Here is a 64,541-nt window from a genome sequence, read left to right on the forward strand (position 1 = left end):
TTATTTATGGAAGCAGAACGTGAGTTCCGCTTTCATAAACGCCCAATAGGATTTACGAATATGTGGATAAATGTTCGTAAACCAGGAATGACCAACTTGTCCATTGGGGGATAAAGGCTGAAATCACCTGCACATAGTGGCATCTGGCAGGATGGCATTTTGATGCACAAGCTACCCCCAGTGGATCAGTAATATAGCTACAGGAGGGAGGGGAGAACAGCACTGCATTCTGCAGGGTGCCTCAACTTGCCATATAAGCTGCCCCTCTCCCACATTGTCAGAGCCATTCTGCTTTGCTCTCACTACTGGGAATGTCTCCAACACGAGGGGGAGGGGCAGTTTACACAGCATGTTGAGGTGCCCTGCAAAACTTAGGGTGCAATCCAGAGCGTCCCTTTGGTTAGCGCAAGTCCCTTGCACAGGCCAAAGACTGTCTCAAATATGTTGTAAAGCACTTGTACACCACTCTTGGGGTAGATAGGCCAGCGCACTCGATAGGCCATCGCACAGATGCGCACCGGCCTTCCCGCACCAACACAAGCCCAGGGCCTGGTAAGTATATGCCGGCCGAGCTCAGCTGGTGCAGGGGTTGGGGGGGGGGGTATGGGGAGGCCAGGAAGGAGCCAGAAGGGAGGTATTTCAGGGTGAGAAGAGGGCAGGTGGGGGGCGGAAGATAGCGCTAGGATCCAGCACTTATGCTGGATCCTAGTCCCATTCCTGCGTAGCCCAGGGCAGCTCCAGGCTGCTCAAATTTGCACTACTGATTTCAGTGGCACAGATTCAAGTAGCCCCATTGGGGCTGCTGTGGCTCTCCACAGGGTAAGGGGGAAAGTTTCCCCTTCCCTCAGGCCAAGCCTCGGACAGCCAGAAACATGCGCTGGATACAGCACAGGCCCACAGGCCTGACTGTTCCAGCGCAAGTTAGGATTGCATTGTTAGTGCTGTACCACCCCTGGAGCTATCCCACTGGATCAGAAGTAAACGATGCAATTCCAATCATTTCAAGCTGCACTGTTACCAATCAGTGTCAGCTGGGCATTGCTGAACATTATGTTAAGTGCCCAACAGTGCAATTCTGCATATACATACTCAGAAGAAAGTACCAATGAGTTCAGTGGGACTTATTCCCAGATAAGTGTGTATGGGATTCCAGCACAAGACACGTAACATGGAAGTGCAATATCTTTCTCACACACACGCACAGTTTTTGAAAATAAAAGTCCAGTGGTATACTCACAAATTTTGAATTGCTGGAGCTCATCGTGAGCTTCTGCTCACAGTCACAGCCCCAAGATCATACAACAAAAAATCAACTGTATAATTCTGTATTAGAAAATGTTGTCCTCCCACTTATTCCTACTTTAAAACAAAATTGGAACACTTTTCTGTTTATCTTAATATTGTGATGGTTCTTTATGAATTTTGGCAGAAGGATTTCAAAAATGCGGCTATTTTTGGCATAACATCAATAGCATAGCCATAATTTACACTATGTAGTTGTAAAATACCACGTATTAAAACACAAAATTTAAGATAACAAAAACAGGTTTTGATGATACAAATCATCTAATTTTACCATTGGAATCAGTGCCTCTGAATTGTACAAGAAACATTAACAATTCAACATAATCCATTTTTGTGTTGCACAGTGTTAAAGATCCAGCTCACTTCACCCAAAACTCCTGAAGAGGATTGCAAAAGTTAAAACTGATGTATTATACCAGGTATATTCCAGTGGAATCCTCTGTTGCCTTAGAACTACATAACATCATTATGTTACCCTCAGTATTAATTAAATGCATTTGACCTATAACATTGTAGAAATTCCTCCTTTGCCTTTTGAAATGCATCTCTTTGCTGTAAACAACTAAGAATATCCCCCAACAACTTTCTTCTTCATTCCTCGCAGGCAACACGTCAAGGCTATGACAAGGGAAAATGAGACAATCGTATCAGAATTCATTTTAGTGGGGCTCTCAGATCACCCCAGAGCTCAGGCTGCGCTCTTCTGGCTGCTTCTGCTCGTCTACTCCCTCACTCTTTTGGGCAACGGTCTCATGGTGGTGGTCATTATTGTTGACTCCCACCTCCACACCCCAATGTATTTCTTCCTCAGCAACCTCTCTGTAATAGACATTTTCTACACTTCAAGTAGTGTACCCAAAGTGCTAAACAACTGCTTAACTTACAGGGCTACTATATCTGTCCTAAGTTGTTTGACCCAGATGTACACTGGTCTCTTTCTTGGAATAACGGAGTGCTTTCTTTTGGCTGTCATGGCTTATGACCGCTTTGCCGCCGTCTGCCACCCTCTTCATTATACCTTAATCATGAGCCACAGGCTCTGCATCAGTTTGGTGGCCTCATCTTGGATTGGTGCTTTTCTGCTAACAGTGATCCCTATATTCTTCATGCCAATCCAATTCTGTGGTCCTAATATCATCAATCACTTTTCATGTGAAGCCTCGGCTGTCTACAAATTGGGGTGTTCCAATGTACGCATCAATGAGATCTTCACAATTGCTCGTGGAATTCCTGTTCTAGTAATGCCCTTCACTTTCATCATGGTGACTTACATTCGTATTGGCATGGCGGTACTGAAGATTCGCTCAGGACAGGGTCGAAGCAAAGCATTCTCCACCTGTGGCTCTCATCTCATTGTAGTCAGCATTTTCTATGGCTCAGCCATGTCCATGTACCTTCGACCTCAGAGCAAATCATCTTCAGACCGAGATAAGTTGATTTCTCTGTTCTATGGGGTGGTGACCCCTATGCTCAATCCCCTAATTTACAGCCTACGGAACAAGGATGTAAAGGGTGCAATATTTAGAGTGATTGGGAAGAAAATGTCTGAATGAAATTATTCTTTGCCAGACATTGTGTGACAGAAGCTCTTGTCCTTTAAATCTACCCCTGCAATGGTGTTCTCATGCATTTTACCATCTTACACCTTCCCTTTCTTTCTAGTGTCATCTTCTAAACTTGTTCCTTAAATAAAATGTTTTACCTTGCCTGTGCTCCTTCAAACTGTTTTATGGACCATTCTTGCATTCTGTAGCTTGCTGGGGATGTATTTTCTTCAGATATTTTAGAAGGCCATGCACAAATGAAAACAGATAAAAGGTGTGGACGCATGTGACACTTCAGACAATATGAAAAGGACTATTAAATTTCATCTTATGTGAAGTTCAAGGTAAATTTGTATGTTCCTGTTTGGGAAAACTTCTGAAGAAGATCAAGGAAAGTTTGAAGAGTTTTGATGACTAACCAAAGTTCTTTCTGGCAAGGTGTGAGGTGTACATTACTAGACTAAATTTTTCCTATTGCAAGAAGGTCCTTTATAACAGGAACAAGCACCTGTTTGGGGAAAGAATTTAAGAAACTGCAAGAAGAGAATTAGAGTTCTTACATTATTTGTAACATATATTTCAGACAGTTTTTTTTAACATACCTAGTCAATATGCTACTTAAAACAGGAAGACCGGGCACACAAAATATATTCGGTCTTCAGCAGACAGAAGGGGATTTAAGGGTACAAAATTGGCTTCAGATACATAAATGACATCCTGATTAGGAAATCAGTGAGAACTGTAGTAGTGGTGGGTTCACAGGTTTGTTCACTATGTGATAATTGCTTCTATCTCGGGATGAACACATTTCTCCATTCATTGTTGCCATGAGTTCAGTCTGCCCCATATTCTGCTTCACCTGCCCCTTGGTTTATTTAACTTGGAAGAATTCATTAAAATAATAATAATAATACAGGTATTTATATACCGCCTTTCTTGGTCATCAGATTTCTCCTCAGACTTTAATTCAAGGCGGTTTACATAGGCAGGCTATACTAAATCCTTGTAGGGATTTTCACAATTGAAGAAGGTTCTGTCTTCCAAGAACCACAACATTTCAGATGGATCTATTAAGATCTGGTATCACATTCTGGCCTCCAGTTTCCTCCCACGCAGGCTGACAAGCAGCTCCTTCATATCTCACTTGAAGGGCGGCCAAAGAGCAGGTGGAATAACTCAGCTGGGCTTGTCAGCTGCTTCAAGGTCTCGCCATTCACGGTGCCAGTGGCCTCGAACTGGTGACTTTCGAATGTTATCTTCAGGCAAACGGAGGCTCTACCCTGTAGACCAGACCTCCTGGTCTACCCTCTAGACCAGACCTGGTCTACCTGGTCTACCCTCTAGACCATACTGGTCTAGAGGGTAGAGGTCTGGTCTAGAGGGTAGACCAGGAGGTCTGGTCTAGAGGGTAGAGCCTCCGTTTGCCTGAAGATAACATTTGAAGGTCACCAATTCGAGGTCACCGGCACTGTGGTCTAGAGGGTAGACCAGGTAGACATATACACCATTTATATGTCAAAGATGACATATACACCATTTGCCACACTTTTCAGTTCAATCATACGTTTTCTTCACATTACAGATTTGCGCTAGAATATATGTACAGGCATGCCCTGGTATCTGCAGGGGTTCTGTTGCAGAACCCCCCATGGTTATGTGAAACCACAGATACCAGGGATGCCCCCCCCCCACTGTCGGGTAAGATGAGCTGTGCTCCTCTCATCTCTGGAAGTCTTCTGAGCCCCACAGAGGCCACACATGTCTGCCTGTGGCCTCTACGGGCCACAAAATAACTGTTTAAACAAAAAAAAATGTGACTTCTAGTTTTTTGTCAAAACCGAAGGTGCTGGAGGTCTGCTATCAGACCCAAAATGGCCACCTGCAGCAGCCATTTACAATAGCAGAACATAGTTCCTCTGTCATAAAGGGCAGCCGAGTCGTACTTAGGATTGAACTGTCAGTCAAACAATTGATGAGGGCAAATTTTAATCAGCCAAACTGATTAAAGGGCGCCCTTGTTTGTTTTTCTCATTGTCTCAATTTTGGTGATTTATTCTTTAAAACCAATTCTTTCATTGTTCACTGGTTGCATCCTTTTCTTCAGTGTTCCAAAGTTGGATTCCATTTATTTCAATACAATTATTAATCCATTAAAACATAGGCGATGAGTCAGTCAAAACTTCTCTAATCAGTTGTCAGCCTTAATGTCTGCCACAAAATTTGATTTGGCTCCTAAGTGGAAGACTCCATAGAGTTTAATTAGTGACCACTTATTATTAGTTCTGTGAGGCAATAGTGAGTCTGCACCTTACACTCCAGAGGGTATAAGCCAAGAGGGAATGAAGCTGCTTTCAAAGGAAGCTTTATTGTATGGTATCAATTTATATGTACAGTCCCAGCACCTGTAGAAACGGGAGGTTCTAAAATGAATTGGAACAGGAGCCTCCTTTGGTCATATGCCGGAGGTGAAGCATCCATTTCTCCCTCCTATCTCCAGCGTCCAGCGGTTTATTGCTTGGCCATCATCCTGACTGGTGATTGACTTCCAAGAGAACACAAAGTTAAAGCAAGATATGAAATCTGCAATTTACCCCTTTTGGAGTCAATGTGTTCTGACACCAAAGTGGGTTTCTCCAAGAGGATTCTCCTTCCTACATTCCTTCCAGGTGACTGCTTTTACGAAAGTACAAAGATTGAGGGTGTGGAGATTTATTTGATGGGAGTTATAAAAGATTGGAGTTTTCGTAGAATTAAGTGCTCATCTGATGACATCTCAGAAATGTTTTAGGGCCCAATCCTATCCAATTTTCCAGTGCCAGTGCTACCATGCCAGTGGGGTATGCACTGCATCTTGTGATGGGGCAGCAGTCACAGAAATCCTCTTAAGGTATGGGAACATGTGTTCCCTTATCTTGGGGCTGCATTGCAGCTATACCAGTGCAGGAAAATTGGATAGGATTGTGCCCTTAGTCAATTATTAAATAATGTCTATCAAATATTTTCATTTTAGTGAACAAACGATCTTGATCTTAAAGTAGGGATTCCCAGTCCCTATTCATCTTTTCTTTGTGGTCCTGAAACCCAAACTTTCAAAAGTTTATCAAGATCCATGTATCAAAATCCAAACTTCAAAATCAGCATTTTAGAATTCACAGTCTGATATGATTTCGCATTCCCAATGAGATAGTCTTGTATGAGAGATGGTGAAAGTGAGAAGGGAGACTTGTTGTCTTTTCTGCAGTAACCTAGGTTTCAGCAAAGGATCTCATTTTAAAATATCTAATACTGACTTTTATCATGAAGATTTTGTTTTCCCAGGAAGCAGCCATGAATAATACTCAACAGCCCAGTCCTATCCCCCTCCAGTCCACACCATGCAGCCATGCACATGCTGCATGCTATAGTGGGGGGGGGAGGTGGGATGATCAGACTGCCAGCAAGAGGTAAGTACAAATAATTTTTACTTACCTCCCAGTAGGCCACCTGATGGGTCTCTTCAGACCAATGCATAGCTGGCACAACTCCAAGGAGACAAAGGGGTCAGATCCTTGTCAGGAAAGGGGGATAGGATCCAGAATGCATGACTATCACTGAGATACTTTCAACCCCTTATTGCCCCTGCCCTCCGTGACCCAACCTTGCCACTACCTTACCTTCTCTGGCACAGACCAGGTCTGTCTGATGGCAGGCATGCACTGCTACATGGTGTTCTGCGTTGATGGCTTCAACACACCAGGAAGCAGCACACTACTTACAGTGCCACAAAGTTATTTATGGAAGCAGAACGTGTGATGGATCTTTATGAATTTTGGCAGAAGGATTTCAAAAATGCGGCTATTTTTGGCATAACATCAATAGCATAGCCACAATTTACACTATGTAGTTGTAAAATACCACATGTATTAAAACACAAAATTTAAGATAACAAAAAAAGGTTTTGATGATACAAATCATCTAATTTTACCATTGGAATCAGTGCCTCTGAATTGTATAAGAAACATTAACAATTCAACATAATCCATTTTTGTGTTGCACAGTGTTAAAGATCCAGCTCACTTCACCCAAAACTCCTGAAGAGGATTGCAAAAGTTAAAACTGATGTATTTTACTAGGTATATTCCAGTGGAATCCTCTGTTGCCTTAGAACTACATAACATCATTATGTTACCCTCAGTATTAATTAAATGCATTTGACCTATAACATTGTAGAAACTCCTCCTTTGCCTTTTGAAATGCATCACTTTGCTCTAAACAACTAAGAAAATCCCCAACAACTTTCTTCTTCATTCCTCACAGGCAACACGTCAAGGCTATGACAAGGGAAAATGAGACAATCGTATCAGAATTCATTTTAGTGGGGCTCTCAGATCACCCCAGAGCTCAGGCTGCGCTCTTCTGGCTGCTTCTGCTCGTCTACTCCCTCACTCTTTTGGGTAACGGTCTCATGGTGGTGGTCATTATTGTTGACTCCCACCTCCACACCCCAATGTATTTCTTCCTCAGCAACCTCTCTGTAATAGACATTTTCTACACTTCAAGTAGTGTACCCAAAGTGCTAAACAACTGCTTAACTTACAGGGCTACTATATCTGTCCTAAGTTGTTTGACCCAGATGTACACTGGTCTCTTTCTTGGAATAACGGAGTGCTTTCTTTTGGCTGTCATGGCTTATGACCGCTTTGCCGCCGTCTGCCACCCTCTTCATTATACCTTAATCATGAGCCACAGGCTCTGCATCAGTTTGGTGGCCTCATCTTGGATTGGTGCTTTTCTGCTAATAGTGATCCGTATAGTCTTCATGCCAATCCATTTCTGTGGTCCTAATATCATCAATCATTTTTCATGTGAAACCCAGGCTGTCTACAAATTGGGGTGTTCCAATGTACGCATCAATGCGATCTACACAATTGCTAGTGGAATTCCTGTTCTAGTAATGCCCTTCACTTTCATCATGGTGACATACATTCGTATTGGCATGGCGGTACTGAAGATCCGCTCAGGACAGGGTCGAAGCAAAGCATTCTCCACCTGTGGCTCTCATCTCATTGTAGTCAGCATTTTCTATGGCTCCGCCATGTCCATGTACCTGCGACCTCAGAGCAAATCATCTTCCGATCGAGATAAATTGATTTCTCTGTTCTATGGGGTGGTGACTCCTATGCTCAATCCCCTAATTTACAGCCTGAGAAACAAGGATGTAAAGGGTGCTATATACAGAGTGATTGGGAAGAAACCCTCAGAATGAAATTCTCCTTTGCCAGAGCAAAGAAATGACATTTGGTGACAAAAACTCTCTTCTTTTAAAGTTTCCTGTCATGAAGTTCTGATGTGTGTTCCTTTTCTTTCTCAACTCTGTCTTGAAATAAACCATTTCACCTGATCTTGTTCCTTGAATTTTTCTATATGAATACTACTCTTACATTGTTGCAGTGTTGGACTAGGGGAGTATTTTCTCCATGTATCCAAGAAGGATGAGAACAACAGCACAATCCTGAGAATGACTTAAGCTGGTGCAAGTCCCTTGCGCCAGTCTAGGAGGATCACAAATGTTCCATAAAGCATATTTGCACCTCCTCGTGAGTTGGCTAGGTGCGCTGGCCTGAGGAGATTGACATAAGCCTCCGCACCGACGGAAGCACTCAGCCGAGCCAGGCCGACGCAAGGCCCTGGGGTGAGTGGGGAGGAGGCGGAAGGGAGGCGTTCTGGGGTGGGGAGAGGGAGGTTGGGGGGCAGGCGGGTAGGGAGAAGGAGGTGGGGCTGGGAAGTTATGCCAGATTCCAACCCCTGTTCCTGGGGAGCTCAGGAGGTGGCTCAAGTCCGAGGAGACTTAAGGGCCTGACCCATAAGGGCCAGGGTGGCTTACCTGGAGGTAAGGGGTAAAGTTTCCTCTTACCTCTGTCTGAGCCACTTTGGGTCCCTATCCTCCTGGGCCCCTATCTTGTTCCTCTACCAGTTCCTCTCTCCCATCTTTCCAACAGTAGCTTAAAACTCAAAATTTCCCAGGGAATTCTTCGCATATCTATGCAGTACACTGAGTATATCTGGGCATATCTAGCCTTCTGAAAAGGGAAAGTGTCTGAATATAAGATAGGCCTTAGATAAATAACATCTTAAGAAAATCCACCGAGACAGGAGTGGTAATAAGTTTTACCTTTTTCTTCACCATGTCCATGTCATGATTGCTGTGAATTCTGAAACTATTATCATGCATCCATTCGCTCAGGTGATATTGCCCTAACAGTGGGATGTCAGTTGGGTGCAACACTACGGCCATTTGGTGGATCCAACTAACACAAGGTCAGGGCAAAGCATTCTTTATTTGAAGTTCACCTCTGCTTGTAGTCAGAATTTTTTATGGCTCATGGCCCAATCCTATCCCCAGCAAATACCAGTGCACCTCCAGGTACGTCTGTGCAAAGGAGCCCGTCCACCACTGGCTGCAGCACAGATGCCAGTGCTGCAGCCGGAAAGCTACTCACCATTGGCAGAAAGGTACAGGGCATCCATTGGCACAACTCTGCCAGTGGAGAGGTGGGAAAGGGACAGAGAGTGGGGCAGTGTGGGGTGGGAAATGTCAATGTCCACCAGATCCCAAACCCCTTTACTAAGCCAGACACACACCCCATGGTTCCATACTACTATGGCAGTGTCACCTGGGCCCAGCCCTCCTGGGCCAGGGTTTCCTCAGGGGCAGCGGTCTCCTCACGGGTAGGGGCCTCCTCAGGGATAAGTCACAAGTACTGCCAGGACTGGGCCTCCAGGCAGAGCATCTCCCTGGGAGTAGGGCCCAGGGCCTCCTGGGAGCATCAAACAGCCACTTGGCTGGAAAGGGTGGGGCTGGCTAAGCCAGACACTGGCTTCATAAGCAGATTAGGCAGCCTAGGGGGAGGTTGCTCCTTCCCAGGCAGCAGCAGTGCTGGAGGGAAGGCCAGAGGGGGTAGCAACCCTGGCCTTATTCTGCCGGTCCATGACCCGAAAGGGAACTTGACTGCCTCAGTCCTGGAGAGAGTGAGCTGGGACTGGGAGCCCCCAGATCTGGGACCTGCCTGGGTCCCTGGGGTGACCTCAGTAGTAAGGCCACAGGCCCGAGGACTCCCAGCTAACTCTCCCCAATGCAGGCCAGCTGATCGAGGTCCAAACACTGAGGTACCTGGGACCCTCCTGAAGACATCTGGGCTGACCCCGAACACAAGTGCTGCAGGCGACCAACCTCAGGGGAACCCATATCCTGGGGCAACAGGCACCAGCCAGGGAACTCCACCTGGAACCTCTAGGGGTCGGGGAACGATCCTAACGTGTGCCAACAACACAAGTCTATGTAAGCCAAAAGGGCCTGTGATGTAACAGGTCCCGTGAATGTTAAACGTCTGACTCAAGTAAACCACCTGTGCAAAGCGACCGTGTCTGTCTCCTGTCCTTCTCTCCATCGACGACCGCCTGTCATCAACAGGGTAAGCCCCTGTGTTCGGTCGCACACGAGGGGGCGGGGTCTTTGCCCACTATGGACATTACAGGCAGCAACACCCCTCTTGCATGTCTTGACTGGCCTCTTCACCAGGACAGTGGATTAGATTTAGGAACCATCATGCCAGTGGCCCTGTGCTCTCAGTACAGCAGCTAAACAGAATTGGGCCATCAGTCAGTGTCACAGTGACTAAGGGGGCAATCCTAACCCGTTATGTCAGTGCTTTCCAGCACTGACATAAGGGCAATGCAGTGAGGTAAGGGAACAAACATTCTCTTCCTTTGAGGAGGCCTCCGTGAGTGACACCCAACTGCAGAATGCAGCATATGTCCCATTGGCACAGCTATGCCAGTGCTGGAAAGCACTGATGTAAGAAGTTAGGATTGTACCCTAAGAGGTCACTGAGGTGAAGTGCCCAAATTTGCCTCCCCACTTGCTCAGCTAGCCACTACCTTCCCTTTTACCCCTCTGGCTGTTCCAGCTGCTACTTGCAGGTGAGAATATCTTTTCTACCATGCTTGTATTGCTAGATTTTTGCATTTTGCTTCTTTTTTTCCTCTCCTAAAAAATTACATGAAAACTTTTTAGCAAATTTTTAAGGCACCTTTATAAAAGGCACCTGTTTGTCACCCCTTTCAAAAATCTAGAGCATATGCACTCTGACCCCAAAGTGGGTTTCTTCCAGCGTGTCTTAAATCTGTTAAAGATTATTTTACAAAAGTAGACCCCAAGATCAGAGTGAGAAAGCTCCTTAACTAGGAGCTTAGAAAAGACTTGGCAAGTTTTGATTAAATTAAGCATCCTTTTGATGGTATGACAAGTGTAGACCAGTGGTTCCCAAACTTGAGGTTATCACCCAAACAAGAGTCATGTGGATGTTCCTGAGGGTCATAAGAACATAGGAACATAAGAATCTCCCAGTTGGATCAGGCCAAAGGTCCATCTAGTCCAGCTTTCTGTATCTCACAGTGGCCCACCAAATGCTTCAGGGAACACACAAGACAACAGACACGACCTGCGTCCTGGTGCCTTCCCCTGCATCTGGCAATCAGAAGCAGCTTACCTCTACCTTGTACATACTTACCATGACTTGTAACCCGAGAAGGGTCACGGGAAGGTCTTTTTTTATTATTGCTGTTATTTTCTTAACATGTACCAATTCTGTGAGTCACCAGACGGGCAGCCCAATCCTGAGCTGCCTGCAGCGCCCAGGTCTGGCGGCTCCAAGGAGGGCTGCCGCCGGATCCTGCACCTCCCATGCTACCTCAGGAGGCTCCTCGGGAGAAGGGGATGTTCATCCCCTTCCCCTGAGTAAGGGAAGTAGCCCCGCAATGGGGCTACTCGCTTTAGCGGTGACCAAAAGGTTGGCGTTAAAGGCGCTCGTGTAGGGTGCACAGCCCTGCACGAGCGCCTTGGATCCTGCGGAGCTTGGCTCAGTGGATCCGCCTCATTCCCTCCCCCCAACACACCTCCCGCCCACCCCCAGCCACACCTCCCCCCTCCCCGGAATGCCTCCCCCACGCCCCCGGCCATGCCCCTGCCTCCTGTTCCGCAGCACGGCGGTCCAGGGGATCGCTGAGCCACAGAACCTGGGCCACCGCTGTGCGCTAGCCCAGCGTCAACCGGAGCTGGGTTAGCTCCGGAAGGAGCCTAGCGGTGGGCCCCGCAAACATGCCTTACGGCAAGTTTGCAACTGAGGTCCGCGGGGCTCTGAGAGAAAAACTGTATTTAGGGCCTTGGTCAAAAGTTTGGGAGACACTCCTTTAGACAATAACTGCCCAATTCCCCCCTTCTTCCCCCCCCCCCCGCTGAAGCAGCAGCACCAAAATGGCTACCACTGTATCCTATGGTGGGGAGGCTATCCAAGGGGCCTTCTCTGGGTAGGGGAATAATCATTCCTGCACCATGTGATTAGGCCTGGGAAGGAGGTTAGGATTCGGCATCTGGTACTGCTGTCAAACCCACACCCTCCTCAGACCCAATCCACCCACCCCCTGCCTCCTCCCTGCCCTGGCAGAGAATCCATTGTTGATTTTCCCTTCCTTATAGCAACAACTAGTCTTGCTGGGACTGTTGGTGACAGGGCGCTGTGTCTGTCACAATCACCCCAGACAGTTCCCAAGTATGCATGGGAAGGTGAGGTGCATGGACTTATTGCCTTGCTTCTCTCCCCACAGCTGGACAGTGGGCTGTGGCAGCCTCACCGAATCAGCACAGCTTTCTTAAATAAAAAGAATTTAAGATGGAGGCAATCAACTATGTTCATTCTTTTTATTAGGCCATCGATAGTTCAGTCATTCTTTTTATTAGGTAAAACAAGAGCCCAGAAGCAAAAAATGATGCTTTCTTTGTTTTTAAATGATGTGCCCCTGTGCCATATGCCTGCTATGTGTTCAATGAGACTTAACTTCCAGTAAAGTATGTGTAGGAAAGTATGTATAGGATGCATACTATACATACCTTTCAGTCCAATCCTTCCAGACTGCCTGTACATAAAGGAATCGAGGTAAAGGAACCAAGGTAAAGGAAAATTTGTTCCTTTACCTTGTGTTGAGTCCCTGCAGCCACTGTGGGTCTACTTGGAACTGGTCCAGCTCAATCACTGACACAGATCTGAGTAAATCCATGTAGGGCTTGCAGGCGCGGGAGGGATGGATAGGATGTAGCAGCAGCCTCTGCTACATCCTCTCCCCCTTCTGGGCCTGTACCACCCTCCTCCCTGCCCTCCCCCCACTCCAGAACTCCTCCCTGTGCTCGGCGGGAAACTTAACGCTGATGGCTCCAGGGGTTACTCTCAGTAGCACAGAGGCCCAGCCCTCACCTGTGTTGGCCTTCCCACCTGTGCCTCTGTCGTTCTGACTGCCACAAAGTGCCTCACAGCACTTTTACAACAGCTGCCCAGGCAGCATGCAGGAGACTGGTGGTGGTTTGAGCTTGGACTGGGCTCTGTCACTGAGTAAACAAGAGTCCTGTTCAGGTGTACAATATCTATGGATGCTGTACTCGGGTATAGTGTCTCAGACATGTGTTTCCAAGCGCCACTCCAATCCCAACACACTCTCAAACTCTGCCATCTTTCCCACCAGGGTTACAACATTTGCTTGCAGTGCCATTCGGGGTGTGATCCTCCCCATGATTAGGAATGTTGGGTGCCCAGCAATCACAGAGGGAATTTCTCCCTAAGTACAGTATTTGTCACTGCAGATAAATACTGTATCCATGGTGGGAGAAAAGAACAGGGTTTCTGAGCATGAAAATTTGAGAGTGGAGCTTGGAGGCTCGTGTCTGAACACCGTCAGACATGACTGCATTCCCATTCAAGTCAAACTCCCATTCAAATTAACAAGAGTCACCTCGCTCATCATCAGAGGGTCCATATTTTCTGGCATGCACCTTTTCTTCCTATTACTTTCCTCAATGCAACTTTGACCTCCTTGTTCCTGAGGCTGTAGATCATAGGGTACAGCATTGGAGTGACATTGGTGTAGATCAGAGAAACCATCTTGTCTTGTTCAAGGGAGTAACTGGCCTTTGGTCGGATGTAGATGAAAATAGCACAGCCATAGTGGAGAACAGCCACAACCAGGTGAGCAGCGCAAGTGGAGAAGGCCTTTTTCCTGCCTTGGGAGCATTTGATCCTCAGGATGGACTCAGCAATGAACACATAGGAAATCAGGATCAACAGAAAGGGGACCAGAAGAGCCAACAAACATGCCACAAAGACCAACACTTCATCAGTGTGGGTGTCACTACATGCCAAGAACAGCACAGGTGGGATGTCACAAAAGAAATGGTTGATTTCATGAGAACCACAGAATGGCAGCCTAAAAATGAGTGCAGTGAGGCAAAGTGAAAGGATGAATCCAGTGGTACAGACTGCCACCACCAGCTGAAGACACAGTGCCCGGCACATGATAAGGGCATAGCACAGTGGGTTGCATATGGCCACATATCTGTCATAGGCCATCACAGCCAGCAAGAAACACTCCGAGGTACCTAACGCTATGAAGAAATACATCTGTACTGCACATTCAGTCAATGATAACTTCCGACTTTTGGCTAAGAAGTTAGCCAGCATCTTGGGTACAATAACCAGTGTGTAGCAGATCTCAATGGAGGAGAGGTTGCGCAGGAAGAAATACATAGGGTTGTGGAGGGAGGGATCGATCAACGTCACCACCACAATAGTCAAGTGTCCTGAGAGAGTGACCAGATGCATTGCCAGAAATACCCAAAACAAAGGAACCTCATACTCTGCAAGATTAGAAAAACCAAGCATGATGAACTCTCCCATAACATTGCTGTGATTTCCGCCATTCAGTTCCATTAGAGTCCTGCAACGATGAGAGACATGACTGTAATAAGAGACAGCTTATACGCAAGCTTGCTTTCTCCACAATTGCACTCAGACATCTGGTACATGCATTAAAAACAAAACAATATCCAGTATCTAGGGCAGTGAAAATAAACAGAAATATCCATTGACCAAACCATGCTGAAATATCAGAAGTCATACCAGAGTCAAGCTCCTGGACTTTTGGTGATCAGGGATGAGAATATACTGATCAGGATGGCTCTTTGCCCATTTCCATGGCTAGTAGCAATGGCGGACCTCCCGAGCCCAATGTCCTGGGGCAAAGGTCTGAGATGGCGCCCCCTGTGTGCAAATCCGCACCCCCCCACACACACTCACCTGAGGCTCACAGAGTCTCCCACAACCACAGGTTGCATCTGGGAAACTTCCTGGGGCTTCCCCAAGGCTTTAAACTATGCTTCTGGAGAAACAGAAGCACAGTTTCTAACCCCGTCGGGAGCCTCAGAGAGGTTTGCATGGGGTCCTACAGACTCACGCCTGTAGGACCCCATGATTTGCCCCATCATCTTAATGCAGTGTTATTCAAACTGTGCAGCGCAGCTCTTTAGGGAGGCACCAGGAACTCAAAGGGAGGTGCAGGATGTCCTCTTGCAGCGATACAGTCACACCCCTGGGCAGAATACGAGCCCGTCTTCTGCTCTTTTTTTTTTAAAGCAGAAGAAATGGGAGTTGCCCAGCTGCAAGAGTGGCTGCTATCGCCCCGCCTTCTTCTCCCTCCACTCTGAGGCTGCCACCTTCTGTGTTCACTGCATGTTGTTTGCTCAGCTTGCAGTCCTTAACCCTCGCTGATCCTTATCTGGTTGGTTCCTAGTTTCCAGCCTGGGATCGCTTCTCATCAAAGTGAAATCTCTCTTTTCAACCCCCTCCCTCTTCCACTCTGCCCTTTCAATCTCCAAACCTTCCCGCTTTCCTCCCCCTCCCCAAATAAAGCACTTCCTATTTTACCAGTCACCAGGGGTCTTAAAGTTGTTTCCATGCAGTTGGCAAAGGGGGGAGGGGAGAGAGAAGCACACACTTTACTTGGCCAGGAGCAGAAAAAGGGAACAGTTTTTAAAGTGATTTATTAATCTTGTTGTTTGACTGAAGAGGAAAGGCTGTATTTTTAAAGTGATGAATCTTGCTATTTGAAGGGAATACTTATCAGCCATTGATGAAGTGATTGCCAGCCCAATCCTTTCCACACGTTCCTGGGAGTAAGCCCCATTGACTCTAATGGGACTTACTTCTGAGTAGACATGCATAGGCTTGAGCTGTGCAACTCCTAGTATAGGAGACAAATCAGCTTCCTAACCAAACCCTTATCAGCTCTGATATATTTTCATGGTCTATTTTTGTTTTCCCCATCAGCTGCTGGAAAAATTTAATTTAATTAATAAAGGGTTCAAGCCTATTCAAGGAGAATGGGAGAAATGACTAGTTGGATTGGGGTCCACGGGGGGGGGGGGGGGGTGTAATGTTGGTCAGACTGGTTGTTCACAAAGTTCATTTGATAAAACAATTCTATTGGTATGCTTACAAAGTTAAAAAAATGAGTCTTTCTGGACCAGACAAAATCTACCTACTCCAGCATCCTGTCTCCAACAGTGATCAGCAGCTGATCATTTATAAAGCATGTATATTGCTGTGTATTAATAATATATTTTTAAGATCTGCATTTAATTAATGATATGATTAATATAATTAATATTAATATAGTTAATATATATTTAATATTTAATATTATATTATAATAAATATAATATTATAATATTATATTTAATATAAATATTTCTGGCCACTTCCTGTTTAATGATGTCACTTCCAGCCCTCAGGAACATGATGGGGAGTCATGGCCAACAGCCACGGGGGTGGGTCAAGGGAGCCACTGGCCAGAAACGTTTGAGTACCACTGTCTTAATGGGAGGTCCGCTACTGGCTAGTAGGAGTAGAATGAACAATGTCTAATAAAATAAGAGCCCAATCCCATTCTTCTCCACCACCACTACCACTGTATCCTGCAGAGGGGGCATTGCAGAGCTCTTCTATGAGTAAGGGAACAATTGTTCCCTTACCTAGAGATAAGCCTCCAATGTGCAGGGATATCTACTCAGATCTGCACTTGCTATTTAGCTGGGGCTGCACCACGGGACCGGTTCCAGGAAGGGGTTAGGCTTCAACTGTCACCACTGGCACTGAACCCACCTTCTTCCTGGACCCAGTCTGCCCACTCTCACCCCTCGCTGCCCCGTTCTGCCAGCATTCCCAGCAGCACGCTACTGAGCTGATTGCTAGAGTGCCTTTTAGGGCAGCACCAACTGCTTTATGGCAGTAAACAGCAGAAGAATCACTAGAACATTGGCCAGCGAGTATAGGATTGGGCTGTAAGGCTACAACCCTATACACACTTTTCTAGAGGTAAGTCTCATTGAACACAATGGGGCTTACTTCTCAGTAAATATTCAGAGGCTAGCATTCCAATATTCCTCTTATATGATCTGTGACATTGTTTGTTCTGATTTTTCCACTTGTCTACTTTAGTTTTTTTTAACGATTACAGCAGATTCCAAGGGCCTGGGATAAAAAGGGCTTGCCTTTTAAATGAAGTATAAGACTTCTTACACTACTTAACTACGATGACCTACTGAGTTTGTGGCAAGGATGGGATTTGAATCAAAGAGCTCCTGGTTCATTGATCAGCCTCCAGGTCAAACCACACAAGAGGATGGAGATCTGTGATCAAGTGATCAAATCTCCAGGCTCTTTAAAGTTTGACAAAAAGCAGCTAGGGTGGGACCCAGATTAGGACTAGTACTGCAGTGTGGAGAGGATGGACATTAACCCTTTCCCTTGCATCATTTTTCCAATGAAAATCACCACTACCCAAAACTGCTATTTGATTTTCTATAGCAGTTGTGGGAGGGAGTAATAGCTGTCAGGAATGTGATGCAGGAAGAAAGGGTTAAATGCCTCCCCATGCCTTAGTCCTGATCCAAACTGCACTTACTTCCATACAGCTGCTCTTTGCCCAAATTTAAAAAGATAGAAGATCCTATCACAGGTGTCTGTTACATAATCAAGTCTAATCCTTAGCTAGCCCACATCTCATGGGCACTACACACAACCAAGGACAGACTGCACCAGTTATTCCCAGCATGTCTGGAGATGTACCAGAAGAAAAACCAATGGTGCAGGCTTACACTGATTATCTACATTTTGCTCTCCAAAAGTACATTTGCAAAATATAATTTAAAAAAAAATCAAAATAACTTTTGAGGATTAAAAAAAAAATTACACACCCACCCAGTCATCCACCCATACACACATGCATCACAGAATCCTATTCTGCTCTTTTTTTAAATAAAGAAGCAAGATGCAAATGAAGAAGCAAGACAGGACAATTAACCTGAATTGAAGATTAGATGGGGTTTTTCCCCTAGTTAGGTAACTGAACAATTTCCCAATGTACATGACTAATATACTGCCAGGACTGGCATCAAGTATTGGCATTTGGGGCACTTGCGGAGAGCCTGAGGCCCTCCCAACTGCCTACTGCCAATCTCCAAGATCACAGCCTTGTTGCAGTAACAACTCTCTCAGCAAAGAGAGACGCTCTGTTATCACCTCCTTTCACTCATCTCACCCACCTAATAGACTGCCCGAACTTATTGCCAGTGGTGCATAGGGCTCTAGTGGCGCCAAAATGGTAACCACAAAATCCAGTGGATGCCAGGCTAGTGCCTGGAGTCTCCTTGGGGTCAGGGAGTGTTTGCCACCTTACGTTGGGTAATGCAGCTGCGGCACCAATGGGTATCCTTGGATCACGTCAGGCTTCCTAGGCCAGGAGGGAGATTAGGATATAGTGGCAGAGCCTGCCACTGTCTCTACCCCTCTCCCAGGCCCGATCCTCCCCTCCCTCCAACCTCCCTCTGACCTCGCTCTGCCCCATTCCGCCCACTCTCCACCTCCCTCCGCCCCAAAAATATTCTCCGCCAGTCGATGCTAGAGGAGCACCAGCCAGCCATCCACAAGGTACTGAGGCCCAGCGGCAACAGGCACAGAACCAGTGCCCCCCTCCTCTCCGGGTGCCATGTATGTGCCTTACGGCACATTTGTGACACCCAACTCCTGCGCTGGAGCTCAGCACCAGTGTTAAGCCTGCTTAGAATTGGGCCCTAAGCCCCACCACAGTCCTTGAGGGGAGCCAGGTAGAAGGGTACCCATGGAGGGCAGTTTGCCAAGGGCCCCTGAAACCTGGAGCTAGCCCTAAACTCTTGCTATATCCTTTCCCCGTAGAGCTGCTTGGCTGCCGGAATTCCATTCAGAATGCATCCAAAATATGGTGGAATTGAACTGTACCTTACCTGTAAATTGTGTGAGTGGAGAGTAGATCTTAGCTCCTGAAGAAAATTTGCATGGGACCCAGCGCCACGATGAAACTAATACCACACAGATATCATCAATGATTGCCATGGACAAAGAGTATATACAAGCAGAGATCTTTCTCCATACCACAGAGATTTCTGGTCTGAACCAGACTGATATAATATTTTGTTTCTGCTAAGATTCTATGTCTTACAGTCCCATTTTATGAATTCTTTCTCTCTCCTCTGCCCTTTGATTGACTCAGAAGGAACAAATTATGCTAGGACACTATGGTTCCTCTCTGATCATCAAAAGCCTTCATTATCAAGGCATTAAAACATCCCACAGGCCTCAAGGGGGAAAAGAAGGGGAAAAGTTGAGAATCAGTCACAGCTGGGAAAAAAAGTTTTCTCGTAGAGCTTTCCTAAGTAGCAGATTCTGCCTGCATGTGTCAGCTGCCTGGATTCATGCACTGTATTGGAGGCGACATAAACTCTCTCACCACCCTTCAGAGGATGCATATCCTTTTCCTTCTAGAAGGTTATTATCTGTGTGATAAGAACACACACAGTGGTGGGATTCAGCAGGTTCTCACCTATTCTATAGAACCCCTACCTAATCCAGCTGTTGGTTCTAAGAACCGTTTGTTGGCCAGGGAGCTCGTGCCTTGAAATGTCAGGGCTAACCCTCCTGGGGGCAGCAGCCGTGCGGGGCCAACCCGTGGGGGGGGAAGGGGGTCGCTCCCAGTGGGTGCCGAGGCTGCTGGGGCTGAAGGGGTGAGCCGGACGCGGCCAACTGGAGTCTCCCGCGACGTGGCTGCTGCTCACCAGCCCTTGCGAGCTCACTTTCGCAGCTCCTGCGAAAGGGCGTGAACGGCCGGCATGCCCGCAGATGCAGCCTGCTGACGAGGGCGAGAGAAGCAGCCCAGCTGCCTGCCTCGCATCTCCCCTCCCCGGCCAAGTTGGCCGACTGGCAAGTAGACTGTTCCTGCACCTGGAGGTTCCTTGGGCTCAGCTCTCCTGGTGGGTCAGGGAGCGGGTGGGACAAAGAGGAGGGCGCCGGAGCAGTTCCCACCCAAAGAGCCCCCCCCCTGCCGCATGTCCATGCACACACAGTGGAACTTACCTCTGGGTAGGCACTGAGCACAATCCTAACCAGGTCTACTCAGAAGTAACTCCTATTTACTCTCATCCTTGTCTCTGAGTTTGCCACACTTTCCTGGGAGTAAGCCCCATTGAATACAGTGGGACTTACCTCTGAGTAGACATTGTCAATCTCATCCTAGTCACTGAGCATCTAGTCACTGAGGCTGCGATCCTATCCACACTTTCCTGGGAGTAAGTCCCTTTGGCTATAATGAGACTCTATAATGAGTAGACATGCATAGGCTTGGGCTCTCATGCTGCAGTAAGCTCTGTTGACTATAATGGGACTTACTTCTGAGTAGACAGGCATAGGGATTGTGCCCTTACTTCCCACAAGCACAGGACTGCACCATGGGGTTGGTTTTCATCCTTGGGGTTTGGGAATGCAGTTTTGTGCTGGAATCTTTTCATTGCAATACAACGTGTTGTTACACAACTATTGTATAATACATTATCAGACACACAGAGACTTTGCTCCCACAGCTGAAATTCCTCAGGTTAAAAAAAGGCAGGAATGTGGCACAAAACATTACTTCATTAAGGGTACAATCCTATGCAGGTCTTCTCAGAAGTAAGTCCTATTGTGTTCAATGGGTCTTACTCCCAGGAAAGTGTGGATAGGATTGCAGCCTTTGAGCAGAATCCTATGCATATCAGAAGTTTACTATGCATTTACTCAGAAGTAAATCTCATTATAGCCAATGGGGCTTATTCCCAGGAAAGTGGAAGTAGGATTGCAGCCTTAGGGCACAATCCTATGCATGTCTACTCAGAAGTAAGTCCTATTGTGCTCAGTGAGGCTTTCTTCTAGCACCTGTGCAGTCACAATGCAGCCCTGAGGTAAGGGAACAAATGTTCCCTGCCCCCCCACCACAGGATGCAGTGCATGCCCTATTAGTACAGCTGCACTGGCACTGGAAAATTGGATAGGACTGGGTCCTAAGTCCTCTTAACTGTAACTTTCCAGCACCAACTCCTGGAGGTCTCCTTGTGACAAGGGAATGTTTGTTCCCTTACCTCAGGACTGCAATGTGGCTGCATTGGCTCTGGAAAGTTGGATAGCCCTTAGGCTGCAATCCTACTCACACCTGGGAAGCAAGCCCAATTGACTATATAATGTGATTTACTCCTGTGTATGCTTGCATAGGATTGGGCTGCTATTCCCAGGTAAGTACCTGCTATTCCCAGGTAAGTGCTGAGGATGGTACAGTTAGCATTGCTCCTTCTCTAGCAGAAAAGTTCCTTTAGGTTATTCCCCCCCCCCCTTGAATAAGTTTGCCTAAATTGGGTTTAGGTCTTATCACCTAATGAAGAAGGAGAAGCACTGGGAAGAACTTGTGATCAGGGTGAACCTCAAAACCTGCAAGGTTTGTTACATGTGCTGTTAATTTTCATTTTTAGGTTGGGTTGTGGGTGCTTGGGCACCTACACAGCTACAACACTTTCAAAGGACTGTGGTGGGGAGGTTCTGCCTCCCCTGCCTCCCCACCCACTGCAGGCCCCTGCTTTGCACTATCTGGTCAGTAGCAGCCCTCAAACGTGTGGGAGAATCGCCACTAGAGTAGACCAAAGTGATGGGTATCTGCTGTTGCCTGTCAAAAAGCAACCTAGAAGAACAGTCCCCTCATAGTACTTTTTTGCTCATTAGTGAAACTGTCCTTCAAGGCTGCCATTCTCTCTCAAACTCTGGAAGTCAACTTGTTGGGCTTCTGAGTAGATGTGCATTGGATTGCAGAGTTGGAAGTTGGAGGGGGAAGCTTTAGAGTTCACTGGAATTCTTTTTGGGGCTGGGTGGTAAAAGCAATAGAGCAGCATTTCTGAACCAGTAGTACTCATACCACCAGTGGTACTCGAGGTGGTGCCCAGTGGTACTCATGGCAGGACCCCCCCCCAGACCTCCACTGCCTGGCAGTGAGACCAGCAATACAATGCAATAAACAGTGGTAGGAGGCTCAGTTCTGCTTTTCTTGCACTCAAAAAAGCCCTCCCATCTACCCTGGGAGCCCAATCTTATGCATGTCTACTCAGAAGTAAGTTCCATTATAGTCAGTGGGACTTACTACCAGGAAAAAGTGGATAGGATTGTAGCCTGGCCTCTGATCATGTCTGGCCTCTTAGTATGGAAATAACTGGTGATAAGGTCATTCCAGTTACTTCCATTTGTACTTCCCAGAGGTGGGCCATGCAAAATGGCGAGAGGCAGATGCTGAGGAATGCTGTAATAGAACAAAAAAGAAGGGGAGATGTAAAGATGTTACTATGCTGTTGTTGCTTTTGGTTGATGATGAGGTGTCAGACTATGTGTTCAGTGCACTTTTGCTGACCAGATGTTCACCACTAAAAGTGAACCAGATCCTTGAGAGGATTGACTGCTCTGGTAAAAATCATCAAGTTTCCACTGAGAAGGAAGGTGGCCCAGCTCAAAGCCCAGCTCAAAGCCCAGTGCAGCAAGTTGGTTTGTGCAGATGTGAAGGTGCTATGCTGCTGTGGTGTCTCCAGAGGTTGGTAACCTGGAGCCCTGGCAGTTCCCACATCCTCTTCTTGGTGCCTTCCTGATTTCATTATATAACTACCTTGAGAATTCAAGAAAAAATGTCCACTTGAAGTGTGCATTTCAGCTGCATGTTTATCCTCCTTGGAAACTAGTGGCCAGAGGCCTGTAAGTATGACTATAGAAGACAAAATTGCAGCCTTGCAATTTAGATTTAGACATTGGGTTAAAGTTACAGTGCAATCCTATGATTGTCTACTCAGAAGTAAGTCCCATTATGTTCAATGGGACTTACTCCCTGGAAAGTGTGTATTGTACAGTATAGGAGTGCAGCCATAGTCTTTCACCTTCCTTTGCGGCAGACAATTGAAGCTGAGTTGCTCATTGCTCATTAGGACATAGAACCTGTTGTTAATTTATTTGAATCCCACCACTGAACACACAGTATTCATATCACATGTGTATGTGTGTGGTTACCAGCTCTTCACCGCAAGAGCCAAAACCACAGGCAGCACCAGGGCAGGGGAGAAGGGAGGAGGCATGCCCTGCCAGACAAGTAGCTTGCCATCCCAAATGCCCCCCACAGTTGTTGTATCCCTATGTTGAAAGAAAAGCACTATTTCAGACTGCTTGTCTTTATATCCATCAATGAATACATAAAAGGACTGTTCATGATTGGCTGCCCGTGGTGTGTGGGGCAGTTGAACACCACTCCCCTGCTGCCATTTACCAAGTGATGCTTGCCATACCTCCCACCCTCTCCACCAGCTAATCTTAACATCCCCTAGATGCCCCGTGATTCCACAGTGGCCTCTGGGAAAAGGTGGTCCTCTTTGTATGCGGATGGGGTACTGGAGCAGTGGTGACTCAAAACTCTTTTGCCACTTTGTCAGTTCATGCTGCCACTGCTCCTGTCACTGGATGGTTCTGAAGTCACCCTGGTTGGCTGGACCCTCTGAAGGGTGGGGACTCTGCCACTGCATAACCTGGTCAATCCATAACTCAGCAATTGTCTATGGGCTCTCGCACATGGGACAACACCTGCCCATTTTGCCCTGTCTGTGTCTCCCAGTCACATTTTTTCTGACGCTGCCACTGGCCAAACGTAAGTGGATAGGGATCTTGTCCTGAGCTAGTTCTTCACCTGTGTCAGCATCAGATTTCTCTTTCTTCTACAGTTGTCCCTCCCATAGACAGTGGGAGTGCGTCACCCGGTGCAGGAGGACAGTATGTCACCCCCATGATGGACTTCCTCTCATGCAGTGGGCACGTTAACACCCCAGGCGGCGGGTGTGGTCATGCACCATTGCCCCACCCCACTTTTTTGCTATAATTTTTGATAGAATAGTGATGTTTCAATGCTGTTTGTTTCATTGCATTCTGCATGAAATTATGCATTGAATGATATATAAGATAGGGCGCAATCCTAACCCACTTTCCAGCACTGGCCTAGCTATGCCAGTGGGGCATGTGCCGCATCCTGCAGTTAGGAAACAGTCATGAAGGCCTCCTCAAGATAAGGCAATGTTTGTTCCCTTAACCTGGAGTTGTATTGCCCTTATGTCAGTGCTGGAAAGTGGGTTAGGATTGCGCCCTTAATAGTATTATTTGGAAGTACCAAAGTTTAAAAATTTTTGACCAGTAGTAGTGTCACTCCCCCCTTCCCCCCGTGCAGCCTGCACCCCCCTAGCAATGCACTGGCCATAGATAAGGACTTCCTCTCTCCCATAGAGAAAAGGAAGGTCCCAGAATTTATTGTGATGCTACATTTTCCTCTTTCCTCAGGTTCAGAAATTCACTACTACCACAAAGCCTGTTTTCTTTTTTCTTAAAGAAAGAAAGAAAGAAAGAAAGAAAGAAAGAAAGAACTTTTTTACTTAAAGAAAACTACTTTAAAAAAAAGAAACTACTACTCTAATGGCTAACAGGAATGGGGTCAAAAGATTGGTTGCAGCACCAGTAGTTCAGTTAAACTGGCACCCAGAATAAATGTACTGCTTGTCCAATGAATGGGTTGCCTTGAATAACTGTTTGCAGGGATTGGTCTGCTATGAGATGGATTGCAAAAGCAACTTTGACAATTATGCTTCCCAAGGGAAATATTGTCTAGTTCAAAGAATGTTGGATTTTGAAGTGGGAGACTCAGAACCCTTCCAAAGTATCTTTCACTCACCCACACACGAACTTCATCACCACCAACAACAACAACAAAATGCAGCTGTGTGTTCCTAGTATAGGAGATACAAATGTATTTCCTCTGAGTAGTAAGAGAAGTAAGTACTGGTAGATAAGTAAGTAGTTGTCTCCACCAAAAGTGATCCACTACATGAAAAAATGACTTTTCTCTTCCTTCAATACATGCAGCCACAACCAGTCCACTAGTGCTTCCATGGCAATTTCAAGTGCTTGTTGAACTGTGGCTGCACTGAACTGTGGCTGTTCTTATAGACACCTCTTGGAGGGAATCTGACATCAATGGTGACAATGTGAAAACAAATATCTGTAGAGCAGTAGATTCAATTTCGAAGTGTTTGCACTATGTTTATTACAAGGGTCCTTTTCTTTCTCCATGGCAGAGAAGCAACCAGTCTTTCTTGCTAGGTGAGCAGCCACAGTTTTAGGTAGGGTTTTCAAATATATGAATAGGAAAACAGCAGGATCAGTCCAAGTCCTCCCCAACATCTGTGGGGAGGTGAGGCACAACCCATCCCTCCCCACAATGTACAGAGCCTTTCGTTTTCCTCCATCCACCCCAGCCCTGCAGCATGAATATAATAATAATGTAATACTATTTATTTATTCATTTATTTATTCACAAAATAGTATATCCCATCTTAAAAATGTGCAAACATATTCAAGGTGGTTCCCACCAGTTAAAACAACAAAACTGAAATTATGAAAATAGTTCAAAGAAAATCTCCTGAAAAATAAGAAAGCGGCAATAAAACAACGGCAACGACAAAACCCACCTCAAACAGCAGTATATAAATGTATAGATTCAAAATGAAAAACCTGAGCAAACAAGCTGGCACCCAAGCCTGCCTGGCATCCAGAATGCCTGGCACCCAAGCACCAAGCAGTAGATAAGGTGAGAGCACTCTATTGGGACCAACCGGAAGGTTCCCTCCTATAGCATATAACAGACTCAGGAGGCCATTTTTGGGGGGGACTGCAAAGCAAGGGGAAAGGGTTAAATGCCCTTTGCTGTGCCCTGCAGTCCTGACCCTGATCACTGCCCCATCCCACCCCAGGGATCTGCTATTTTAATTTAAAAAAACAAAACAGTGAAATGGCATATTTAGTGTCATGTCTGCTTTGACCCTGAAACAATGATAAATTCATCTTACTTCCAGTGGCACAAGAATCTGTGTCACATCTAGCCCCAAGCTGCTAGCTTGAGTGAGTGTTTGGCAGGATTCAGGGCAAAATGTTCTGTTTCACCAAAGGTGGACAACTGAAATGAACTGGCCTGTGTAAAGAGGAGGGGGAGACCAAACATGTCACTTTCAATTCCTCAGTAGCTGGCCCAAAAGAAGTAACAATAAAAGATCAAACCACTTTTTCCTGGTCACTTGGCAAACCCCCTAATTCAGAGTCCAGTCACACATACAGGATCACACACGAGGCCCCAGTACCACACTGGTGGGAGCCCCTGGGGCAAAGTCTTGGCCTGGATCCCTCTCCAGTCCACCTGCAATGGTGCATTGGGCACTTCCACTGCCAACAATCCTGAGGCATCTGAAGGCCTTACTGACCTTTAATGACACCCCTGCAAAGGTCCACGCTAGAATGCATCTGTCCTTGCTGCTGCTGCTGCTGCTGCTGCTGCTATGTGCATCACGGAACCCTAGAGTGAAAATAAAGAGTCTATTTTCTTAACAAACAGTTAGACTTCCACAACTCATTCGGCAGCCAGTTGGTTCTCCCTGGGTCTGCCTGCAATAACACAAGAAGCCATGGAAGGAAGCCAATTGGCCATTGGGATAGGGGAAGAGGAAGTGCCTGCTTGATTTGTACAGGCATTTCCTCCAATCAACTGGACTTTCTCCCATGGCCCCTTGCATTATTTAACTCTAGGAATAAGCTGAGTGGAGAGGGAAGTACTCCATCCACCCAAACAAGTCCACTAAGCACAAGAAAAGGAAAGCTGCACAAGGAGACAGAGAGGAAGACTACACTATGGTAGTGGAGGAAGGCTACATCAAGTAGAGGAAGGAGCAGGAAAGTTGTGTCATGGAAGGAGGAGTGGGGAAGGCAATGTCAGGCTCAGCTAGGAGTCGTACTGGATAAAGAGGAAGTCCATGTCATGGGGAGAAAAAAGACATACCATGGGGAGGCACACACACAGAGGTGTCCAAATCCATCAGGTGACTGATGGCCTGATACGTCCTGCCACTGACCCTGCCACCCTGGTCACATTAGGAGGGGAAAAAACCTACGCCTTGAGCATTTGACTGTTATGTTTCATTGGAAAAAAACATTCCTTTCCCATACTCTCTTAAATGCTTCTTTGACTTCTTTGTTCCTTAGGCTGTAAATCATGGGATACAGCATGGGTGTGACATTGGTGTAGAACAGGGAGACCACCTTGTCATGATCCAGAGAGTAACTAGACTTAGGACGGATGTAGATGAAGATAGCACAGCCATAGTGTAGCATCACCACAATCAGGTGAGCAGCACAGGTAGAAAAGGCCTTTTTCCGGCCCTCGGAGCATTTGATCCTGATGATGGAATTGGCAATGAATACATAGGACACCAGAATCAACAGGAATGGCATAAGCAATATCATCATGCAGACGAGGAACACAGCCACCTCATTGGCATATGTATCACTGCATGCCAGGAACAACACAGGCGGGATATCACAGAAGAAGTGGTTGATTATGTGTGAGCCACAGAAGGGCAGACTGAAAATCAGGGTGGTGAGACCTAGTGAGATTGTGAAACCACTGATAAAGGCCACCCCCAGGAGCTGCATGCAGAGAGTCCTGCTCATGATGACAGTGTAGCGCAGCGGATTGCATATAGCCACAAACCTGTCATAGGCCATTACGGCCAACAGAAAACACTCAGTGCCCCCAAAGGCAATGAAGGAAAACATCTGTGCAGCACAGGCAGTCAAAGAAATTCTCAGATTCTTGGTCAAAAAGTTGGTCAACATTTTGGGCACAATGACCAGAGTGTAGCAGACCTCAATGAAAGATAAGTTGCACAGGAAGAAATACATAGGCGTGCAGAGGGCAGAGTCAACTAAGGTTACAACCACAATGGCCAAGTGCCCTGAGACAGTGATGATGTGCATGAAGAGGAATAAAGCAAAAAATAGAATCTGCAAACTTTCACTGGTGTTGAAACCCAGGATAACAAAATCAGGATCCATGCTTTTGTTCCATGCTTCTGTCTCCATTCTACATGCCTCTGTCAGCCAGAGTGTGCATCAATCTGCATAAGAGGGAAATCAGAAAAAAATCAGGACAAATATTAGCAAAAGGTGAGCAAAGACAGAGAGATTATGCCAATTAACAAGCTATTTGTTGGTCAGGGTAAAAGCAAGGTGATGTGTCCATGTCGAGGAGGGAGTTTCTCCTTATCAGGCAGAGTAGCGGAATGCAGCTTCAAGGACAGAGCTTGCAACCCAGCAGAGATTACACAGACACTGAGGAAATCCACCACCAATTAAGTCTGTATTTACAAATATTTACAGCAGCAGCAGCATAGACAAAGCAGCGCAGCAAAGAGGAGACAGCAAATTACACACAACTTTCCACGGGCCCTAATTCCCTTGGGCTGCAATCCTAAACGCACTTTCCTGGGAGTAAGCCCAACTGAACTGAGCTTACTTCTGAGAAGACATGCATTAGCCACTGTTGTGCCATTCCAAAACAGATATGGAATCACCTTACCTATTACAATTGTTACAGGTCCCCATATAGAACCTGTAAGTTCTATAACTATAAAATAGGTACAGTTGAAGTTATTCAACTTATTCCAGTCTTTTGATTTCTTTCTAATGGATCAATGGATCTTATGGATCAACACAGCTGCCTGTGATATTTATATGTTTTTGAGAACACCAAATTCAGCCACTCAGAAATGGAATCTTAAAATTGGAGGATTATATTCTACTGCCTGAAGAGGAGACTTGGCTGAAGGGGAAAGGTTACATGCTCTCCAGCCACAAGGTTATATTATACACTTGGGTTTTTATTGATTTATTGACTGTACCTACTACACACCCTCAAATCAACCTCCAGCTTTATTAATGTAAAACCAAACCTATTTCTCCTGCTCTCTGCCTAACAAGGAACTCATGTGCTTTGCTTCCAGATTTTATATGTTTAAAGGGAGGGGGGAAACAGTATTTTTATTTCCTTGTGTCAGTAGCCTTTGATGCAACTTGAAATCTGTCTTGCAGAAACTAATCTAAATAAGGCTGCATAAAGCCTCCTGCACCCCATAATAAGAATGTTGCAAATGGTAAATTGCAGAGGCTTTCCCATCTTGCCCAGTTTTAACACGGGCAGCTCAAATTCCCAATTTTTACTTAATTTCCAGTTTCTAGCCAAGGAAAGTTCTGGGGAACTAAAAACTCGCCAGTCACTATTTTGTGACATTTCTGTTGGTTCTAATCACGATATTAGCACCCTGCTCCCTCCCTTTTTCGGGGGGGGGGGGTTCTCTAATAGATCAACAGGCTACATAGGACTTGTGTGTGTTGTAATGAAGCTACAGTACCTGATGATGGAGGCAGCATCGATGACAGTCAGTCCAGACACAATCACACGTCCACTGTTGTGCTGATGGTCACACTGCTGGAGGGCTTCTTTAGACTGGTTTTCTGGATCACATTCTGAAGTAATACCCAAAACTGCAAAACTTAAGACTGACCCAAGACTATCAGAGGACACAGCAATGAGCTTGTGTCCCATGGGCAATGATAGTTCTGTGATATAGCTTCCTAATCTCTGGAAAGGTATTGACTTTGCACAGACTCACACACTCCTCAGTCTGGCCCATCCAGTTATGTTCCCATACACCTCTTTCACCTTCTTTCCCTAGCATGGACCTTGTTCTTTGATTAGTTCATGTATTCCATGGCCTCAGCTCAGAAGACACTTAAACCTGTTGTGTGAAAATTGTTTCAGTCAGCACAGTCCAGACACAGTAATACTGATATGAATACTGAAATCACAATCATTTCTTACCTGTTGAAAGCCTGATTTATTTTCTCCTTTTTTCCTGAGAAGTTGAGTCGTTTTGTTGATCAAAACCAGTTCCAAAATACTCTTGTCATGCTTATAGAAAAACTTCTAAAAAGATGTTGTAGAGGAAGATTTATCTCCTTCCTGCAATCAGGACACCCACTAATTTTGCAGATTACAGGCAGTCTGAGCTATTAAATGGCGTGTTTAGGGTCTATGTGGAGAAGCAATTCAAGCATTGTGTCAGGAGTCCAGAAGGGAGCCAAGGTTTTTATGCATGCTTAATGAGAATGAGTGAAGTGCGGGGAGGGTTGCTCCCTAAAGAGATGTATATCATACGAAAGTGGTTGCAATTCTGATCTTAATAACCCAGAAAAAAGAATAAATAAGATCGTAGAAAGCATTAGATTGCATTTATATTTCCCTTGTGGGCCTGCCTCCTGGTACAATGATGAGACTACACTTTTTGAATCAATATTCTTTCTGGGACAACTGTATTCTCTATGTTTCTGAGAGATAAAGAATTTGGAAAATAATGAAGTTGACATGTATGCTTTCCTACCTTCTGAACAAACTAAAAAAACTACAGGATAATTCTCAAGCAACATTCTCAGAAAAATGTACCTATAATCATTTCTTAAACTCTTTGACTGGTGGAAAATTCATCCACACCCAGGGGAATTTCTTCCCAAATTTATCTTTTCTGACAGACATTATTTGGTTCTTCTTAATCCAAAGTTTTATTTCTGAACCTGAAGCTACCTCTCTTGTCTTTCTATCTGCAGTGAAAATCTCAGCTCCCCCCCCCATTTCTTTTGTCTATTTTTCAAATATTTTGGACCTTTCTTGCACTCCAGAAGATGCTGTAGTGCTCTGAATCTTGAAAAGTCTGCTGAGTCATCCAGATGGGGGTAGTCAATGTTCTTGCTGACATTCTCCTCCTTACCCAACTGACTGGTAAACAAAGGACTTGACTCTGAGCCCATTCATTCGATCATTAAGCCCACTTGATTTTTAACAACAGAAAGTTCAGAAACCCAGATGATCAACCAATCCCCCCCCCCCAGTAACCAATTCCACAGATAAAGCAGAGTTAATGCCCCCCAGGTTATAGTCACAGCTGGATTGCTGTAGCTGGTCCAGAGGTGATCAAACTCCAGCCATACCCAGCCCAAGGAGCTTTTGCCAGAAGGGTCTTAGCCACCACTCCAGAACCAGTCTTGAGACACTAATAGCAACATTATGAAAGCTTTATTCAGAAATCTGGTAGTCCCAATTATTCTATTACCAGTGGAACCCTACCCCAACCAGACTCACACTACATGCAGCTTAAAGATGGCCACCCTTACGTGCCACAAAGTTTCAGAAGGTTGAATTTCATATGTATGCTGCTTTGTACGGTATTTCTCTCTTCCACATTTCTCTCTTCTCTCTCTCTCTTCTTGTTCTTTTGGTCATCTTTGATGAACTGCTCCCTTGTGTTCCATATAACTCTTCTCACTTGCTCTTCTTTTCTTACACCTTGCATCACTCCCACTTTCTCTATCATCAAACTACCAATTCAGTGTTATCCCTTCCCCCTTCCTTGGATACTCTGATGACCCTCCCTCTTGACCAGGCATCTTTTATTGCCTAGTCTCTGGTCAATCCTGATACTATGATGTTATGGTACAACTGATGCGAGTGTGAGACCTGTTGCTTGTTCACTTGAACCTTGCCCAGCAAGCTCTTATGATTGTCCTGAGGGGTAGGGTTGACTGAAGGTTGGGAGGACAGTAAATTCATCTCTAAAGTAGGGGCTATTGCCAAAAGCCTTAAAGGCGGCAGTAATTGGCCTTTTCCTGAAGATACTCTCCCTAGACCTAGTGGTTTTTTGATCATTTCCATCTAGTGTCCAACCTCCCACTTTTAAGAAAGGTGATCAAGCAGGTGGTGGTGTCTCACTCAAGCAAATTCTGGAAGAAATTATTTATCTGGACTACTTTCAATCCAGTTTCGGGATGGGGATGACCTTGGTCACATTGATTGACTACCTACATCAAGGGCTAGACAAGGAGAGTGTGTCCCTGTTGGTCCTGCTGGACTACTCAACAGCTTTAGATATCATTGTCCATGGTGTTTTCCTGGACTGGCTGCCTGGGTTGAGGCTTGAAGGCACTGTTATGCAGTGGTTCCACTCCTTCTGGGCAGATAAGACCCAGATGGTGAGGCTGGTGTGTATTTGTTTGGCACCCTGGCAGTTGACTTCTGAGGTGCCATAAGGTTCCATTCTGTCCCCCATGCTTTTTAACATCTACATGAAACAGCTGGAGGAGATTTGGATATCACCCATATGGAGATGACATCTAGCTCTGTCTCTCTTTCTAGTTTCCAAGGGGGCTGTGAAAGTTCTGGAACACTTGCTGGAAGTGGTTGGGGCTGGAAGTGGTTGGGGACACTGCAATTTCTAGATGGGGTAGCATTCCCTCTGAAAGAGCAGGTTCACAGCCTGAGAGTCCTCCTGGACCCACAGTTGTCCCTGGATACACAGGTGGCATCTGTGGCCAGGGGGCCCTTTGCTCAACTTTGGCTGATATGCTGGCTGCAACTGTACCTGAGTCAGTTGGATCTGGATACAATGGGCAAAGCCCTAGTGACATCTCATTTAGATTACTATAATGCACTCTACATGGGGCTGCCCTTGAACACAGTCTGGAAGCTGCAGCAAAGCAGAACAGAGTGCCCCAATTGGTCACCAGGCTCAGTAGGTTGAGTTTGCTATGCTGTCACACTGCAGGCTACACTGGCTGCCCATTCAATTCTGAGCCTAATTCAAGATGCTGCTGATGACCTTTAAAACCCTGCATGGCTTGGGACTGGAATATCTTGAGAACCACTATCTCCCATATAATCTTGCATGTCCCCTACAATCATCCTATAGGGCAGCCATTTTCAACCTTTTTCATCTCACGGCATGCTGAGAAGGCACTAAAATTGTCAAGGCACACCATCAGGTTTTTACCAATTGACAAGGCACATGCTGCTCACATTCCCCATTGGCCTTACTAATAAATGACCTTCCCCCAAATTCCTGAGGCACACCAGTGGACCACTCGAGGCACACCAATGTGCCACGGCACAGTGGTTGAAAATGGCTGCTATAAGGTGTTGCTTAGGATACCACCACCATCTGAAGCCAAGAGAATGGCAGCAAGGTGCAGAGACTTTTCTGTTATGGCATCACATCTGTGGAATTAACTTCCCAGAAGGGAAAGCTCCCTCATTATTTGGTTTCTGGTGGAATATAAAAACATGGCTATTTCACTTGGCTTTTGAAGTAGGATGCTCCTAGGGAACCCTTTTTTAAATCAGTGTGTATAGGATTCACTCTGTGCTGTTTTATAAACTGCTCTGTATTGTTTTCAACTGTTTTTAATGTAATTTTATTACATTAAACTGCTCTGTATTGTTTTCAACTGTTTTTAATGTAATTTTAATGTAATTTTAATGTAATATTTTTAATTTTTTATTATTAAATTGTAAAGCACTGTGAGCTCCAGGAAAAGCAGCATATAAATCTTTTAATTAAATAAATAAATAAATTATTGGGTCCCTTTCAGGGAGAAGGGCGGGATACAAATAAAGTTTATTTTATTATCAAATAAATAAATAAAAATGGTCAGGGAAAATGTGATAGTCTCTCCAAAAGGCCAAACAAGGCTAGTTTGTATTTCTGGGTTCTTACTCTCTGCCTGAAGCTAGACACTCATATCAATTTCAACCAAGAATTCAGAATCTCTCCGCTGGTTTCAGCCATGTTCCTTGGTTCATACACACAGCACATACATGTGCAACCATATGCTCCTATTTTCATCGAACATCTCTTCAAAATTGAAAACCCAAAATGTTCTGTGACGTTATATAAAACTGAGTCACTCATTTCTCTTGATGCATCTGCCCAGATTCCACGTTGGGAGCATCTGATGCTTCATGGCAAGGGGGCTTGCTCACACACCTTAGTATGATAATTTTATTATACAGTATTTATATGTCACCTTTCTCCCTGATTCTCACAATGAGGGGAGAGTTTTACAGACCCAAGGCGGTTAACATAGGCAAGCTATCCAAACCCATTTTTTATCCAATGAGTTTTTATAATTATTGTTTGCTGAAAAACTCGTAATACTCTTCATTTGTAGATGGATCCCCTTGATGGGGTGTTTATCGTTTCTTTCTTTACTGGGTATACCTTCTGAGCTTTCGGTAGGAGCCGCTATAGATCAACGTTGGTGCCAGGATTGGTCACAGACACACAGTAGGACCTATTATTGTGTACAGTGGGGAAAGACCCACAACATTGGCTGCATGTGATATTAAGATATACTCCATAGTGATGTGGCTTCACACCTCAGGAAAGCAGTTCTCCCTCACATACACACACACACACAGAGAGAGAGAGAGAGAGAGAGAGAGAGAAGGTTTGTGATAGGACTTATGGGTTTTATGTTATGTTGTATTTTTTGATTTTGTTATTTTATGGGTTTTGGTTTTTCTGTATTTTAAATTTTATATTGTTGTAAGCTGCTTTAAATCCTGCAGAATTGAGGCAGAATTAAATAAAGAAAGAAATGAATAAATAATTAAGAGCCCAATCCTGCGCTCAGTGGCATGGCTTCATGCCACTGCAGCATGTTTGCGAGCCTCTCCGCCAGGCTCCTGCCCATGCTAGCCCAGCGCCAGCCTGTCGCCCAGCCTCAACGGCTCAGCGGTCTCACAGTAAGTGGGGGCGGGGGCGGGGAGGAGGCGTTCTGGGGAGGAGTGAGGCTGGCAGGGGGGTGGAAAGAGGGCGGGGTGAGGCGTGACACAGAGGTGTGACACAGGGAGGGGGGTGGACTGGAGGCATGCCAGGAGGAGGGAGGGAGGCGGGTCCGCAGAGCTCCGCTCTGCAGGATCCAAGGTGCTCATGGAGGGCTTGGCGCCCTACACGAGCGCCTGAAAAGTGAGTAGCCCCATTGCAGGGCTGCTTTCCTTACCCAGTGGAATGGGACGAAAGTCCCCTTCTCCCAAGGTGCCTCCCGCAGTAGCCCAGGGTGTGCAGGATCCGGTGGCAGCCGTTCTCGGTGCCGCCGAGCCTGGGTGCCCATGGCAGCTCAGGACTGGGCTGTAAACAAATAAATAAATATTAAACAGGGTTGTTTAACCAATCAACAGCTAATAATTAAGCAAGATCACTAACACAAATATCTGAAATATGTATAAAATATAAATAATAAATAAACATATAAAATAAAACTATTTAAAACGACTTCAAAACTATTGATTTATGTTTTTGAAGGCTATGTGTTCCCCACCACCAAAGAGAGACATCTAAATTGGCCAAGCTGGGCTCACATCCATTAGGGAGCACAACTACCTGAGCAGACGCCTGTATTCAGTAGCAACGGCAGCTCCCAATGTGCCATCAGAAGCATGGGGTCCCTAACATGTGGAATTGGGTGGAGGACATATTTGTCAATTTTTTAAAACATTAAACAGTATAGCTATCCATACAACAAGAAAGCTCTCTTTTCTTTCCTCGGTCCTTATCCTTCCCAAATCACATGCCAACTGGGTATAGCATGGTTGTCTTTTATCTAGGTCCTGAGGAAATATTCGGCAAAAACTAATGTATCGCTGAGTCATGTAATCGCTGATATTTCTTCTCAAATGCAGAGTGGATGGAATCATGGTATGTGTGTAAGAGTGGGGCCTGTATTACAAGATTGGTACAGAAATTACAGCATCTTCACCCAACTTGATGGGGGTGGTCACTGTCTGAAAACAGAACTCTGAGTAAGAGCATTCAGGTTCCAAGCACAAGCAATGAGAATGTGCCAAGCATCACATTTGGACTGACTCACCACTCACTGGTAAAGTAACAGTTAACCAACATCCATGCGTCTGTGGTGGGGGCAGGACAGCCACAACAGCTTCCAAGCAGGCTTGAGACCCAGCAAAACTAATCATTGCCACACATCCAAAGTGAACACTTGGACTGTTCTGGAATCTTCGGCTTTGTTCCATCACAAATGCTAAGCAGTTGTGTGGTCACTCCCTCTTTCCAAGTTGCTCTCCACAATAGTCCGGATCAGTCCTGTGCCAGGAAAGTCCATTATCACCACACCCCAGCGCAAAGCTTCTCCTGCTTGAGCCCTCAAGTGCTCATAACAGCATTGGTTGATGTATTTGGCTAGTTCCTCGGGGTTGGTGAAGAGCCCATTGCCAGAGCAAAAGGTAAGGTGCAGGACTGTTTGGTCGCCATTGGTCGCTGCGTTGAGGTGATCCTTCACCCGCTCCCATTTGCGCTCTGTAAAGAGAACATGCCAAGCATCACCAACATTCAGTTCTTCATATGGCACACCCAACACTTCGTTCTCTATTTCCTCCAAGATGACAACCTTCCCCCGCGCCTGGCCCAATGTAGGAATGGCCTCCTTTGTCCAAACATGGCCTTGACCTTCTTCGTCCAAGTATTGTCGCAAACGGGAGGCAAACTCTGCCTTGGGAATAATTGGGAGTTCCTCTTTGATCCTCATGAGTACCGTCTCCCGGGGGTGCTCCTTGAGGAAGTTCAAGGTGTCTTTCAGGACACCAGAAAAATCAGCCTCCTGAAAAGTGTTGACATGGTAAATAAGGAAATGGCCATCTTCCAGCTTACAACGGATATCCAGGAATCGCACACCAGCTGCCAGCTGAGCCTCAAGGGCCCAGCTCTGGCAGCGGATCTTGGAGCTACCAAGCAAGCTCATGGAGTCATGGGTGCCTGGGATTGAAAGTCTAGAAAGGGAGAGGTGGTCAGGTAAATCTGACATCCAGTCGGGGAGGGACATGGCAGGCCGAGGGCTGTTGTCAAATGCCTCCATCCGTTGTTGTTTTTCTGTCTTCGTGGTGCAAGTGAACACTCCTGCAAAGGATAGGAAACACCATCATCTCTCCTCAAAGCAGAAGGCATATTTCCTGCGCTAAGGGTACAACAGTGGCAGCTGGGAAGATACAAGCGGCTGCACACACACTCAGGCTCTGTTTATTCAAATGGCCAAGTTGCAACCCAAGGAGTATTTACATAGCTTTAAATCCCACAACAAATGCAGGAAGGGAAAAGGCATCCACAGTATCAGTCACTGGTTTTCTCTCAGGCCTGATCTGCCTGCCAGGCAACACATTACCAAAACCAGTGGAAAGGGTGGGCGGATGACAGGAACAAGAAGAGAAGAAGCACCGTAGCTCAGTATTCTCTGGGTTGCCTGGCACCACTCAAACCTAACTTTCCCCCACCACAATCCAAACCTAGCTACGCAGTCACACAGTCGGTTTCCAACACAGTCATACATGTACACAAACATTGCTGTACTCTAACTGACATATATACCCAACAAAAACATTGATTGAACGTAAATATTCTCATTCTCATTTCCAAAATTGCACTGCTTTTTTTTTAACTTGGTGCATTTTGATATTTTTCAGGTTATGTGTACGAGGTATATGTAGGTAAATATTCAGAATATGGGTGATAAAAGCTTAGGTTTCGAGGGAGAAAATGGCTTTCTAAAATTCAAATGCCCATTTTCTGAACACTAAAGCATGACACTCTTTATGGCTGCAATCCTATAAACAGTTTCCTGGGGGTAAGTCCCACTTATTTATTTATTTAAAACATCGGTACCCCATCTTTCCCAATGCTCAAAGTGGCTTACAGAACTTAAACATAAACACAAAACACAGCATAAAATTATAAAATAAACTGTTATAATCTGTTTATACAGCACAGCGAGTAATATAATAATTCTAAAAACCCTAAAAAAAAAAATACACAAGAAGCTAAAAACATGTTAATGCACAATAAAAACAGGGCACATAACAGACAACTGGGAATATTCCACCCTTACCGACCCCCAAAAGCTAATGTAAATAAAAATGTTTTTTATAGGATTTACTTCTGAGTAAACATGTATAGGATTGCCCTGTAGGAGAGCATTCAGTAGCATAGCTAGAGGGGGTGCAAAGCACTAAGTTTTTTGCATGGCGCTTCACTGTGGCCTGCAAGCAGCCCCTTCTTCTCCCCTTTGGAGCAAAACCTCCATTTTGCTCTAGCAGCCCAGAATAGGTCCAAAGGGGAGGGAGAGGGCCACTGGCATGCCATGGTGAGGCGCTATGCAAAACTTAGTGCTTTGCACTCTCTCTAGCTATGCTAATTTATTGGATTTTGAAACACGTTAACATGGTTTCAGGTTTACCTTGCAGAGAACCCTTGTAGAGAAAATAGCCTTGTAGCCTTTACCTTGTAAAATAGCCTTTACTTTCAAGCCCTTACCTTGAAAATAACCTTTACCTTGTAGAGAAAATAGAGAATCTTTTTAGTGCACACTCCATTTACCCCCATTGCTCCTGTTTATACACAGTGCTTACAATGTATCTATCCTGTGCAGCTACTCAACAAACATATCTATCGCGTACACCTATTCAACACACACCAGCAGCACCAGCAGACCACACATGGTTCAAAATCACCAGTTACTTCTTGCTCCATGACCGAGCCTCATCTGATTGCCTTAATAGATTTGGATGTGAATCTATACACCTACTGTAGGCTTATTGTATAAGATCCGATCGCTCCAGAGGGATAGAAAAACACTCTATACATAGCCCAGGTACTGTATTCCTTGAGTATTGAGATTTTAGAACAAGCCTTCTGTCCCAACCCCATGTACTTGCCTGGAAATGTTGATGTTGCTGTCTTACTTCAGCCAGACTTCAGTCAAACGTTTAGTCTTAATTATTGTGAAGGTATTACAAAGATCATTCATTAGGAGTTCATTTGCATGTCAGTGCCAGCCTTGTAGGTGGAGCAACTGGTTTAGCTGCATGCTTATGCTAAGCAAGGCAGCAGCTGTGCCATCCTGCTGCTTTGAGAGGGCCTGATAGCAACCATAGCAATCTTGGGCTTTGTGCCAAGAAAGCCTTTCTCACTTTGACCCTCAGCCACAGCCAAACCCACATCAGCAGTTCCACTAGGATGCTGGTAGCCTTGCATCACCATGCAAGAGGGGACAGCATTTGGCATGCCGCCTCAAGCTGCAAGTGGAGGAGTGTCTTCTCCTGCACTAGATGGAGAAGATGTGTTCTTTAAAGGAGGAAAAGCAGAACTGGTGGTCAGTGGAAGTTGTGGAAGGAAGATTCCCAAGTAATTATTAAAGCACTTGAAAGCAGACCTATGATCTCTGCTTGGGGGCCCCAGGACTTTCTCAGGCAGAACTCCTGTGCTGCCATTGTTATTGTTGTGACTACTAAACATTTCTAAACAACCTTTACTGAGAAATGGAAGGTAGGATAAATATATTGGAGATGGGGAGGCAGGCTAAAGATTATAGAAGAACATATGTCTTCAGTCATTACACAGATGATTTCACTTTCAGAACTCAGTCCAAAAATGAAGCAAAGTACTGAGACTTTTTTGTTGTTAAATTCATTCATAGGCACTCAAAGGCAATAGGATTCTGAGTAACTCAAAATGTTAAGTGTCTTTAGTGTGTTAGACAGTAATGTAACAAAATTCAACGGGCAATGCATTTGTATTCATTTTAATACTGAAAATGCCTGACCAAAAGACATTCCAAGCAGCTTCCAAACAGATTTCCCATCTAATGATGATGATTACTGCAGCTAATGCTGCTCCCATGACTTTTTTTCTACAAAGGGGTATAATCAGAGCTTACAAAATCACTGTCACAGTGTCATGTGCTGGCTGTGTCACTACTTCATCCCTTCTGACTCACTTCCTGTCACCTTTCATGCTGTAATACTATCAGTGGCTGGCTTTCAGGTTTGGAATTCTCTTCCCTTTGTGATTTGCCAAAGTCCAGGCTTGTGCATCTTCCAGATATTTCTGGCTAAGCTGGAGTGGGGTGGCAAAGGATAGGGTAAAATAATTAGCTCTCCCCGCACAATTCAGTGGTAGCCTTTTTGCCACAACTGCATTGGCAGAAGGGGGAGAATGGATAGGATCGGGCTTACAAAGGCAGCAACACCATCCGCATTGTGTGTTTTTAAACACTTTTTAAAGATGTTTGGAGGCTTGAGGAGCCTGCAGAGGGGTCCCCAGGCTCCCAGGACCCCACCCCCCCAGAGGCTGCTGGCTATAGGTAAGTGAAAAAACCCCTTGTCCCTGGCAGTAGCATAATTCTGGGGATTGTGTTGCTGCCTTCCCTGTCCTTTAAGGGGTCAGAGACAGGGCTTCTCAGGCTGGTGGGTTGCGACCCACAAGATTGAGAACCTTTGGTATCTGTTGCCTGTGGATACAGTCATGAGTATTGTGGTCCTGTCTGAAGCATCATATCAGGGCAGGGCAGACAACTCTGGAATGGTGAGACTTGTTACAGTTGAGTGCTTTGACAAATTCCAACCTGCTCAACCACTGCCAGTTTCAGGTTTTGAGTGGGCCTTTGGGAAGAGGGCCATAGCGGTCCCATCTCTCTCTGGCTTGTTTCCTTCTTCCCACTAACCACTGCTTATCAGACTCCCCTCTCTCTCCTGCCCAAGAGGCCCAAAGGAAGAGGGCAAGGCGGTAATGAATAAAGGCTGCTCATCATTGCCAGGGTGCAGTCAGTGATTAGAGTAGGCAGAGAGCAGATAAAAGGCAGCCTGGAGTAGGGCTGCAGTCGTTTTGCAGGGTCGGCCCTCTGCTGTAGTGTGGGTCTTGGTAAGTACCCAACAATGCCAATCCCCAATGCTGGCCCAGTCCTCAGCATGTGTGAAAGTGGTGTTTTCTTGAACAAGTAGAGAATGATGTAACAGTGCTAAATTGGGAAAGTAGGCTATACACTCAAGTTATCTGTAAACATACATTTTATTTTCAAAGCTTTTGAAAAAAGAAAAGAACCCTTACTAGGAAAGGCTTTACAAGCTTATTGTCAAAAAATGTCCCATTATATATATATATTATTTACCCTTGAGCCATTACAGAAATGACTCTATCCATGCACCTCTTTGGTATTCATGACTATTCATGCATCCCCCCATATACTCTAGACATGGTTGGGACAGGCAAGTGTTTGAAAGCACAGGTGGATTGGCCTTACTCCTGAGCTGCCAGTAAGCCCAGAACATGCCTAATTCATCCCTACGATAGGCACTTACAAAAGAGTAACATATGAGGTTCACAGAAAGTACAGATCTGCCATTATTCAATGCACAGAAGTGACGAACCACAACCAGCGTGCTCTCTCCAACAAGCAACCTTTCATGATTATTTTATGGAAGGTCATAGCTGGGCATTTGTCCTTCTGGTAACTAGTAATTCTATTCAGAATGGCAGTCATAAGAGTCACAAGAGCAAACATGGTGACCAAGTTTGCTTGGTTACCATGGAGACACAGAATTACCACTTCAAGTTAATAGGCAGTACAACTGCTTCACCCACACCCTCTAATGGAAAGGAAAATAGGAAAGACTGGGCTTTGGGGTTAATAAGGCACCCTCCAGCAGCTCTGTCATGGCAGAAGTCATCCTTTCAACTATTTGATCTGCCCTAGAGCATGTATGGCTGCATTTTCTAGGATCTCCACCTTCTGGCCTTCATTTCCTGGCATCACCACATTGTTTACCATTGCCCGAGCCACAGTCACTGTGGGAACAGAATAAGCTGTAGGGAAAGCATAGGCTATCACTCCAAAGACTTTCCTGATCATCCACTCAGAAGGCCGAGACTCCTGACGATCACAGAGCAGCACCCTGCAGGGAGTCAGAGAATGGAGATAAGAGTAAAGAACCAATTGCCTCCGAGTTGTGTGGAATGCCTAGATTTTGGGCACACCATTTCCCTCAACTGCTTCTGAGGTTTCCCTCTTTTTTCGCATTTGTTTAGAAATTGTGTGCTCCCCTTCCCCCCCCCCAAAAGACATCCACTCTTTTACTATCTCCCCCATTTATTATTCCACAAATGTAGGGGTAAAGTGTGTTAATGGGAAATCAATCCACTCCAAATGAACTTTCATTATATGTGTCCCTAGAGACCAAATTGAAGTAGTCCCTATACCAGTGTTGGTGCACCTATGGCACGCGTGCCAGAGAGGGCACTCCGAGCCGTCTCTGTGGGCATGCGCGCTGAGCCAGGCAGCCTGGAGAGGGGCGCTGAAGCTGCTGTCACTCTAAAGAAAATGGAGGCTCTCTCCGAGACTCCCTGTGTGGGGAGGGTGGGCTGCTTCCCTCCGCCTCCTGAGCTCACCCTCCTCTCCCTTCACTCCATTGCCCCCACCTGCCCCGAGTTTGTTTCCCTTTTCAATTTTCCCCGCCCTGCAGGCTTAAGGTCCCTGTTTTTCCTTCCCCAGCAGGCTCAGCCAATCAGCATCCAGCAGGCTCCTGGCTTTTTCTGTTAGAATGGCTCAGGGCCCTTCACTGGCTGACCACCAGCCAATCCTGAGCTGCCCTCCTCCTCAGCCATTTCCAGCCTTTGCAGCCCACCTTTCCGTGAGCAGCTCCCCACTCAGCACCAGGAGAGGCTTTTCCGCCACAGCACAGGTGCAGCTGGGGGTGAGCAGCGCAGCCAGAGACAAATCCTGCGTGTCTACTCAGAAGTAAGCCCCATTACAGTGGATGAGGCTTACTCCCTGGAAAGAGTGACTGGGATTGGAGCCTTAGAGCCTGCTCCTGTGCTTGTCTACTCAGAAGTAAACCCAATTACAGTGGATGAAGCTTACTCCCAGGAAAGTGTGGCTGGCATTGCAGCCTTGGAGCCTGCTCCTGTGTGTGTCTACTCAGAAGTAAACCCCATTACAGTGGATGAGGTTTACTCCCAGGACAGAGTGGCTGGGATTGCAACCTTGGAGCCCACTCCTGTGCATGTCTACTCAGAAGTAAGTCCCATTAGAGTAAATGAGGCTTACTCTTAGGAAAGAGTGGCTGGGATTGCAGCCTTAGAGCCCACTTTTGTGGGTGGGGTTTTAAATATATATATATATTCTTGTTTGAGAAAATGAGCAGTGGTAAGGTCTTGCAGCCACCCCCTCCCTGCCAATATTTCTTTACCCAGCATATAATTAGTCTGTGGAACTCTTTGCCACAAGAAGCAGTGATGACAACTTGCCTAGATGCCTTTAAGAAGGGATTGGACAAATTTCTAGAGGAAAAGTTCATTATGGGTTACAAGTAATAGCAGGTAAAAGATGTTAATGTATGAGTTGTTTTTTCTAAACTAAAACCTCAATATTCAGGTTAAATTGCCATGTTGGCACTTTGCGATAAAAACGTGGGTTTTGGGTTGCGGTTTGGGCACTCAGTCTCTAAAAGGTTTGCCATCACTGCCCCATGCCTTATAAATGTGGTACAGGCACCCCCCACTCATCTGACAGCTTAGGGACCGGACCAGTGGTGAAAAGTGGAACCTGGTCTTTTTTTAGTTTATAAATGTTGCTTCCAATGCTTTCTTAGCTAGCAAATTGCAAATGCCTTTTTTATCTTGCCAATTCCTGCTGTCACACAAAGATTTCTGCAAATGGACTCTTGTTAATGCCTTTAAGAACAGGAACAGACCTGGAGCTAAAGCTCGTGCATGCCCTCTCTCTCTCACACACACACACACCCCAAAATAATTTAAATCACCATGTCAAATGCAAATCAACAAGGGGATGGCAATTTTAGCCTTCAGAACAGCAGAGAGAGGTTGAAAGTAGAGCATGCGTTGAACGAATGACTTCCAGTTATAACTGAAATGTATTGAAAGAGCAAATAGTTGAACAATGAACCATCAGAAAGCGGGGGATACCTGTATATAGGCATGAAGCCCACCCACCCCCTAACTATAAATGTTGGGCCCTATTCCTGAAAAGCCAACAAGAAAGGATCTGATTTATTCCTTCCTAGTAGGAAAATTAATGCTAAGGTCCAGTGTTACTCCATGATGGGAAGAGAAGGTTCGTGTAAGTACTGATCTGAAGTGGGTAAATTGTCTAGAAGTTTTGCCCCTCCCTGTGTTGTGCCAGAAAGCCTGCATATGGCCATCAATAGTATTTGTCCTTCTGTCACACTCAACCATCCCAGCATTTACCCTGGTCTAAATATGGAGCAACGGGTGAACCCAACTGCTTGGACTCTGGCCTCTGCTTCACCCTGTAGAAAGAAATAAGATAAGAGTAAATGAGCTATTTAGTTGTGCTCTCTCTCACTGCTTAGAGCCCCACAGAAGTTTAAAAATTAGGTAGATGGAGCTTCCAAGACTGATGATGAAGATGAATGTGGAAGATGTGATGAAGAAGATAAATGATCTTAGCAGCAGAGTGCTGGATAGAGGTGAGGGGACTAAGATGAGACAATGGAAAAGAAGTGAGGAGAAGGCTGCAGTAGTTGAAAGCTACCCAAGGGGATTTCGCTGAGTTTTCATGGAGAAAGCATTGAGGAAGGTTGGATTTTTATAATATCATAAAGGAAGAAACAACTAAATTTAGCAACAGATTGCTTACAGGGAAACAAAGGAAAGAGACAAGTCATGGCTAATGCCAAACTTTTGCACCTCTTTTACAGGGTGAATGGCAACATTATCAATGGACAGGGAGAAATAGAAGGAGAGAAAGGCTTGAGAGATGAGTCTTGGACATATTGAGGTTGAGACAGCAATGAAGTATTTAGAAGGAAATGGTGTTGGAGATGCAGGAATGGAGGGCGTTTTGGAGTAGACAGGTAGAATCGACTCATCAGCATATAAAAGACAGTGCAGGTAATGAGATTTGATTGTGGCTCCAATCCTATCCACACTTTCCTGGATAGGATATAAGCCCCACTGATTATAATGGGACTTACTTCTGAGTAGACATGCATAGGATTGGGCTGTAAGTCACCCAGGGATAGAGAGGAAATAGCAAGAGGCGAAGAGTACACCAATGAATCCCAAAGGACTCCAATTTTTTTTTAAAAGGTCTCCCTGTGGAAATTCTGAAGCAACAATGGGCAAGTAGGAAGAAATCTATTTGAGGATGGAGTCATGGAGACTTAGAGAAATGTTCAACATCAAAAGTGATAGAGAAGTCAAGAAGGCCAGAATAAAAATCTTTTGATTTGGCAGGGAGGAGAAAAAGTCATTTTTGCAAGGGCAGCTTCAGTGGGGTGTGGAAGGGCTGCAAGCCAGACAGAAGAGATCAAGAGCAGAGTAAGAGGAAAGAAAATCGAAGTAAGAGCCCATTTCAGGAATTTGAAAGTAAAAGGTAAGAAAGCAAGAAGGGGAGGCAACTGGAGATGGAGGAGGGGTCAAGGGATAAGTGGCATGTTTGAAGGTAATAGGAAATCAAACAGAGAAGAGAGACAGACTGAAATTGTTGTAGAAAGCAGGGAAAATAGCTTGGGAGATGGAGGGATAGGATCAAAGGAACATATGGAGGGGTTTGATAAGGACAAGGAGATGGTCAATTCATCAAATGACATGCCTGATCTTGTCTGATCTTGGAAGCTAAGTAGGGTCAGGCCTGGTTAGTACTTGGATGGGAGATCGCTTGGGAATACCAGGTGCTGTAGGCTTATACCATAGTCTTTCGAGACTGAAGGTTGCCAACCAACCAAATGAGATGGGAATGGAAAGAGGAAGGGGTTAAGGAAGAGCAGAGCTGGGAAAGATATGGGAAAGGAAGATTTAAATGGATGGCTTCAATTTTGGCATCAAAAAGGCAACACATTCTTGAGCAGAGTGAGGAAGGGTCAGCCTTGCCAAAGCACCGAGGTGCAGGGGACTCAAACTGCAGTGGATAAAGAAAGTGTATTTGAGTTCTTTGTTCAAGTGGACAGCAGGCGAGAATGGAAAAAAATATATTTATAGTAGGTACAGTTAGCCAGCTCTTTTGTTCACCTCCAGATGTTCTCAGTTGCACCATATGGAGGAAGAAGCAAAGGGCAGCGCTGTTGTCCAGAGGACCCAGGGCTGCTAAGATGGGCTCGCTGTTTTTTTAAATAAAGAACAATGTCCAGGTTGACCCAGTCATGCAGCAAATACTGTCAGAAGATGGAGGAGGAAGGGTGACATGACCCACTCCCCACAGTGGTTCTGAGGCCTGGTAGAGAGAGGGAAAGTGATGGGCATTGGCCCCACCCAGTGGTGAACCCTGGAAACCTCACAAATAATAAAGATGCATTGTTTCCTTAGGCTCATAGGTAGACATAGTGGCATTTTGCACTGTTCCACATGTGATTGCACAAGAGGAAATGCCAAAACAATGAAGTATGGACAATTTTATCTGTGACATCTTATGCAGTGTGTTGCACAATGTGTTGCATAATTGCAAAGCCAAGCCAGGACTTCAATTGGATTTCTGTGTTTAAGCACCTTGCATGATCACTTTCACAGGCACAAGCCTGCTCAGGTGAGCGGAAGGATATCTTCAGGTACAACTCAGCAATAACTGTTATTGCTGCAATTTTTTGTAAGCTGCTTTGAGGATGATGTGATCAAACGTGGGTGAAGTAACTCAGTAGATAAAAATACAAGGGAGATTGATGTAGCAGGGATGTTCCGGGTTACTGTCATATTAAGATATCCCTTAAAAACATTCAGAGGCGCCCAAGGCAACATACGTCAACACTATAAACACAGCAATTAAATATCATAAGTATTAAAAGCCTGCAGCAAATAAAACATGTAACAAAGGAATTGAGCTTTATATACTATATCTATGTACCCCCCCTTTGGTTTGGTGGTTGTATTGTTTTTCTTCTTCTTTTTATTCACTAATAAAGGAGAAGGAAAAACAAAATAAAAAACAAAGCAGGTGGTAGAAGAGATTTACAAAATAAACACCTAACCAAACATCTTGGCAGTTTAAGTCCTGCCAAAGAAGAAGGTCCATCTCTCAGCTTTATCTTATAGTCATTATGTATTGTTCAACAACAGGGATGTTCATACAGCGGGCTAAAGAGCATTCATGGCAACTGCTGAAGACCAAAAGTGATGTCATTAAGCGGGAAGTGATGCCAATAAACAGGTGATGACCAGAAATAAGTTTTTCTCATTTTTAGGAAGCCAGTCGCAAATGACAAAGAAGAAAATATGCCAATCTTGATCATATTTTCAAGATATGGGACAGTTCAATTATCATGTGGGCCACCTTTTCAGTAGCACTATTTCTGCTGAGGTGTCACTGCTGAAAGGGTGGCCCATAGGACAACTGGGCTCTCCCAGCACCTCAGCAGCTTCCGTTCTCACCCCTCTTGATCTGCCTCAGTGTGAAGGACAGGTAAAAATCTAGGCTGTGTCTGCTTCCATTTTGGAGCCTGTAACCATCCTTTCATGGCTGTTGGGAATCTTGCAAATTGGAAGGTGGGAAAGTTTCTTTATTATCTTGCTTCTCAGTGGCCAAGAGGACCAAGATAAGAAGTCAAGTACAGCTAGGCATTCAAGAATGTGCTAATTAAGATACTTTTGCAGCTGAGATTCTCTGGTGTGGGTGGATGATGTGAGAGCAAGATACCATGAGTAGCCCAGAGACTGTATCAGCCTTCTGAAATAGTCATGGATCCAGCTCTTTTGGTTGGCTAATGGTGTCTTCGATAAGAAGGACTCCTCAGGAGAGAGGGACTGACTGCATTCCATCATGGGGGCCTGGCCTGACAGGTAGCCTGGAGGAGCCACTTTGCCTGTCCTCCAAGGATTGGGATAACCAGGTGAGAGTTGGAGTAATTAGAACTGGGAAGCTAGTTTCATTGTTTTAGACTGCTATGTGTTGTAAGTCTCCTCTCCCAAATACATAATGTTTTTTGACAATGTGTAACCAAATCTTTATTCTTAAGAAATCAATATATATTTTACAGACCTGTGTGTGGTCTTAACTGTCAAGGAATCAGCTAGTCCAGCCAAGCTGCTCAGCTTGCTACCAAAATATGTTACAGAGTCTTGAGATGTGGGTCCCTGAGGGTAGAGGAAACCCAGGGTCTGCAAGAGTTGGGAGAAGCTCGTAGGTCCTCAGGTGCCCAAGAGCGGAGGGACATTCAGGGTGATGGCAGCATTACCAGACAGAGGACCTTGTTGCCCCAGGAGTGGCATACTTATTTGGCTTGCCTATGTGTGAAAGCTAGCCAGCACCTATGCTTAAGAATACCTGAGAACTAAATTGGGCATGTGTGCCCTGAGCTACTGTGAGATTGGGACAGTAGAATGGGGTGGTTTAGGGAAGCTAAGGAGCCCTGGGTTGGCAACTCCTGACTTTTGCACCCAGTACCATTCCTCACCATCTGAGGCCTCCTTCCATCTTTCCCTGCCTCGGCAGAAGCAGCAGTGCTGAAAGGATAGTTCTGGGAGAGTTCAGTTATCACACAGGACACTCTTTCAGCACTGACACCTTCAGTGGTGCTGCTGAAAGGGTGGCCCACATGACAACTAGGCTGTCTCAACTTTCAACAGTGCCACTTTGGCGGATGCATCAGTTTGCAGTTCAGCAGCTGAAAATGGTGCTGGGAGAGTCCAATTACCATACAGGCCAGATAAAGAGTTTGTGGGCCATATCAGGCCCATGGGCCTGATGTCTGACACACCCGTGGAAGAACAAAAGATAAAAGGAGGAAAGCAAACAGGGCTCCCAGGGCAAAGACGTAGGTGCAGTGCTTAATAAAACAACATGAGTTAAGTGGGGGGCTGGTAGACTGCACAGTGGCAACAAAAAAGTGTACCTCCCTGGGTTAGGTCCTTCATCCTCTCCTTTTTAAGTAACAGTGACCTTAACCATTGTCATATTCAATCATGAACACTACACAAACACGTTTCCCTTTTAATTTTTCTTTTCCCCCCCAATAATCCTTAATGGCAAGAGACTGAAGGGTGGAGCCTGAATGTGATGTGACAATGTAAAACTTGGGTATATAAGGAAAGAACAGGAGGAAGCACTGAAAATGGAGGGCTCTCCTGTCCGCTGACTAGCTGATCCTAAAATCCCATTGAGTAGTAGGATGTCTCCCATCAGACACACCTTAACACGGAGGTATAAGTAGCGGCTTGAGCTATCTGCACCCTTCGACGACTGTAGGATAAAGTGGCGACAGCCACCCGCTTTGGCTAGCTGGGCTGAATGTTCAACATAGTCACGGTCAATACGCACAAATCCATCCTGTGGAGCCAAAAGAAAGAAAGAAAGAAAAAAGTTGCCTCAATTCATTTGGACCAACCCTACCCATCCAAGCATGAGAGAACAGATTAGAGAATGTTTCGCTTGATCTTAGCCAAAAGACCAATATTTAAGCCATTTCTGCCCAATGTTGCATATATGCAACAGGGATCAAATGTGTACACCTGTGGGCTGAACAAAAATGGGTTTTAAGATGAGTTATCAAAAGGTGTTAGGTATCGCAAGTAAACTGGTTGATGAGAGCCAGAGTGGTGTAACACTTGGGGATATCTGGGTTTAAATCCCTGCTCATCCAGAAAAGCTTAGTGAGTAACCTGGAGACAGTCAGTATCTGTCACTGGAATTTATCTTACAGAGTCATTATGTAAAACAAAACGGAATACCTTCATGCATGTTGCTCTGACCTCCTTGAAGGAAGAGCAGTGCACACATGGAATAAGCAAAGAAATGAAGCTTTCAGCCCTATTTTGTCATCCTCAGCAGGGCCAGCCCATTCCCTGCAGCACCCCAGGCACTCCCAATTCAACCTCACTTAGATCTGGAGTGAAGGAAAAGAGATCCAAACCACCACTCCAACCCATTTCATCATCTCCATCACAGCTCTAAAAGAGGCATGTTTCCTGTAGTTCCTTGCTTCAGCTAGTCTCTCCCCCTCTCCTGCAGGGCACACCAGACACTGTCCTACTCTCCAGTTAGGTCAGGCTCCTCACCGCTCCAGCTTTGGCCCTGGTTGTCCCCAGGCAGCAAAACCCCACATCGTGGCCTTTGAAGGCAGCAGCAGATTCATCCAGTTTCTCAAAGTCGACAACTTCTTGGGTCTGGAAGGTAGGCCGCAAGAGAATCAAGAAAAGAAAAACAATTACAAAGTTAAGTGAAAGAATGGAGCTGATAACATAAAAGTAAAGGCTTGTGTTTTACTTATGGAAGGGGATGGGGGATATAAGTGATTATTTCATGCATATGCACTTAAGCCAGCTGTTCTCAAGCTGTGGGTCTTGAACCCACCAGTGGGTGGGTTGCAAAGCTGACAGAGCAGATTATGCTGTGTGCATCAAGGGTTAAACAAATTACTACTTGGGGAAGAGAGCACTGCAGTCCAATCACTGTTTATAGCCACACCCCTTGGCATTTATAAATCAGGCAGCACTGTTCAGCTTTTACAGGCAGGAGAGGCTTGGGTGAAATCAGAAGGAACATCATCTCTCTGCCAAAGTGAGGTCTTATACAGCCAATTCACTAATACCAGCAGCCAAATTTCACCTTTTAACCATTGTTTTCACTAGCATAAGGAGACTAGCATGAAGCCCAAATTAATGAGTTTGTCCCTGATGTTAACTGTCTTGGACACACTTTGTGCTGACACCTAACATCAGTTTGGTCTGCAGCCTGGATTCCTTGAACCACTTGCACATTAGTCTGTATAGAGGCACAGCCAATCTGCAACATAACATACATCTTATGGCACATTGTTGCAAAACCGATGCACCATCAAATCTGTGCACTGCTAATAGCACAGTTGAGTCTATTTTGTTTTTCTTCCTACTTCTAATGGAATGGAATGTGAACAAAAGGAAGAACTGGAATAACCCCAAGGGGCATGGTCGTAGGAACAGGATACCAATGCCCAAGGAGCTGAAATTTTCACCAAGCTATGTGTTGAACTTGCCACATTATCACCAAATGTTGGCCCTACTCTCCTACCACATTCATGTAAAGCTGTCCTTCCAGATTCAGCTTCCGGCGGCCAATGAGCGTCACCCTGGAGAACAGTTGCTGCCGCAGGATCTCAGCCAGCAGTTGCTTCCCAGTCTCTCCTGAAGCGCCCAAGATGAAACAGGTTGAATTCTTCTCCTGGAAACATTCCCGGAGTTTCGGCAGTTCATCCAGGTTTGCGGCAGCCATTTTGTCAGCAAGAGGTAGTACTGCTCTATATAGCCTGCTGCCCACCCCAAGTCTCCACGTTAGCTTGAAAAAAGACCTAATTGAGCCAAACAGACAAGAAAAGATGTTCTTTGATACTATTTTAAAATGACTGCCTGGCATCAGACTCACCTTCTTCCAGGACCGGCAACAAGCCGGTCAACTGAGACTACCCAGTAGGCCCTGTCTAGCCTCCTGGAAGAACTGAAAGGCAGCCAGCAGGCAGGTGAGACAGCAAATAGGGTGGAGTGGTTCATGGGGCCTCATCAGGGAATGATAAAAAGGAAACCTGTGATAAGGCTATGGAGGCTACTAGAGAGAGAGCAAATTCTGAGGAAGAGTGCAAGCCACGCACTGGTGGGTGTAGAAGGAGAGTAAAGTAAACCCCCTCCCCTACCCAAGCTCTGAGGCTCCTATCAAGAAGGGGAAGAGGAACTCATGCTTACTTACTCATGCTGTATATGGGTGGCCCCACAATGTCTGTTATTATTACACGATCCTCAATGTCCACTTTTCTACTCCAGGCAGGCAGGGCTGGTTTTAAGCCAATTGGACCAATTGCTCCCAACTGGACCCTGTGCTAGGGTAATCTACTCTAGCCTTTATATACACACAACAGCTCACTGCAACAGACACCTAACACCACGTTGCAGGTTTGACAGAGAAGAGCAACGATGTCATTTTCTTCTGAATTCTTATAAAGTCAGTGGTGTTTGTTTATACTGTTTATATTTTGGAATTTTTTTACTGTACTTGAAGTACAGTATATAATATGTACTTACATAGTATGCTAATGATAGAATAGCATAAAAATGTATTTTCTCTGAAAAAGTTAGAAACAATATGTAAATACGCATGTAACGTGTATTATTTTAGGATTCTATGGTTCCTATAAATGAGTAAATTTATGAAGTGATTTTTAAATTCAAAAGTACATTTGTTCCCACCAATGCTGTTCACTTACATTTTGAATTTTTTTCTAGACAAAAAATAAAATATTTTTACTAAATCATTTCAAATTGTTTCCTTAACTATTAACTTTCAAAGGGAATCTACACATTTTGTTTGTTTGTTTGTTAACTTCTAGGTTTACCTGTATGTAATTTTATATTAAAATGTGCTTAGATCAGCATTTCTCAATGTTTGTCCCCTGCTGTATCACTGCACATCATCCACCTATCGGAAGTACCACTGGAAGTACCTGGAGATGATGTCATCATCAGTTACATCCGGATTGGGAGGCCAGATGCAACTCCACAAACATGGATAAGAGGCTCAGGGCAAACAGGTCTTTTTTGAGCATGTGAAAAGCACATACTGAGCTCTGCTGAGCCTCCTACCACTGCTTGTCACACTGCATTGCTGGTCTCGCTGCCAGGTGGCAGGGGTCCCGTGCATACCACTGGACCCGACCTGCAGTACCACAAGTGGTACAAGTACTACTGGTTGAGAAACACCGACTTAGATCCATTTGGTCCATATGCTCACATGCACTTTTCAAAGTGTGCATTTCGATTGCATTCCATTCTGCCACAGAGGTGCAAAGTCTAATATAATAAATGTTACTCCTATCTCTAAGATTCTACAGATTCTTCGTTGAACCCTATCCAACTTTCCGGCACCTGTGCAACTGCAATGCAGCCCTGAGAGGCAAGGGGACAAACACAAATCCCCTCCCACCACAGGATGCAGCACACACCCCCTTGGCAGGGCTACACCAGGGCTGTCAAGCTGGGTCGGACGGGGCCCTTTGGCTGTGCACCTGGGGCCCCCCAAAACAGTGTTTCCAGTTAGGCCCCGCAGGCAGGTCCCTCGATGTTCTGCTGTTTCCAGGACCTGCGGCTGGGATCTCTGCAGCCCCTGAAGGGCTCCTCCCGTGCCCTCCTGCTGCACGGAGTGGCTTCTGGGGGCGGGGCGTGGACGGCAAGGTGTTTACTGCAGGCAACTGCGGAGGCTGCAACCTCCCCAGGGGGCTCCAACCTCCCCCGCGCGTGGAATCCTGAGGCCCAGGAACGCCTGGCTGGCTGGGCTGCTGCGGGGCAGAAGGGAAAGCAGGCAGCCCGCGCCTGCAAGCGTGCCGGGGAGGGATCAGAGAAGCGGGCGCGGCTCCCCCTTGCCCCCAACGCCTGGCTGCCCATGCCCAGCGCGGACACCGGCTGCAGCGGGGGACGAGGGAGGGAGGGGGAAGCCGGACTCACCTGCAGCCAAGCACCATGGAAGTGCCAAGCAGGCTGCTGCCGCCCCTGGGGGTTTTGCGCAGGCTGCAGGCGCTCAGTGCCAGCTCTCCGCGTCCTTGCCACGCCCGCCCCTCCCCCCGCCTGCCCGCGCCCTGGGCGGTGTCGATTGCGTAGAAGGGAAAAGAGCAGGGAAGAACGGCACCCGCTGGTGACTGGCTGCGGGCACAGCCAAGACAGTTCTCTGGCACCGCCCAGGAGCGGGCTGCTTGTGCAGAGATTGAGAGCGTGACACCAGAACCAGGGGACACCCACCAAAGACAGAGAAAAGAAAACATGTCTTCACTCAGCGTGTAGTTAATCTGTGGAACTCCTTGCCACAGGAGGTGGTGATGGCATCTCGCCTAGATGCCTTTAAGAGGGGACTGGACAAGTTTCTGGAGGAAAAGTCCATCACGGGTTATGTGCAAGCCACTGATTTTAGAAGTAGACTACCTCAGAATGCCAGATGCAGGGGAAGACGCCAGGATGCAGGTTGTCTTGTGTGCTCCCTCGGGCACTTTGGTGGGCCACTGTGAGGAAGCTGGACTAGATGGGCCTTGGCCTGATCCAGAAGGGCTCTTCTTATGTTTTTAGGAGAGGACCAATTCCCTTCCTTGATGGACTCACAGTGTAAATCGTAGCATATGGGGGATGGGGAAAGAAACGGAACCAGAGATTAAAAAGGAGAAAGTAGTTAAATACGGTATTTCAATCTCTTACAGCCCCGTCCTATACTGCACAAGTTTAGCCCAGTGGGGCTACACTTCCTATAGTGTGCATATAGGACTGCACATAGGCTGAGTTCCAGTTTGGTCAGGGAACTGTGCCAAAGACATCAAGGAAAAGAAGATTGACACTGAGTAGGGAACTGAAGTGACACCAAGGCTTCTGGGGGCCAGAGAGGCCATGAGTGGTCTCACTGTCCCTCAAAAGGCCTGTAAAAAACAAGGGTAGGGGACAGGGTTGCAGTGGCAACCCTAGGATTGCGCTCCAGGGCATTTGCCCCCCCCCCAGCGCCCCCATGGCACTTGTCCTGAGAGGCAGTTCCAAGGATAAAGGCTGACTAGTTTTCCCCTCCCAAGGTCAGGGTGTAGAGCACTAATTATTTTATCCTATCCTTTGCCACCCCACACCAGCTTAGCCAGAAATATCTGGAAGATGCACAAGCCTGGACTTTGGCAAATCGCCAAGGGAAGAGAATTCCAAACCTGAAAGCCAGCCACTGATAGTATTACAGCATGAAAGGTGACAGGAAGTGAGTCAGAAGGGATGAAGTAGTGACACAGCCAGCACGTGCCACTGTGACAGTGATTTTGTAAGCTCTGATTATACTCCTTTGTAGAAAAAAAGTCTTGGGAGCAGCATTAGCTGCAGTAACCATCATCATTAGATGGGAAATCTGTTTGGAAGCTGCTTGGAATGTCTTTTGGTCAGGCATTTTCAGTATTAAAATGAATACAAATGCATTGCCCATTGAATTTTGTTACTTGAAGTTACCATTGAAGTTTGTTACTGTCTAACGCACTAAAGACACTTAACATTTTGAGTTACTCAGAATCCTATTGCCTTTGAGTGCCTATGAATGAATTTAACAACAAAAAAGTCTCAGTACTTTGCTTCATTTTTGGACTGAGTTCTGAAAGTGAAATCATCTGTGTAATGACTGAAGACATATGTTCTTCTATAATCTTTAGCCTGCCTCCCCATCTCCAATATATTTATCCTACCTTCCATTTCTCAGTAAAGGTTGTTTAGAAATGTTTAGTAGTCACAACAATAACAATGGCAGCACAGGAGTTCTGCCTGAGAAATTCCTGGGGCCCCCAAGCAGAGATCATAGGTCTGCTTTCAAGTGCTTTAATAATTACTTGGGAATCTTCCTTCCACAACTTCCACTGGCCACCAGTTCTGCTTTTCCTCCTTTAAAGAACACATCTTCTCCATCTAGTGCAGGAGAAGACACTCCTCCACTTGCAGCTTGAGGCGGCATGCCAAATGCTGTCCCCTCTTGCATGGTGATGCAAGGCTACCAGCATCCTAGTGGAACTGCTCATGTGGGTTTGGCTGTGGCTGAGGGTCAAAGTGAGAAAGGCTTTCTTGGCACAAAGCCCGAGATTGCTATGGTTGCTATCAGGCCCTCTCAAAGCGGCAGGATGGCACAGCCGCTGCCTTGCTTAGCATAAGCATGCAGCTAAACCAATTGCTCCATTGAGCAAGGCTGGCACCGACATGCAAATGAACTCCTAATGAATGATCTTCGTAATACCTTCACAATAATTAAGACTAAACGTTTGACTGAAGTCTGGCTGAAGTAAGACAGCAACATCAACATTTCCAGGCAAGTACATGGGGTTGGGACAGAAGGCTTGTTCTAAAATCTCAATACTCAAGGAATACAGTACCTGGGCTCTGTATAGAGTGTTTTTCTGTCCCTCTGGAGTGATCAGATCTTATGCAATAAGCCTACAGTAGGTGTATAGATTCACATCCAAATCTATTAAGGCACTCAGATGAGGCTCGGTCACGGAGCAAGAAGTAACTGGTGATTTTGAACCATGTGTGGTCTGCTGGTGCTGCTGGTGTGTGTTGAATAGGTGTACGCAATAGATATGTTTGTTGAGTAGCTGTATAGGATAGATACATTGTAAGGACTGTATAAAAACAGGAGCAATGGGGTAAATGGAGTGTGCACTAAAAAGATTCTCTATTTTCTCTACAAGGTAAAGGTTATTTTCAAGGTAAAGGCTTGCAAGTAAAGGCTATTTTACAAGGTAAAGGCTACAAGGCTATTTTCTCTACAAGGGTTCTCTGCAAGGTAAACCTGAAACCATGTTAACGTGTTTCAAAATCCAATAAATTAGCATAGCTAGAGAGAGTGCAAAGCACTAAGTTTTGCATAGCGCCTCACCATGGCATGCCAGTGGCCCTCTCCCTCCCCTTTGGACCTATTCTGGGCTGCTAGAGCAAAATGGAGGTTTTGCTCCAAAGGGGAGAAGAAGGGGCTGCTTGCAGGCCACAGTGAAGCACCATGCAAAAAACTTAGTGCTTTGCACCCCCTCTAGCTATGCTACTGAATGCTCTCCTACAGGGCAATCCTATACATGTTTACTCAGAAGTAAATCCTATAAAAAACATTTTTATTTACATTAGCTTTTGGGGGTCGGTAAGGGTGGAATATTCCCGGTTGTCTATTATGTGCCCTGTTTTTATTGTGCATTAACATGTTTTTAGCTTCTTGTGTATTTTTTTTTTTAGGGTTTTTAGAATTATTATATTACTCGCTGTGCTGTATAAACAGATTATAACAGTTTATTTTATAATTTTATACTGTGTTTTGTGTTTATGTTTAAGTTCTGTAAGCCACTTTGAGCATTGGGAAAGATGGGGTACCGATGTTTTAAAGAAATAAATAAGTGGGACTTACCCCCAGGAAACTGTGTATAGGATTGCAGCCATAAAGAGTGTCATGCTTTAGTGTTCAGAAAATGGACATTTGAATTTTAGAAAGCCATTTTCTCCCTTGAAACCTAAGCTTTTATCACCCATATTCTGAATATTTACCTACATATACCTCGTCCACATAACCTGAAAAATATCAAAATGCACCAAGTTAAAAAAAAAGCAGTGCAGTTTTGGAAATGAGAATGAGAATATTTACGTTCAATCAATGTTTTTGTTGGGTATATATGTCAGTTAGAGTACAGCAATGTTTGTGTACATGTATGACTGTGTTGGAAACCGATTGTGTGACTGCGTAGCTAGGTTTGGATTGTGGTGGGGGAAAGTTAGGTTTGAGTGGTGCCAGGCAACCCAGAGAATACTCCGACCTTTACTGAGCTACGGTGCTTCTTCTCTTCTTGTTCCTGTCATCCGCCCACCCTTTCCACTGGTTTTGGTAATGTGTTGCCTGGCAGGCAGATCAGGCCTGAGAGAAAACCAGTGACAGATACTGTGGATGCCTTTTCCCTTCCTGCATTCATTGTGGGATTTAAAGCTATGTAAATACTCCTTGGGTTGCAACTTGGCCATTTGAATAAACAGAGCCTGAGTGTGTGTGCAGCCGCTTGTATCTTCCCAGCTGCCACTGTTGTACCCTTAGCGCAGGAAATATGCCTTCTGCTTTGAGGAGAGATGATGGTGTTTCCTATCCTTTGCAGGAGTGTTCACTTGCACCACGAAGACAGAAAAACAACAACGGATGGAGGCATTTGACAACAGCCCTCGGCCTGCCATGTCCCTCCCCGACTGGATGTCAGATTTACCTGACCACCTCTCCCTTTCTAGACTTTCAATCCCAGGCACCCATGACTCCATGAGCTTGCTTGGTAGCTCCAAGATCCGCTGCCAGAGCTGGGCCCTTGAGGCTCAGCTGGCAGCTGGTGTGCGATTCCTGGATATCCGTTGTAAGCTGGAAGATGGCCATTTCCTTATTTACCATGTCAACACTTTTCAGGAGGCTGATTTTTCTGGTGTCCTGAAAGACACCTTGAACTTCCTCAAGGAGCACCCCCGGGAGACGGTACTCATGAGGATCAAAGAGGAACTCCCAATTATTCCCAAGGCAGAGTTTGCCTCCCGTTTGCGACAATACTTGGACGAAGAAGGTCAAGGCCATGTTTGGACAAAGGAGGCCATTCCTACATTGGGCCAGGCGCGGGGGAAGGTTGTCATCTTGGAGGAAATAGAGAACGAAGTGTTGGGTGTGCCATATGAAGAACTGAATGTTGGTGATGCTTGGCATGTTCTCTTTACAGAGCGCAAATGGGAGCGGGTGAAGGATCACCTCAACGCAGCGACCAATGGCGACCAAACAGTCCTGCACCTTACCTTTTGCTCTGGCAATGGGCTCTTCACCAACCCCGAGGAACTAGCCAAATACATCAACCAATGCTGTTATGAGCACTTGAGGGCTCAAGCAGGAGAAGCTTTGCGCTGGGGTGTGGTGATAATGGACTTTCCTGGCACAGGACTGATCCGGACTATTGTGGAGAGCAACTTGGAAAGAGGGAGTGACCACACAACTGCTTAGCATTTGTGATGGAACAAAGCCGAAGATTCCAGAACAGTCCAAGTGTTCACTTTGGATGTGTGGCAATGATTAGTTTTGCTGGGTCTCAAGCCTGCTTGGAAGCTGTTGTGGCTGTCCTGCCCCCACCACAGACGCATGGATGTTGGTTAACTGTTACTTTACCAGTGAGTGGTGAGTCAGTCCAAATGTGATGCTTGGCACATTCTCATTGCTTGTGCTTGGAACCTGAATGCTCTTACTCAGAGTTCTGTTTTCAGACAGTGACCACCCCCATCAAGTTGGGTGAAGATGCTGTAATTTCTGTACCAATCTTGTAATACAGGCCCCACTCTTACACACATACCATGATTCCATCCACTCTGCATTTGAGAAGAAATATCAGCGATTACATGACTCAGCGATACATTAGTTTTTGCCGAATATTTCCTCAGGACCTAGATAAAAGACAACCATGCTATACCCAGTTGGCATGTGATTTGGGAAGGATAAGGACCGAGGAAAGAAAAGAGAGCTTTCTTGTTGTATGGATAGCTATACTGTTTAATGTTTTTAAAAATTGACAAATATGTCCTCCACCCAATTCCACAATGTTAGGGACCCCATGCTTCTGATGGCACATTGGGAGCTGCCGTTGCTACTGAATACAGGCATCTGCTCAGGTAGTTGTGCTCCCTAATGGATGTGAGCCCTTGGCTGGAGCCCAGCTTGGCCAATTTAGATGTCTCTCTTTGGTGGTGGGGAACACATAGCCTTCAAAAACATAAATCAATAGTTTTGAAGTCGTTTTAAATAGTTTTATTTTATATGTTTATTTATTATTTATATTTTATACATATTTCAGATATTTGTGTTAGTGATCTTGCTTAATTATTAGCTGTTGATTGGTTAAACAACCCTGTTTAATATTTATTTATTTGTTTACAGCCCAGTCCTGAGCTGCCATGGGCACCCAGGCTCGGCGGCACCGAGAACGGCTGCCACCGGATCCTGCACACCCTGGGCTACTGCGGGAGGCACCTTGGGAGAAGGGGACTTTCGTCCCATTCCACTGGGTAAGGAAAGCAGCCCCGCAATGGGGCTACTCACTTTTCAGGCGCTCGTGTAGGGCGCCAAGCCCTCCATGAGCACCTTGGATCCTGCAGAGCGGAGCTCTGCGGACCCGCCTCCCTCCCTCCTCCTGGCATGCCTCCAGCCCACCCCCCTCCCTGTGTCACGCCTCTGTGTCACACCTCACCCCGCCCTCTTTCCACCCCCCTGTCAGCCTCACTCCTCCCCAGAACGCCTCCTCCCCGCCCCCGCCCCCGTCCCCGCCCCCACTTACTGTGAGACCGCTGAGCCGTTGAGGCTGGGCGACCGGCTGGCGCTGGGCTAGCATGGGCAGGAGCCTGGCGGAGAGGCTCGCAAACATGCTGCAGTGGCATGAAGCCATGCCACTGAGCGCAGGATTGGGCTCTTAATTATTTATTCATTTCTTTCTTTATTTAATTCTGCCTCAATTCTGCAGGATTTAAAGCAGCTTACAACAATATAAAATTTAAAATACAGAAAAACCAAAACCCATAAAATAACAAAATCAAAAAATACAACATAACATAAAACCCAATAAGTCCTATCACAAACCTTCTCTCTCTCTCTCTCTCTCTCTCTCTCTCTCTCTCTCTCTCTCTCTCTCTGTGTGTGTGTGTGTGTGTGTGTATGTGAGGGAGAACTGCTTTCCTGAGGTGTGAAGCCACATCACTATGGAGTATATCTTAATATCACATGCAGCCAATGTTGTGGGTCTTTCCCCACTGTACACAATAATAGGTCCTACTGTGTGTCTGTGACCAATCCTGGCACCAACGTTGATCTGTAGCGGCTCCTACCGAAAGCTCAGAAGGTATACCCAGCAAAGAAAGAAACGATAAACACCCCATCAAGGGGATCCATCTACAAATGAAGAGTATTACGAGTTTTTCAGCAAACAATAATTATAAAAACTCATTGGATAAAAAATGGGTTTGGATAGCTTGCCTATGTTAACCGCCTTGGGTCTGTAAGACTCTCCCCTCATTGTGAGAATCAGGGAGAAAGGTGACATATAAATACTGTATAATAAAATTGTCATACTAAGGTGTGTGAGCAAGCCCCCTTGCCATGAAGCATCAGATGCTCCCAATGTGGAATCTGGGCAGGTGCATCAAGAGAAATGAGTGACTCAGTTTTATATAACGTCACAGAACATTTTGGGTTTTCGATTTTGAAGAGATGTTCGATGAAAATAGGAGCATATGGTTGCACATGTATGTGCTGTGTGTATGAACCAAGGAACATGGCTGAAGCCAGCTGAGAGATTCTGAATTCTTGGTTGAAATTGATATGAGTGTCTAGCTTCAGGCAGAGAGTAAGAACCCAGAAATACAAACTAGCCTTGTTTGGCCTTTTGGAGAGACTATCACATTTTCCCTGACCATTTTTATTTATTTATTTAATAATAAAATAAACTTTATTTGTATCCCGCCCTTCTCCCTGAAAGGGACCCAATAATTTATTTATTTATTTAATTAAAAGATTTATATGCTGCTTTTCCTGGAGCTCACAGTGCTTTACAATTTAATAATAAAAAATTAAAAATATTACATTAAAATTACATTAAAATTACATTAAAAACAGTTGAAAACAATACAGAGCAGTTTAATGTAATAAAATTACATTAAAAACAGTTGAAAACAATACAGAGCAGTTTATAAAACAGCAATGGAATCAAGAAAACAGCACAGAGTGAATCCTATACACACTGATTAAAAAAAGGGTTCCCTAGGAGCATCCTACTTCAAAAGCCAAGTGAAATAGCCATGTTTTTATACTCCACCAGGAACCAAATAATGAGGGAGCTTTCCCTTCTGGGAAGTTAATTCCACAGATGTGATGCCATAACAGAAAAGTCTCTGCACCTTGCTGCCATTCTCTTGGTGGTATCCTAAGCAACACCCTATAGCAGCCATTTTCAACCACTGTGCCGTGGCACATTGGTGTGCCTCGAGTGGTCCACTGGTGTGCCTCAGGAATTTGGGGGAAGGTCATTTATTAGTAAGGCCAATGGGGAATGTGAGCAGCATGGTGTGCCTTGTCAATTGGTAAAAACCTGATGGTGTGCCTTGACAATTTTAGTGCCTTCTCAGCATGCCGTGAGATGAAAAAGGTTGAAAATGGCTGCCCTATAGGATGATTGTAGGGGACATGCAAGATTATATGGGAGATAGTGGTTCTCAAGATATTCCAGTCCCATGCCATGCAGGGTTTTAAAGGTCATCACCAGCATCTTGAATTAGGCTCAGAATTGAATGGGCAGCCAGTGTAGCCTGCAGTGTGACAGCATAGCAAACTCAACCTACTGAGCCTGGTGACCAATTGGGGCACTCTGTTCTGCTTTGCTGCAGCTTCCAGACTGTGTTCAAGGGCAGCCCCATGTAGAGTGCATTATAGTAATCTAAATGAGATGTCACTAGGGCTTTGCCCATTGTATCCAGATCCAACTGACTCAGGTGCAGTCGCAGCCAGCATATCAGCCAAAGTTGAGCAAAGGGCCCCCTGGCCACAGATGCCACCTGTGTATCCAGGGACAACTGTGGGTCCAGGAGGACTCTCAGGCTGTGAACCTGCTCTTTCAGAGGGAATGCTACCCCATCTAGAAATTGCAGTGTCCCCAACCACTTCCAGCCCCAACCACTTCCAGCAAGTGTCCCAGAACTTTCACAGCCCCCTTGGAAACTAGAAAGAGAGACAGAGCTAGATGTCATCTCCATATGGGTGATAGCCAAATCTCCTCCAGCTGTTTCATGTAGATGTTAAAAAGCATGGGGGACAGAATGGAACCTTATAGCACCTCAGAAGTCAACTGCCAGGGTGCCAAACAAATACACACCAGCCTCACCATCTGGGTCTTATCTGCCCAGAAGGAGTGGAACCACTGCATAACAGTGCCTTCAAGCCTCAACCCAGGCAGCCAGTCCAGGAAAACACCATGGACAATGATAGCTAAAGCTGTTGAGTAGTCCAGCAGGACCAACAGGGACACACTCTCCTTGTCTAGCCCTTGGTGTAGGTAGTCAATCAATGTGACCAAGGTCATCCCCATTCCATAGTCCAGCCTGAAACTGGATTGAAAGTAGTCCAGATAAATAATTTCTTCCAGAATTTGCTTGAGTGAGACACCACCACCTGCTTGATCACCTTTCTTAAAAGTGGGAGGTTGGACACTAGATGGAAATGATCAAAAAACCACTAGGTCTAGGGAGAGTTTCTTCAGGAAAAGGCCAATTACTGCCGTCTTTAAGGCTTTTGGCAATAGCCCCTACTTTAGAGATGAATTTACTGTCCTCCCAACCCTCAGTCAACCCTACCCCTCAGGACAATCATAAGAGCTTGCTGGGCAAGGTTCAAGTGAACAAGCAACAGGTCTCACACTTGCATCAGTTGTACCATAACATCATAGTATCAGGATTGACCAGAGACTAGAGCTGATAAGGCAATAAAAGATGCCTGGTCAAGAGGGAGGGTCATCAAAGTATCCAAGGAAGGGGGAAGGGATAACACTGAATTGGTAGTTTGATGATAGAGAAAGTGGGAGTGATGCAAGGTGTAAGAAAAGAAGAGCAAGTGAGAAGAGTTATATGGAACACAAGGGAGCAGTTCATCAAAGATGACCAAAAGAACAAGAACATGTGGAAGAGAGAAATACCGTACAAAGCAGCATACATATGAAATTCAACCTTCTGAAACTTTGTGGCACGTAAGGGTGGCCATCTTTAAGCTGCATGTAGTGTGAGTCTGGTTGGGGTAGGGTTCCACTGGTAATAGAATAATTGGGACTACCAGATTTCTGAATAAAGCTTTCATAATGTTGCTATTAGTGTCTCAAGACTGGTTCTGGAGTGGTGGCTAAGACCCTTCTGGCAAAAGCTCCTTGGGCTGGGTATGGCTGGAGTTTGATCACCTCTGGACCAGCTACAGCAACCCAGCTGTGATATAACCTGGGGGGCATTAACTCTGTTTTATCTGTGGAATTGGTTACTGGGGGGATTGGTTGATCATCTGGGTTTCTGAACTTTCTGTTGTTAAAAATCGAGTGGGCTTAATGATTGAATGAATGGGCTCAGAGTCAAGTCCTTTGTTTACCAGTCAGTTGGGTAAGGAGGAGAATGTCAGCAAGAACATTGACTACCCCCATCTGGATGACTCAGCAGACTTTTCAAGATTCAGAGCACTACAGCATCTTCTGGAGTGCAAGAAAGGTCCAAAATATTTGAAAAATAGGCAAAAGAAATGGGGTGGGGGGGGAGCTGAGATTTTCACTGCAGATAGAAAGACAAGAGAGGTAGCTTCAGGTTCAGAAATAAAACTTTGGATTAAGAAGAACCAAATAATGTCTGTCAGAAAAGATAAATTTGGGAAGAAATTCCCCTGGGTGTGGATGAATTTTCCACCAGTCAAAGAGTTTAAGAAATGATTATAGGTACATTTTTCTGAGAATGTTGCTTGAGAATTATCCTGTAGTTTTTTTAGTTTGTTCAGAAGGTAGGAAAGCATACATGTCAATTTCATTATTTTCCAAATTGTTTATCTCTCAGAAAAATGGAGAATACAGTTGTCCCAGAAAGAATATTGATTCAAAAATGCAATCTAATGCTTTCTATGATCTTATTTATTCTTTTTTCTGGGTTATTATTGCAACCACTTTCGTATGATATACATCTCTTTAGGGAGCAACCCTTCCCGCACTTCACTCATTCTCATTAAGCATGCATAAAAACCTTGGCTCCCTTCTGGACTCCTGACACAATGCTTGAATTGCTTCTCCACATAGACCCTAAACACGCCATTTAATAGCTCAGACTGCCTGTAATCTGCAAAATTAGTGGGTGTCCTGATTGCAGGAAGGAGATAAATCTTCCTCTACAACATCTTTTTAGAAGTTTTTCTATAAGCATGACAAGAGTATTTTGGAACTGGTTTTGATCAACAAAACGACTCAACTTCTCAGGAAAAAAGGAGAAAATAAATCAGGCTTTCAACAGGTAAGAAATGATTGTGATTTCAGTATTCATATCAGTATTACTGTGTCTGGACTGTGCTGACTGAAACAATTTTCACGCAACAGGTTTAAGTGTCTTCTGAGCTGAGGCCATGGAATACATGAACTAATCAAAGAACAAGGTCCATGCTAGGGAAAGAAGGTGAAAGAGGTGTATGGGAACATAACTGGATGGGCCAGACTGAGGAGTGTGTGAGTCTGTGCAAAGTCAATACCTTTCCAGAGATTAGGAAGCTATATCACAGAACTATCATTGCCCATGGGACACAAGCTCATTGCTGTGTCCTCTGATAGTCTTGGGTCAGTCTTAAGTTTTGCAGTTTTGGGTAT

The 64,541-nt window shown here is 45.5% G+C and overlaps 7 protein-coding genes across 7 annotated transcripts; 3 read left to right on the forward strand and 4 right to left on the reverse strand.

The window, feature by feature from the left end:
* The first annotated feature begins 1,925 nt into the window (after nucleotides 1-1,925).
* LOC136641605 (olfactory receptor 13H1-like) lies at nucleotides 1,926-2,858 on the forward strand. Its single transcript, XM_066617548.1, has one exon. The coding sequence runs from the start codon at nucleotides 1,926-1,928 to the stop codon at nucleotides 2,856-2,858; it is 933 nt and encodes a 310-aa protein (XP_066473645.1).
* A 4,303-nt stretch (nucleotides 2,859-7,161) lies between these two features.
* Nucleotides 7,162-8,094, forward strand: LOC136641659 (olfactory receptor 13H1-like). Its single transcript, XM_066617641.1, has one exon. It carries the CDS (start codon nucleotides 7,162-7,164, stop codon nucleotides 8,092-8,094), a length of 933 nt encoding a protein of 310 aa, XP_066473738.1.
* A 5,584-nt stretch (nucleotides 8,095-13,678) lies between these two features.
* On the reverse strand, nucleotides 13,679-14,641 carry LOC136638752 (olfactory receptor 10K2-like). Its single transcript, XM_066612782.1, has one exon. It carries the CDS (start codon nucleotides 14,639-14,641, stop codon nucleotides 13,679-13,681), a length of 963 nt encoding a protein of 320 aa, XP_066468879.1.
* Nucleotides 14,642-26,936: 12,295 nt separating this feature from the next.
* On the reverse strand, nucleotides 26,937-27,970 carry LOC136638754 (olfactory receptor 10Q1-like). Its single transcript, XM_066612783.1, has 2 exons — nucleotides 27,161-27,970; nucleotides 26,937-26,948 (listed from the first exon to the last, which is right to left on the reverse strand). The coding sequence occupies exons 1-2, from the start codon at nucleotides 27,968-27,970 to the stop codon at nucleotides 26,937-26,939; spliced, it is 822 nt and encodes a 273-aa protein (XP_066468880.1).
* Nucleotides 27,971-35,920: 7,950 nt separating this feature from the next.
* LOC136638755 (1-phosphatidylinositol phosphodiesterase-like) lies at nucleotides 35,921-38,949 on the reverse strand. Its single transcript, XM_066612784.1, has 2 exons — nucleotides 38,856-38,949; nucleotides 35,921-36,792 (listed from the first exon to the last, which is right to left on the reverse strand). The coding sequence occupies exons 1-2, from the start codon at nucleotides 38,947-38,949 to the stop codon at nucleotides 35,921-35,923; spliced, it is 966 nt and encodes a 321-aa protein (XP_066468881.1).
* Nucleotides 38,950-40,742: 1,793 nt separating this feature from the next.
* Nucleotides 40,743-53,193, reverse strand: LOC136640738 (oxidoreductase HTATIP2-like). The gene is made up of 6 exons (XM_066616029.1): nucleotides 53,092-53,193; nucleotides 50,675-50,951; nucleotides 49,684-49,791; nucleotides 48,818-48,955; nucleotides 43,927-43,988; nucleotides 40,743-41,615 (listed from the first exon to the last, which is right to left on the reverse strand). Exons 1-6 carry the CDS (start codon nucleotides 53,106-53,108, stop codon nucleotides 41,399-41,401), a joined length of 819 nt encoding a protein of 272 aa, XP_066472126.1. The 5' UTR covers nucleotides 53,109-53,193; the 3' UTR covers nucleotides 40,743-41,398.
* A 1,904-nt stretch (nucleotides 53,194-55,097) lies between these two features.
* On the forward strand, nucleotides 55,098-58,138 carry LOC136638756 (1-phosphatidylinositol phosphodiesterase-like). The gene is made up of 2 exons (XM_066612785.1): nucleotides 55,098-55,191; nucleotides 57,267-58,138. The coding sequence occupies exons 1-2, from the start codon at nucleotides 55,098-55,100 to the stop codon at nucleotides 58,136-58,138; spliced, it is 966 nt and encodes a 321-aa protein (XP_066468882.1).
* The last annotated feature ends 6,403 nt before the right edge of the window (nucleotides 58,139-64,541 follow it).

The sequence above is a fragment of the Tiliqua scincoides genome, chromosome 2 (genome assembly GCF_035046505.1).
Source record: "Tiliqua scincoides isolate rTilSci1 chromosome 2, rTilSci1.hap2, whole genome shotgun sequence".
In the NCBI taxonomy this organism is placed as follows: Eukaryota; Metazoa; Chordata; class Lepidosauria; order Squamata; family Scincidae; genus Tiliqua; species Tiliqua scincoides.

What these genes read in the sequence shown, in the direction of transcription:
- LOC136638756 (XM_066612785.1), top strand. Translation starts at nt 55,098, where the DNA reads ATGCCAAATGCTGTCCCCTCTTGCATGGTGATGCAAGGCTACCAGCAT. An exon ending in GGCTGTGGCTGAGGGTCAAA is followed by an intron (nt 55,192 to 57,266) that starts GTGAGAAAGGCT and finishes TATCCTTTGCAG; the next exon opens with GAGTGTTCACTTGCACCACG.
- LOC136641659 (XM_066617641.1), top strand. Translation starts at nt 7,162, where the DNA reads ATGACAAGGGAAAATGAGACAATCGTATCAGAATTCATTTTAGTGGGG.
- LOC136638752 (XM_066612782.1), bottom strand. Translation starts at nt 14,641, where the DNA reads ATGGAACTGAATGGCGGAAATCACAGCAATGTTATGGGAGAGTTCATC.
- LOC136640738 (XM_066616029.1), bottom strand. An exon ending in CCAGGGCCAAAGCTGGAGCG is followed by an intron (nt 48,956 to 49,683) that starts GTGAGGAGCCTG and finishes TTGGCTCCACAG; the next exon opens with GATGGATTTGTGCGTATTGA. An exon ending in TGCTCCATATTTAGACCAGG is followed by an intron (nt 41,616 to 43,926) that starts GTAAATGCTGGG and finishes GACTCCCTGCAG; the next exon opens with GGTGCTGCTCTGTGATCGTC.
- LOC136641605 (XM_066617548.1), top strand. Translation starts at nt 1,926, where the DNA reads ATGACAAGGGAAAATGAGACAATCGTATCAGAATTCATTTTAGTGGGG.
- LOC136638755 (XM_066612784.1), bottom strand. Translation starts at nt 38,949, where the DNA reads ATGCCAAATGCTGTCCCCTCTTGCATGGTGATGCAAGGCTACCAGCAT. An exon ending in GGCTGTGGCTGAGGGTCAAA is followed by an intron (nt 36,793 to 38,855) that starts GTGAGAAAGGCT and finishes TATCCTTTGCAG; the next exon opens with GAGTGTTCACTTGCACCACG.
- LOC136638754 (XM_066612783.1), bottom strand. Translation starts at nt 27,970, where the DNA reads ATGCACATCATCACTGTCTCAGGGCACTTGGCCATTGTGGTTGTAACC.